The following is a 71359-nucleotide window of genomic DNA, read 5'->3' as shown; positions in this document are numbered from 1 at the left end:
TGAGGTGTTAACTGCGATATTTCTACTGTTTAAATAATCCATCCTCTGAAAACCTGTTTGTTCACTAATCATAATTTAAAATCCATTCCAGGTACTCTTTAGAGTTTAGGTACTCTAAACTGTTCCACTCTCAGATTTTCTGACCAAAAGGAAAAAAAAGTCAACCACTAAAAATAACTTTTAAATGTTTAAGAGGTGAGCCTACTTCAGAGTAGGAAGAATGGGTCCAAAATAAAGTTACTGAACTTTTTTTTTAATTTTTTTTAAACAGCTTCAATTTTGGTAATTCTGTCACTACAGAATAGGAAGAAAAATGTAGTTAGTTCAACTTTACATGGTAAAAAGTAATACTCTAGCTATGTTTCTTTCATTAAGGCAGCAGATCCCTGGATTTTTTTACTAAGAGCACTCAGTACTGCAATCCGGAGATCCTTCAGGAGGAACAGCTGAATGTTTACAGAAAACTTGTCATCTGGCAGCAGCTGACAGTTGGGTGATTCAAGCTATGACAATCCGGTCTCCAAAGGTACTGAGTTCTCTTAAAACAAAGACTAATCATAGTTCTCCTACAGTAATACAACCAAAAATGTTAATTCAGTCAAGTTCACAATGCAAATACACCTTGTTTTACAAAAAGTATCTCTGGTAAACTACACTTAGAGTAGCATTACAACTGAGGCTTCATTACATTAAAGCACTCAAATACTAGGCGCAGTGTCTTCATTACCTCTTAGAGCTCAGTTCAGTTTACAATTGGAATCCCCACCATAAAAGACATGCTGAGTGTTTTCCCAGTGAAAATTATTAAAGGGATTTCTCCACTTTCAGTTTTCATTGCTCTATGGATGATGCACATAACCAACAGTAAAGCAACATCCATTTCTTCTTAAACAGTGACATTACAGTAGTGTTGCCTTCTTCCCTGAAGAAGTACTGACTGTAAGACTTGATGATGCTGTACAAAGATGCTCCTTAAACTAAGGGCAAACAAAATTAAGAGATGATGCAATTGTTACACTAAGAAAAAAAAAACAGAGGGATATTTTTACCAAGTATTTCCCAATTAACTGGGAACTGAAGTCTGCTTGCCTGAAATAGTTGAGTAGCTGTTCAGTTTTAACTTGCTACATGAAACCATTAGTTTTTAACAAAGTTAGCACCTACCTCTCCTAGTGTTAATAGGTCCACCTCGCATAGCCAGAACTAACTTCAGAGTGCAGCCTTCTGAAATGCTGTAAATAACAATAATTTTTGTAACATTCTCTATTGTCTATATTAATAATCATTTAGAAACATTCATTGCAATTTTATTCTATACTTACTTATAATCATTCAAACAATAGTCATCTTTGAGTTCCACATTATTCCAAATTAAGTGCTGCTGAGAGATGGGAATACCTAAGGGGAGAAAAAATAAGATTAAAAATTGATGAGAGGGCTTTGGAAGAGTTTTGCTTTTGAAGAATGTGGGTGTACAAGGATAAGAGATAAGAAAGGAGATCACAAGAGAAGCAAGCAGGACAAGGACAGACACTTGAGCAACTCCCAGTCATGATATCCAACCTTCTGAACAGTTATTATGACTGAAGGTGATCTTTTCAGTAGGCCTGTACTCACACAAGGAGTTCAACCTCTTGGCTCAGAGTTGTGATTAATGGTTCTGTGTCAGGATGGAGGGCGGTCACAAAGCAGTGTCCCTCAGGGGGCAGTCTTGGGACCGGTGCTCTTCAACATCTCCTTCAATGACACAGACAATGGCATCGAGTGTAACCTCAGTAAGTTTGCAGATGACACCAAGCTGAGCAGTGCAGTTGATACACTGGAAGGAAGGCAAGCCATCCAGAGGGACCTGGACAGGCTGGAGAAGTGGACCCATGAAAACCTAATGAGGTTCAATAAGGCCAAATGCAGGGTGCTGCACTTGGGTCGAGGCAATCCCAGGTATTTATAAAAACTGGGGGAAGATCTCCTTGAGAACAGCCCTGCAGAGAAGGATCTGCAGGTCACGGTGGATGAGAAGTTGGGCATGAGCCAGCAGTATGTGCTTGCAGCCCAGAAGGCCAACTGTGTTCTGGGCTGCATTAAAAAAGAGGTGGCCAGCAGGGAGAGGAAGGTGATTGTCCCCCTCTACTCAGCTCTTGTGAGGCACCATCTGCAGTACTGCATCCAGGCCTGGGGCCCCCAGTACAGGAATGATGTGTAGCTGTTGGAGTGGGTCCAAAGGAGAGACACTAAGAGGATCAGAGGGCAGGAGCACCTCTCCTATCAGGAAAGGTTGAGGGAACTGGGATTGTCTGGCTTGGAGAAGGCTCAGGGGGAGACCTCACTGTGGCCCTCCAGTACTTGAAGGGAGCACATAAACAGGAGGGGGAACGGCTATTTATGAGGGTGGACAGTGATAGGACAAGGTGGAATTTTAAATTGAGACAGGGGAGGTTTAGGTTAGATATTAGGAGGAAGTTTTTCCACACAGAGGGTAGTGATGCTCTGGAACAGGTTGCCCAAGGAGATTGTGGATGCCCCATCCCTGGAGGCATTCAAGGCCAGGCTGGATGTGGCTCTGGGCAGCCTGGTCTGGTGGTTGGTGACCCTGCACATAGCAGGGGGTTGAAAGTAGGTGATCATTGTGGTCCTTTTCAACCCAGGCCATTCTACGATTCTATGATTCAATAGGTCTGTGGAGGCATTCAGTTGCTTCAGACATTGTAGAATACATGCTCTTTACTTGTCACCAGTTGAAGGAGGGTTGTTTTTTTCCCCTCTTATCTGCACCCCAGAGCTTTCTGTCCACTGACATGAAAAACAAGATAAAACTAACTACAGAGGTACTGAATTATTTATTACAGATAAATTCTGTGATATTCTGTGTCACTCACAGCTAAGACAAGGTTGCATTAGAGTAACTGGTAACAGCTCTGTTACAGTGCTAACAACTATAAATATGTTTTATTGTCACTTGATATGGAAACCAGAAGCTCATATATACAAAGAAATTCCTCCTACAAATTTTTACCTTCTGTAGATGTTCTTCTAAACCATGCTTCAATACTATTGTCTAGTAACACTCATTTTCAAGTCAAGTTCTGGGACAGATTTGGTACTGCTTTTTTGTTAAAAAAAATAACGAACAACTACTTGACATGCTTACTTAACAGTCAGTCTACATGAAGATCACCTTTGTTTCTTTTTGCCTGTACAACCAATTCATTTAGATATAGGCATGATACACACTGAAGAGAGTTAGCATAAGCTGGTACAACCTGAGGTCTTCACACATTTCTATTAGAATGCTGCCTCTTTCCAACTTTTGGATAGTACAAGCCAGGACAGTTAAGAGAGGAGGACACACATCTGGCCACCAGAAACATTAAGGCTACTGGGGAGGTGAACAGCTTTCTTGAATGCCTTTGAAAATAAATAAGTAAGTAATCTTTCCATAAGCATCAAAAGGAAGTACTTCTGCTGCATGTATCTGGTGAAATCGGTATTTAAGATTCCACTGTGCACTCCTGAAAAAATGTGATTAAAAGGAAGGCCAAGAACTACTTGTTGAAAAAGGTCTAAACACTATTCTTTAGGTTAGGAAGCAACACCTACAAATATATTCTCCAAAAGATTGAAGCAACCTTATCACGTACTTTAATTCTTGGTCACTTTAGTGTCAGATTGTGTCATTTGTAGCTCATTTACATTCTCAGATATTTAAAAGGAGGTGTAAGTGGCTATACCACACAGACTTCTACAAAAAACAAAAAATACATCTGGTGAGAGGGGAATGCAAGGATCAGAGTTTTTCAGTTGTTTTGGCACTAGCACTCAGCTTCTCAAGGCTGGTGACAGTGCTTGGGAAGTTGGGCAGAAAGTAAGTTAAGCAGCCACTTCCTAAGCTGGAGAAAGGGCATGAAGCCACAAACACCCATCAACAGCAAAGAGGAAAAAGGGGTCAAATTCTGACAAAAGCCCAAGCAGATTCAACAAGCTAAGCAGACACTCCCATGTAGAAGACATTGCATTTTGGTGGACCTATCGTCGTCTTTTTTTAATGCTTCAGAGAAGATGACAATTTGCTTCTCCCACTACAGCTAACATTTTATTTTATGAATGACCAACACAACTCTGCACTTGGAAGGTAGTCAGAACAAGTCTTGTATTTTCTGAAGTACACAAGCCGTTTATGAGACCAGATGCCTTCATATAGTAGACCAACATAATAGCTATTATCCTGCCAGCTATTTAATAACTGACTACTGGTTAAGTTTCAAGTCTGCAGCACAAGCAAAATGAGAATGAGCCAGCAAGAGCCAGCAAGTCTGCAGTAAAGTCCTTTTCTTTGTTTTGCAGTCTCCTGATCACAAACAGTCATTACGGTCTGCATTTGTTATGGTTTCAGCAGCCTCCAAGGAGCAATTTCCAATTACTCTGATAAACCAAGAGAGTGTTTGTTAAAAAGGCTGGCTTGCAACTGGCAGTTCTGCTGTGAAACATGTTTTTGTTCATCTAACAATGACAATGTATTTTTGATTAAATGAACAGATGAAAACCCCATACTCCGGTATAATGGGAAACAGACGGGACCGGTATTTATTATTAAGTCCCTTTCATGCTGCTTTCTAAGAATTTCTGTTATGTATACACAATTTAAATGCTAAATGGTTTATAGTTTTACGTGCAAGAAGTTAGGCATCAGCCGACAGTGGATGCCCCATCTCTGGATAAATTCAAGACCAGGCTGGATGTGGCTCTGGGCAGCCTGGTCTAGTGGTTGGTGACCCTGCACACAGCAGGGGGGTTGAAACTAGATGATCTCTATGGTCCTTTTCAATCCTGGGCTTTCTATAATTCTATGATTATAGCAAATCTTAAAAAGACATCTGCATGTGGGTTCAGTACATAGAATTGGCAACAATACAGAGAATGACGAGATACTCATCTACTATCCCCTTCTCAAGTAGCACATGACTGCATCACTGCTCACTGTAAGTTAGTACTCGAAAGAGAGGAAAATAGGGCAATGAGCAAAAGCTCAGTGCTCAAAAGCAAGTGGGCAAGCCAGGTGATGCTGTAGGAAGACAGAAGTTTCTTCAGATTGTATACACATCTGTAACCATTCAGTAGGCAAAACAACCTATTAAAATGGTGACAATGGGGGCACAGAAAAGGGAAGGAGGGATTCAATGCTGCCTCTGAATCAGCCATTCAAGACACACTCTCACAGTTTGCTTCTTTACTCTTTCTGGCACAGAAAGCAGGCTCAAAAAACTGATGTGGTTTGACCCTAAAAAAGCCCTATGGATTTTAAAGCAACCTTTATTTTATGTTGTAGGTAGGAGTTACTACGTTTAGGAAGACAAATATTTGAAATTCAACATTCAAATGCAATGTACTTGTCTTTCATCCCATGTTGAAATTGCTGCAGAGCTCCTCAAAATATTTACTTTTTATTCCTACTTAGAGAGGCTGGGCTGACAGCCTCCATTTTGCCCTCTGAACTGCCTACATTAGGGAAGAGCTGCAAAGGTTCACACCAACTTACAGCACCAGGTGGTATTTCCATAACCAGTAAAGTTACCAGCCTTCATTTATATGATAGTAGCCCACATTACTGTACATAGTTTCATGTATTATCTACAACTCTTTTACAGAGCAAAGAACTAATTACTACAAAGAGCACACCATCTGAATGTTCCTTCTATAAAATTAAAGATGTGGTTCTGAGTGAACAATACTAAACATCGCCCAGCCCAGCAGCCACAAAGACTTGTGCAAGAAGAGATCACCCAATGGAGTGACCAATGTTTATCATTTAAAAATAAATGCTAGTAGCTCTTTTGGTGAAATTCTGCTAATTTTAAGCACCGTTAATATGTTAAACCTCATCCTTCCATGTCATCTTGAAACTCAAGTACTGTGCTACCCCTGACCATCAACACGTGGTCCAGCTTTAAGATCAAAACATCTACTAGTAAACCAAAGGGACAACCCCACACACAGCTGCTGGCTGAGAGTATTCTGGCTTTTATGCCACCAGCAGAGACAAAGGGAGCTAATTCTCCTCCAGCATAACACTTAAGAAGGCTCCTTCAGTGAATTCAATGCTAGAAATAATTTATCTGAAGTGGATCCAAAGCCACTATTAGAACAAATCGAAGTTTTGATAGCAAATGCTTGCTTTACATGGGACATGTTTCAGACACATGTCTGGACCTGATCCAAAAACACAGCTCACTCCAATTTACGAGCTGATGCGCACAGAAATTTTAGATGTGCTAGAATCCATTAATGCAGTTTAACCCACATTCACTGATTAAAGCTAGGTGGAATGAGAGAGCTGAGATCCAGAGCTCTTTTCAGTAGGTTACCAACATCTACTGCAGCTGTCTAAACAAACCCTTTATACATCAGCTCACTAAAGAGGTACCAAGATGACAAACAGTATCAGAAGTATTTCAAAATTCCTTAAGTGTCATCCATACTATCCCTTCTTATTACAGTGGAGAGCTACAGACAGTATAATTTTTGACAGATTTATTGGCTTAGTTTTTCACTATTGGCCTCTTAGAACTAGAGGAGCTGATGACAATTTCCCAAATCTGTTAAATTCTTATATGATTCTGTATTTTGTACATAGTGATGTCAAGTAGCAAAACAAATCATTTTTCCAAATTTTACTTTTGTATGATTATGTACCATCATCCTCAACACATACATCAGCCTACAGAGACAACACACACTCTGAGGGACCCGTGGAGTCTTGTAGCTGCGTAGGACCATTCTCCAGACACATATGCAGCTTAACAAGGAGAGGTTCACATTCCATGGAAGCTGAAACAATACAATAATAAAAAACAAAAAATAGCTGAAAAAAAAAAAAAAAAAAAAAAAAAAGAAAGCAGCTTTCTGCTTCCCATGCTGGACCATAACCACAAAATTACTTCACAATTCTCCCTTCACCTGAGTGATTCATTGCTTGAACTTCTGCTCTACAACAGAAACTTCATTGCTGAAAAGTTGTTTTCTGCTTTTGTTTGTTTTTTGCTTTCCAAAACATACAACAGTAGTCTTGGCTGCAGCACAAAACTGATTTGTCATTGTGTCTGTCCCCTATACACTTATATACATAACCAGTTTCCTCTGCCCCCTCTGTAACTCATATTGATTAGCAAGTTACAGATCTTTTAACTATGTTCTGGGGTACTAAAGTATTTGATTGTAAGAACCAAATTATTAATAATTAAATGAATACAGCAAGCACCTAAATCATTAATTTATTGTCATAGAACGTACAACATAAAAGACATTTCTGGTAAGCACTGCACTCTTCTTATAAGAAATGACGACACTGAAGTTGGGCAGCCTACAACCAGCTGTAGATACAATTCAGTGTGCCAAGCTGCAGTCTCCTGTTTTGGACAAAAAATTCAAATTCTTCTTTCTCAAATTTTCCACTGGTCTCTTCATGCATCCTTTAAAGTTCTTGCTTTCATCTGTACTGTCTCAACAGTCTGCCTTCTTATCTGCTCACACCTTTTGTACCACTATAATCAACCAAAGAAGTTAAAAAAAAAAATAAAATAAAATATCATTTTCATGTTTCACCTCTAGCCTCCAGAAGCAACTCAACATGTTCCCTGACTCATGTTTAATTAAGGCTCCAGTACAGGCAACAAAACGATGTCCACACAGCTACACTAATTCAGCTATGCTGATACAAATCTCTAGTTACATACATGGTAGAGCTTCTTTTATATAACCCTATTAGCTAAAAGTCACTCTTATTGCCATGACCTCCCTAGTCAAAAGTCACCCTTATTGTTGCAATGCTTCTGCTTCAGTTCATTAGCATGGATTTCCATAAAGGGATAAGAATATCCTTCAAATCAAGCATCATATTACATCTCACAAGTGGGTTACATGCAGACAGAAGGATGAAAAACGTAGACAGGTATACAGGAGAAAGAAGATCCCTTGTCTTGAAATTAGAAACTGCTGTACTGTCAGCTTATGCAGCTACACAGTTCTGTAAGGACTATGAAGTGTAAGCATGCAATAGTGCAAAGCAGCACGAGTATTGATACAGAGGTATTCTGAATCACATTCTTCCATGCAGAAATGGGAGACAATTGACCCACCACATTTTCTCCTTCCATTAGGATCACGTCAACCTCATAAATTAAAGGCAACTTTAATTGAGACACGTGCAGAGTTCATCACATTGCAAAGCAGCATCTGAGCCAGACTCAGCCACCACCACAATATCTCTCATCTACTCAGAACTCCCACCAGCAGCCTCACACTGTCCTTGCAGCTGGCCTGCACATCAGTTATCCTTTAGACTATGGTATCAGACAAATGGAACTACCATAACCCAACCAACCTAAGAGACAACAGCTGCAGCACCCAGACTGAAGCGAGCTCAGAGCTGCAACACAGATGTACTGCATGACTCCTGACAGCCCCTGCTTTGAGAGCTCTCGCTGACTAACAAGGGAGTTCTATGTCAGACAATATGCTGAACACCAAACCATGCAATTAAGAGAATTAGTGATTTGCCACAGAAGTCTTACAAATCATCGCTGATACACATTAGAAAAAAGAATAAGAAAAAACCCATTCCAGGGAAAACTACAATGTGAACTGATAGGAAAATTAAAGAAAAAACAACTCTAAAACCCAACCTACAAGTTGAACATCTAGCTTACATGTACAACTGAACAGATAACGTGTAAAACAAGACTTCCTCTGAGGCGATGGAGATGAAGCTGAAACAAAAGAGAACGGTACCTTCCAGCCTCTGAATCTTTGCTTTGACGGAAATCACAGTTTCAAAGGGCGAAACGCGCAGCTCGAAGCACGTCCCTGTGAGCGTTTCAATGAAGAGCTCCATGGTTTCATAAAAGGGGAGTTTGTAGTGAAACGGCTCCATGTTATCCTCATTGAAGAAAGGAGGCTCCTTCTTGTTGGCCATGACAAAGGACTCACAGCTCGGTAGGAAGCTCTGCCAGAAAGCCGCGTCCTGCTCCCAGTCCTGGGGACAGGCGTGGTGTATCGCTGCTCATGTTGGGAACGGCCGCCTATAAAGCAAACAAACACAGCCTAACAACGTCTGGGCACAGCCGTTCCCATTTATTCCAGAAGGAAAATAAAACAGCAGATAAGAGCTGGGAAATTAACATCTAGGTCGTGCAGGGAACCGCACCGGCTCCGGGACTCCGACCTCACGCAACATTTCAAGATCTTTTGCTACCCGCTCATTTACGATTTCTCTCCCGACCGCATGGGCTGGGCTCAGCGCTGGGGGAACCGCGGCACCCGTCCGGGTCCGGAGGCCCCGCGGAGGGCGGGGGAGCGTGGCTCTCGCAGACAAAGGATAGGGAGCAGCTGCCCGCCGCCTCCCTCGCGCCTCAGGGCGGCCTCACCCCGCCCGCCCCCGGAGGACACCTACTCCCTTTCACCGCAACGCTCCGGGGGACCGGAAGAAGGAAGGCGGAAGAGTGGCACCAGCGCAGCGGAGACGGAGAGCAGGGTGCCAACGTACCTGCCGCCGCCTGGCCCGCCCGGGGGCTACGGGGAGACAGGAGGAGGCGAGGCGAGGCGAGGCGCGGCCTCCTCCGCCCGGCGTGTCCCGTACAGCGGGGGGAGGAGCAGCCGGCGGCGGGTGGGGACAGTGAAGACGCACCGCACCGCCGACTCACCGCACCGCCGCTCACACCCCGACAGCCTCCGCGCCTACCTCGCCTTTATGACATCCCCGGCGGGAGTTCTGCCGCGGGCCAATGAGGCGGCCGGGCTCGATGGCTCGGCCAATCGGCTCTCTCAGGGGCGGGGCTCGCAGCACCGTCAGGGCTGGTGCCACTTGTTGTGGTCGTTAAGACGCGAAGCGGCGGAGCGTGCGTGGAAGGACCCGGATGCAGCGCTCCGTCGGCGGCAGCGGTGTGCACGTCACAGGCGGGGGCGCAGGGGCTCATGGGACACGCAGTCCCTCGGCTATGCCCCGGGCGAGGTGCGACGGAGGGTTTTTCCTCTGCTGACTTTTCACATAATAAAAAAAGCTTTTTTTGTTCTGTTTCATTTAGAACCGTTTGAATTGGAAGGAATCCCTTAAAGACCATCTGATCCAACTCCCTACAACAACCAGGGCTACCTGCAGCTCCATCAAGTGCTCACAGCCCTGTCCAGTCTGTCTCTAAGGAGGGGCACCCAGCACTTCTCTGGGCAACCTGTTTCTTACCCCCCTTACTGTAAAAAGCTTCCTTCTTCCTTACATCCAGTGTAAATCTCACCAGCAGCACTGTTCAATGCCAACTAACTGAAGATACCAAGGCGAAAAAAAAAAGAAATGAAATAGAAGCACTCATCCTTTCTCCCCTTCTCCCCAGCCTGTCTGTGAATCCTTCCTCAGCAAGAAAGAAAGGAGCTCATAAGCACTCCAACCCTATGTATGAGGCACAAGCGGCAGATGCACAGCCTATGAGTAACAGGCAGACACTTTCCTTGCAGCTACCATTTGTGTGCATCTTCAACATTCTACTTCTGCTCAATGCCTGTCAGCACCAGGGCTGCCTATGGTGCATGCCTATGTGGGTGTTCCTCCATGAGAAGGGAGCTAAGAGGTGAGCCAAGCCTCTTTGAGGCCCTGCACTAAGGACTGCATGAAGGCCTGCCAGCTTTTGGAAGCAACCAAGCACAGTCAGTGCAGATGGACTTCCTTTAGCAAATCCAGGCAGGTGAAAAACTCATTTGGAGGCTTACAACTTGAACAGAAGATAATGTTCGGGCTCTGCTGATCTTCTGTAACACACTCTGGCAGAGAAGTTTTAACCATTGTTGTTTTTACAGATTGCATTAGCTGCCAACATGAAATAACCAGTCTCCCTCTGCTTTCAATCCCTGCACTCAGATTTAAGTGCAGGATTACATAAGAGGAGCTGTACCTGATAACAGAACCCAGTCTGGCACTAGCATTAGCTCGAGATTGACAACTTATCCAGAGAAAGCATGGCAGTGATTTTGATTATCTTCTAGTCACGATGCAGATACCCTTCACAAGTGGCAAAAATAAAAAAAAAAAAAAAAAAAGACATACAAACATCTCATTTAACAGACTCAGTTTACTATTTAACAATATCAAGGATTCTCTCCATAGATCTGTTCAATAAAACAAACTATACTTTGTATAATAGATAACTTCATTGAAGGTATTGCACAGGCTATATTCATCTGGCCATCATGGAAAAAAATAGCAGGAGGTTACTGTCCTCTTTAAATGTATCATTAAGCACAATTAGATCCAGCACAAGAGCATACTAACCATTTAAAATGAGTAATCTGTCATTTAAATATCCACAGCCATCTCATTTCAGGTCTACTGGATTAGGGAATCCAGAGTGTTAGTACTGGACAGGGCTCAGGAAAAGCCTCCTCTCTGCAACACACTCCTGTTGGCTACTGGCCTCCAAAGGCATTCAGTGGGTCATCAAATGTGTTCAGTGCCTTGCTTTCAGATTTCACTTCCGAGGCTGCCTGGGAAGATCTGCTTTTGGGAGTGGGTATCTTGATCTGGCTGCCAGAGAATATATCATCTAGATATGGGAAAAGAAAAAAAAGAAAGATAGATAGCTTTAATAGGAATTGACTGCTAAACAGAAGTATTATTGTACAGAAAATCCCCAGCACACCACAGCGACTGCCAAGGACATTCTGTTATAAACAAGTGCTTTTCTGCTGCAATTCTACTTGGATTTGTTAAGGACATACGTGGGAGCTGCTAGCTGCAAATCAAATCAAGAATAGGTTTTTTCTCCATAAAGCTGAATAATACTTATATTTTATACCATATTCAAGCTCTCAAAAGCATTTGACAAGCATTAATAAGTTAAATGTCTGCAATAAATTTCATCTTGCAATTTCCAGAAGACAACCTCCTGCTTCTCTAGAACATTAGCATTCAAAGAACTTGAGAGAATCCGTGAATTGCTGAGATTGGTGCCAAAGAAAATCACAAGAGAAAAACCATACAACTTGCTAGTGATTGCTGTGCCATCTGCTAGCCATGCCAGAGAGTCTTTAACCTATAGCACAACAAAAATATAGCATACAGCACTGGAGAACAGGACGCAGCTCAGGTGCAGGAGGCAGACTGCTCTGATCACCTTCTTACTAAGTACTCAAAAAGTCTGTCTGCAGTCCTGAATGAAGACCTCCCACTGCCTTCCTCAGTGTAAATATTTCTGTAACGAGTAAAAGTAAACAGGACTGCAACATGAAAAAAACTTCCATTCTATTAAGACAGAGTTATTTCCCAGAATAACAATAGGTAAGGGGAAATCCTCCAACACACACACCATGTAACAACAGCAGAGCCCACAAACTTTCAGCTCTTGCTGTGGCTCGTGCTTAGACCGTACTGATGGAAGAAGACAGCTCCTACTCTACAAGCACTGGAGTGTTGCCATGAGGTTCTCTGGAGACTGTGAAAATGATTTAATTTTTAATTTATTTTACAAGGCAGAGATACCTGGATTCCTTGTGATTCACAAGGCCCTTTCATAGCTGGTTTTGAATCCCTACTTAGGAAATATACCCCATACAGAGGTTCTTGGTTATTTTCTGGTCTACAGTATGAAAGTTAACATTCCAGCCTTAAATATCTATCCTAACCTTGAGCAGTGGCCAAGCAAGAAGTGGCCTGTCACAAGATGCTTGCCTTTCTCTTCTTGCTTCTTCTTCCCCTTCAGCACGTTTGTTACTGCACTGATGATAAGGATTACACAGGAATAATCCAGGACAGCATCTCAGCACAACAGCAATTTGAAAAAGCAGTGAAATAGAGTAATCCCCTACTGGCATTACTCCCTAGCAGAAAGCTGTCACATGGATTTACTCCATAGTCAGCTGGGAAATAGTGCGAGTGCTATCAGCAGTAGAGGTATCACTCACATTTTATAACAAGGCTTGTTAGAGAAAAGAGTTTTGGCCACAAAGTCCAGCATTTGTCATTGCACAAGAAAGTTCACTTTTTCTAAATTCTAGATGGACAGAGACAACATCAAGATGCTTGTGTCATCTACCATGCAGTCACTGAAGAGGCGAGAAGAAGAAAGACCTACCATAGAATTTTTCATAATACTGCCAGCACAAGCTTACCACAAATGTACTAAATAACGATACAAAACTGGTAGAACAAAGAAAGCAAGCTGCTTGTGGCTTCCACGCAGTTGAACTGCAGCCAGTTAAGTGCTCTATCTGCAGCAGAAAGGATCGCCTTCTGCTACCTTCAGCCTAGATAAAGTGTTACCATATTGCTGAATCCAAATCTTAACCTGCAGAACAGGGAAGAGTCAGTTCTACCATTCTAAGGCCAGCAGAACATCTTCACCATCAGCTATCTCCCCTGCATTCCAGCTGGTGTCCATAACTCTGGGCACTAAGAAGCTGCATACTTGTGGCTGCACTGAAAACAAAGCTCCAGAGCAGGCAAGTCCAACTAATAGACCACACATGGCCCTAGACAGCTGATAAATGCAGCCCCACAAGATCATAAACTGTTAACATTAAGTGATTTTTAGTGATATTTTTCATGAGTCAGGCATGGCTCCAATGTTTTTACTGCCCTTATTTTTTGTTTCAATAAAAATATAAAAGTTTTGTTACTTGTGCACAGTACCTATGTCATATATTCTAATTACTGTTATATATTTTATATGTGGCCCAAGACAATTCCTCTTCACTCAGTGCAGCTCAGGAAAGCCAAAAGGTTGGACAACATCCATATTCTAGAGGAAAACCAAGTCTACCAGATACATGGGGTGGTAGATGCTCATACATATCAACATTAAATGGGACATCAGACAACAAGCTCTGGCATTAGAATGCATGTCAAAAATAGAGTGCAAAGGACAAGATTCGTCATGACTTATTTTTCAAGCTATTTTCAAATTGGTACTCTCCAATTGTTTTTTCAACACAAGGCTCTGGATTTGTATGCAGAAGTATTTAGAAGATGTAGTGGTTTGGGAAGTTCTTTCATTTGCTACAGGCTACATGGAAAACAGTAAACTATTAAAATATTTCTAAAGTAAACTTAGAATGAAATATTTCTCTTGATTCAGTATATATTTCATGAATCTTGCCTGCAAATGTGTAAACATATATTTTTTTTTTTTTAATGTATCAATTGGGAATGCCTTGAAATCTCAACCTTTTCATTCTCTGGCAAGTTCTAATCCCTTTACAGACTTCAGCCAGGTCACTCCATCAGGTCTGAGTGCTTAACAGAAGCACAAGCAAAACAGCAGTTAATTAGATTCATTTTGAATAGGTTGAACAGAATGAAGGCTGACAGGAATCAAATACAGAAGAGAAGGGACACTTCCTTGTTAGAGGAAAAAAATTACATGAATCCCAAAGGAGACCTATAAACACGAAGAGTCTGAGAACAGATGCAGTTGGGAAATCAAATGACTTCTGGTATCTCCACTGACAGAACAAGAAAGGAGCATACTTTACATCATTTCAAGTTACTATATGGTGCTTTGCTTTTTTTTCAAAAAATTATACAGAGTACCCTTTGCTTTCAGGTGCAGCATTTCCAAATTGCTCTGGGTATACACTGATGTAAACAAAATCCTAGGATCTTAAGAGCTCTAAGATAGTCAATGCAGCTGGGATAGGAAAAGATTTATTCACAGTGATTCATCTGAAAACAGGATACAAGCAGCTGTGCAAATTTAAACATGGAACTTATCTCTTAGTGCTGTAAGAGCATGAGATTATTCTCTTACTCCAGACAAGAAATGTTCTAATTCCCACAGATGAAGAGATCCCTACGGGGATTAAACTATTCCTCCTCTCAGGAGGGTTTTATACACTTTCTTACAGCTTTTAAATTCATGCTGTTCCTACAGATCTAGGAAGTTCTCACACAAGGTTAAAATCTTGCATGTTCACAGACATCAGAACAGTTAATAGTTCAAGAAAGTGAAGGGTTCTAAAACATCTAAAATAAACACATTTGGAGACATGACATTAATAGCAAGACATTAGACACTTACCCATATCGTCATCAAATATGGATTTTTGTTCCACCTTTTTCTTGGTCTTCTTCTCTTTTGGTTTTACAGTGAGATCCGCAAAGATATCAATGTTATCATCAAAGAGGTTACTCTCTGTCATTTTCTCTTTTGCTTTGCTCATTGGCTTAATTGCCTCAGTAGCAAATATATCATCCTTGGAGCAAAGTACAGAGAGATTATCAATATACAGCACACTTCAAGAGAATAATCATTACCTGTACACAGCTGCTGGGTATTTAGAAGACTGACAGCCTCAGGCTTCCCAAACCTGAGAAATTTGGGTCCCTTCTCCCCTACTGGATGTGGCCTAGTGAGGGATTGTGCACAGGTCAAATACAGTGTCACTTCTTCAGAATGCCAACCTTTCTCCTTTTTTGAATTATCTATCTGAGCTACTGCGCACTGAACAAGTAGCAGAAAAGAACCAAATACTTCATTAATCTAAAAAAAGGTAATAACCATGGGTATGTCATCACAGCACGTTCACTGCCCAATCTGCTCTGATAAGGCTTCACCTTCTAATCCACACTTGCTAATAAACAGATGAACCCTGAAAGTAAGGGTTTCTGTTGCCCAGTAGCAGAATACAATTGACACTTCATTAACTGTTCTGCACAATCCCATTCCTACTCAGCCTGTGTTTAAGTAGAAGTATTTGCATATAAGGCCCTGGGGGGGTCAAAAAGGCCAAGGTATCAGGCTTTCCTTCCCAACTTCCTCCAGCAAGCCTCAGCCATTACCTCAAAAATATCTTGTGCAGCAGAATCAACAGCTTGCTGAACAGCAGATTTCAACTCCTCCTTCCCAGTTTTCTGACTGGGGAAAAGAGAATCTTCCTCCTCCTCCAAAAAAGACATAGGGCTGTTTTTTGATGAAGACTTTTGCTGTACAGACTGGAAAAGAGCACTGCTGTCCTGATTACCCAGAACAGAGAGTTCAGGCTTTTTCTCCATGCCCTTGATGGGTTCGTTGGCCACACTTCCTGGCATTTCCTCCCTCAATTTTGATTGTGTAGCTGCTCTGGATGTTGAGTGACTTGCAAAAAGATCTTCTGATTCAAACAGATCATCTCCTTGGTCTGTGGATTCTGGAGGAAGTTTGTTAGTCGCAATGCTGCCATGAGCTGGTAGTGATGAGCCAGAGAGAAAACCATTTTCTTTGGATTCCACTTCAGTAACAAGCTCCTTTACGTTTTCTATTGTTGATCTCTGTTTTGGTACTGAGAACGGTGGCTCTTTAGCACTGTACACCTCTTCACTCTCACCAGACTCTTGGGCAGCTAGCCGGCGGGCCATTCTGCTTGGAGGCCTGCGTTTTCCTGTAACCTTGATTCTGGTCTGTAGGAAAAGAATATAAACAGAGAGGGTTATATTGAAGGGAGAAGGAAATAACCCTACACTTTATGGAAGACAGATTAGGACCCATGCTTTGTTCTAACACTTTTCATAACACTGTAAATTAACATTTTACTCATTTCATATCAGTACACTGAAATTAACTTCAAGTTTTGCTGAAGTTACTTAAACCAGAGCTATAAGCAGTGACCAGTACATTTAAGCAAGCATTCAGTTGTGAAACCTGAGCAAAGAAAGATGAGAAGATGCTGATTTAGCTTTAATTCCCTTTTCTCTCATCTTAAATACCAAGGTTACCTTATTGGCGCTGTGCAAAGTATCCGCTTGCATAGGCTGATCAAAGCTTACACCTAATTCTTCATTGTTCCCTGCAGCAGGGAAGGTTTCACTGCTCTGTACGTCATTGGGCTCATGCAGTGGAGTGTCCAAAATGGGGAAGGGGGACTTTACACTGGAGATCTTAGGCACTGCACCAGGAAGTAAGGCTGCAGGGTTAATAGCTAAATTAGCCTACAAAACAAAACAAAAAACACATACACACACACAAAGATAGCATGTTAATACTGCTCCAGAGAAGCAGCAAGAACTAGCGCATTTAAGCATTCAAGTTCTACTCCTAGAAGTGCCTGGCCTCTCTCATCTCAGCTCACTTCTAGATCGCCCACGTTCTCTGTCTCACTAAACCTTTGACTACTCAGTGCTATTACACTGTATAAGAACTTCAAAAACACCTCGGTTATAGTAACTCGCACAAAAAAAACTATGTAGCCCAGTATCCTGTCTGAGGACAAGACTGGTTCTGACTTTGGAGTGAAACAGTTATATAGACAGTTAATAGATTTTTCATATCAAGAGAAGGAAATAACCGAAACTCAAAACCCCTAAGAGTATCTAAGCATACTTAAAATATTGCTGAGAATTGCAGGCCAAAAAGCCCACCCTCTGCCCCCAGAGTTAAATAGCATTGCCCATAGTCAGGTCTGAAAAGTAAAGGGGGAAATAATGTTAAACATGCAATACAGAAAAATTAACAATAGAGGACATGTCATCTGAAAAAAAACAAAATGGCAGAAGTAAGGTAGGGAAGTAAAAAGATTTTGCTTCAGGGAGAGCCATCAGTGAGGCAAGGAAGATATTTTTTATTTTTTTGAAAGCCAGAATGCCAGTAAAATAATTACTTGTAACTTTCCAATCCGAGATGAGGGTTCTTTGGTTTTAATGGGAACGGGACCTGTAGATTTCTGCACAAAATTACACTGAATTAAACAACAGGTGGAGAATATCAACATCTTCAACCAGACTATAGCCTGAATTTCAAAACATCTGTAGAAAGGAACCATCTCACTGCTTATCAGCTTCTTCTTGAGATACCTTGTTTTCAACACACATTCTAAAACCAGAGCTAGTCGTTTGACTTTTAAATCCTGTTCCTCATGTCATAGCCCCATCTTTGTTACAATTCCACCCCTTTCTATCAATGTTATGTTTTACCATCATAATTCTACAACTTCCTCCTTTCTCCAGGTCACACACAACACAAGTCAAATCCAGTCGTGACAGCCACCCTACCTCCTTGCTTATTCACTCCCCTAAGATCCTATGGTCATGCTGTCTTGTCATAATTACATATATGCATAAGTATATAAATTATACATATACAATTACATAAAAAATGTATAATCATGCACACATATGATGTATAAGTGTTATAATTGACTTTTCTCTTTGTCATTTGCTGTATTAGGGCCATAGACCTTAATGAAACCCACACTGGAGTCTAGAGTATTCCAAAACTGCAAAGCTTTCAAGAAGGAAGCTTTCCTCTACAGAAAGCAGGCCACCCATACCAAAAATAAGACCAGCAAGCTCAATGAGCAAGAAAGCTGTGTCACCTGAAGACTTTAGTCAGTTCTGGGACTCAGGGATAAACCAAATCAATAAAAGGTTTCCATCCGAGGCTTGCTTTCCACAAGTCTCTGATCTGCAATGGTTTTATGAGCTGGGCTGTGCTGCCATTGGTGCGGCTGGGCAGTCTTTGAGCGTTTGGACACTGTACTGAGGGCCTTGATAGCATGACAGAAGAATCCTGCTGTCTGCAGTAATCCACCACTTAAATGCACATGGGAATTGGCTGAACCTCACACAGGTGAAGATCATTCCAGTATTTCAGCAGCTACAAAAGGATGAAGTCAAATGAGATCCTCTACATCGAGGAGTACTTTACCAGAAGGGAAGATAAGCTAACTACTAGTCCTACAGACTTATTATGTGCTCCTCAGCCCAGAAGGCAAAAAAACAACCTCCTCTCAACCCATATTCTCAAGCACCCCACAAATGAAAAGCTCATCTCTTACAGCTGAAAATCAAACAAGCAGCTCTGATGAGACAAGCCACAATTCAGATATAGACTCCCCATCTGTGAGGGGAGTCCTTGGTCCTGCAAGATCAGGAGTCTTGTTTGCTCACCATGAAACTTTCATGAAGAGTCTTAGCTGCCACAGATTTGTTCTGTGTGCTACGATCTCTTGATCATGATCTCATGATCATGAGAAAGCCCACCTATACTTTAAAGACTACAGTAACTCCAGCAGATACTGGCATTTCAAAGAACGAGCAAGTGATCAAATCACACCAAACTGCACCTGAAGTTCTTCACTTGCACTTGGCCCTCATAAGCACGCTGGCAGTGAATAAAACATTAGCAATAGCATTTAAACTTTTTGCTATTAACAGCGCACCTGTTGATAAGCAGAGACAAGTATGGCCACATATTACTGCATTTCTGCAGCTTTGCAGCCAATGAATCCAGGCATTAGTTTTGATCTTTATGGGAGACCTGACATCTTTTCCTGTGCATGCAGTCCAAGACACAAGCTTTCAGTACTTGCCTCTGTAGATACTGTCTTCAGAGCTTCATGCTGTTTGGCACTTAAAGCGTTTTCTAGAAGACTACAATTCTCCGAGGAAGGGACAGGACTGGTCTTAATTGTTTTCTTCTCTGCTATTTTCTGAAAACATTAAGAGCACAAATCAACACGAATTGGAAAAAAAACAAGATCTGCAGAGCAAGAAAACAAGCAAAGTTTTTCAAGATCTGAATTCCATTTTCAGAGAAAACTGCCCACATCTTTTAGGCCTGCAATGCATTGCAGGCATTACTTTTTGGTCATCAATGATAAGGGCCTTTCACTCCTTCACACTTATAACCTTTGTTGTCTGTAGTGATGGAAAATAAGGTGAGTTTGGATAAGATTCCAAAAGCATACATATTTCTCATATACAGAATAGCAGGGAAAATAAAAGCATAAACTATCTAAGGAACACTACTGTTTTCAGAGTTTCAAGCAAGCAACCTTCGTGAGTAGCTGAGAGCACTGACTAGAGACAGCCCCTCCCACACTCTTCAGATAAACATTTTTCCAGGAAATATTGCCAGTTTTCTGGCCTAGCTTCCAGCTATTGGCCTGAAAATAGACTAACGTTAGAGCTGGCTTCAATTTAGTTAAGCTCCATAGGTTGCTCCAAAAGTAATGCCTCCTATTTGTTTCCATGGAAACCACAACAGTCAAAAGACCATACGAACACTATTTGATAGAGCAAATTGTCAGCTAAAACACTACTTTGCAACACAGCCACCATTATTTTTTGCAAGCTATGAACAAGAGAGCCTTCATGCTGTGCTCGTAAAAATCCGCACCAGCAGAGGTGACCCACAGTCAGTATTTGCATTGCTGAAGCACACCACCACTGCCTCACTCGGCTCACACCCACTGTTTGGTCTCCATAAACATTCAGCAAGCGTCAGTGAATGTTAATGGGTGCAGTTCCAAAGGAGAAATTCAACTGTACACCTTATTTCAGACACTACAGACTGCCCCTCTGCTGACATTTGTTGACCAGCAACAAAAGGTAACAGAATACTGGGGGGAAGGTTCAACCTCCACTGCCATACCGCCAACACCCCCCCCGATTTGTAGGCCAACATAATCAAATATGATGCATTACTTTTGGATCAGTCCTTGTACATTTAGAGCAGAAGTTCAGAATGCATGTTAGGACTTGGAACTCAAACCACCCATTATGTAGCCCAGTTCATTATGGCAGTTTCTCACCCTCTAATAACAATCCAGTGATTTTATTAACACATTCATTACCTTAAATTAAACCAATCTACAGACTTAAATGACATAAAGGGCTTCAGGGCTACTAGTCCCACAAGCCATACTGAGCCTAAAGAATCTCACTGCAGAGAGGTAGGCTAAAGTTTCAACATCTCCAAGGTATCACTACCTATTAAACCAGCCAGACCCTGAATAATACACAAGCAACTTTACTATTCTGATTTCTGCTCAAGTGTGTTCTCTAACATTTAAGTCCATCCCAGTGGTACCAATGGAGGAAAAAAATATAGTTCTCAAATCTCAGCCCTTGGAGGTCTGCTGCATCTGTTTGTTCCATATGTCTTCAGAGTTACAAGAGCCATTTCTATTCTCACAAAAAGACTTTAAAGTGATTTCATGTCCTGTCAGAACACATGTGGAAAAACTCCCTTTTATGCACTTATTTCCATGGTCTTCTTCAGAAGCCATGTATAATAGAGGATCACATACCGGAGGGTTTGTTTTAGCAGTACTGAAGAGATCATCCTCATCATCATCCCCAAAAAGACTTCCTCCAGATGATGGTTTCAGAATACGATTTGTAGACTGAAGAGAAAAAAGGATAAAAAAGAATGTCACAGATCAAAAGCACATCTTCTACCCACAGTGCCTTGACTTTAGCACTTGGCCATTCCTAGAGATCAGGGATTTTTAAGTTGTGCTCAACTGTGACACACTAGAAGGCTACACACTTCAAAGATTGTTTTTAAACAGCAGGTTCAGAGGAGGGATTTGGACTCACCATTGACGTCTTGGGACTGGCAAAGAGGTCAACATCCGGATCATTGTCCTTCTGAAGTTTGTGACTAAAAAGCAGCTCTTCATCTTGAAACACACCAGTGCTTTTGGGACGAATGCTCTTCTCAGAGGGCTGAAAGGAGAAAGGTTCAGACATTAAAAAAAACAATCTTACTTACAGAGGACACTGCTTCAGTGGTGTATTTGCCAAGCAGATAAGGCAGGTTACAAATGACCTGAGGCTGTGCTACAGCCCTGGCAACAACAAAAACACAGCTTGAACTACCATAGCATGTTCGTAGTTTGCAAAACCTACAATGCAAATGCTTGTATTATCAGTTCATTTTGATTACAAGACATTAAATAAAATGTACTTCCAGGTCTGTCAATTTGAAAGGCAACTTTTATTATTTACTTGTTATGCTTCCCTATGAGGAAGAAAAAAAGATCTTCAGTATGGTATTATGAGTATACAGCAAATGTTTATATTTTAGGAAGAAACTTTCATGCTTAGAATTATACATATAGATGAGGGTGCATGGCAAAAGTGAGAAGAAAATCTGGCTAATTATCTTCCTGAACTACCTTAAAAAAAAAAAAAAGCCAACAAAAAAAGATGAGGCTCTTTAAAGCTGTTATTGTTGACAGAATGCTCATCCTCCTCCCTTTAAAGCAAAAGCACCCCCATAGTGAAGAACAGAACTTTTGCCTTTGGCAAACACATGTATTTCCAACTCAGCTGCTGAGTGGCAGGGAAGGTCAATATCAAACATTCTCTCATCTGCCTTCCACAATCTGACACACCAGATTGCATCTGCTTTCTAATGCTAACTTCCAGGACACCGTTACACCATTTTTTGGTCCACTCTTACTATATATTTTTTTTTAATACTACCTTTATACATCTTCATTCACTTGCTTTATCTTTACGCCAAATGCTGGGTCCAATTTTTGGAGCACTAGAACAGCTGTGTATACACAAATGCACAAACATCTGATGTACACCTAGTTTTTTGCTACACTAAACACTCAAAATAGTAGCACTTTCCCTGTCAAGAAGATCAGGTTCCTAAACTAATTATTGTAATTTTTTCATGATTATGCATTTCAGCACTGTAACCACTCCACTACTGCTATATTCTGCTTGCTTCCTAGGAAAGCTTTAAAAGGGCTTAGATTTTCCCAGTCGCCACCCCATACTTCCCCCACCCCAAAAAGAAAACAAAAACACATGTTCATAACAGGTAAGTGTTCAACTAACTCTGAGGCAGCAATAAACAGGGAATTTTGTCCAAGAGTCATTTGTTTCATTCAACTCCAGGGACTCACAAATAGAGTGCGTATAGTCTTTGGTGCTGAAAATTTATTTTACAATGTTATAAGATGACAAAAACTTGTGGTATGCTCTAGTATACACTCTGTACTTCTAGATATGATTTCAAGTTTACTGAACACATTTTGGTATAGGAGCATCAAGTAGAAATATGAACGTTGCCATAAATTCAAGGATACGGTGGAAGGAAGGGATGCCATTCAGAGGGACCTCGACAGGCTGGAGGGCTGGGCTCGGGTGAACCTAATGAGGTTCAACACGGCAAAGTGCAAAGTTTTGCATTTGGGCCGGAAGAACCCCAGGCACCCGTACAGGCTGGGAGGAGTGGTCCTTGAGAGCAGCTCGGCAGAGAAGGACCTGGGGGTCCTGATGGACGAGAGACTGAACATGAGCCAGCAGTGCGCTCTGGCAGCTCGAAAGGCAAATGGGATCCTGGGCTCCATCAGGAGAGGGGTGGCCAGCAGGGACAGGGAGGTGATCGTCCCTCTCTACTCGGCTCTTGTGAGGCCCCATCTGGAGTACTGTGTCCAGGTGTGGAGCCCTCAGTACAAGAAAGACATTGAGATTTTGGAAAGGGTCCAGAGGAGGGCAACTAAGATGATCAGGGGGCTGGAGCACCTCCTCTATGAGGACAGGCTGAGGGAGTTGGGCTTGTTCAGCCTGGAGAAGAGAAGGCTGCGGGGTGACCTCATTGCAGCCTATCAATACCTGAAGGGAACCTACACCCACGAGGGGAGTAAACTCTTCAAAAGGGCTGACAACAGCAGGACTAGGGGAAATGGATCGAAGTTGAAGGAGGGAAGATTTAGGTTGGATGTTAGGGGGAAGTTCTATACAAGGAGAGTGGTTAGGCCCTGGAACGGGCTGCCCAGGGAGGTTGTGGATGCCCCGTCCTTGGATGTGTTTAAGGCCAGGTTGGACAGGGTCCTGGGCAACCTGATCTGAATGTGTGTGTTTGGTGGCCCTGCTAGGCAGGGGGGTTGGAACTACATGATCCTTGAGGTCCCTTCCAACCCGGGTGATTCTGTGATTCTGTGATTCTGTGATATCACTGCTGAAGATTCAAAGCCCACATCTTAATGCAATATATCAGGAAAGCCAGACAGCAAGAATATGGCAACTAGAGGCTTTTTTTTTTTTAAAAAAAAGTGAACACATGCTTGGAAAACAGAATTAAGCATAGCTTCAGCTAGAGTCATCTTAGAACTAAGTCTGCTGGTTTATGCAGAGCAAGCAGATTGTACCACTATTAAAAGAAGGATAAAGTATGAGGCTTCATACTCCATATCCCTCTACTTTCTAATACCTCCAACCCTGAGTAATAAAAGAATCAGTTCTTTAGAACAGACATCAAGTAACTGTATCAAGAAAAAATATTTTCAGATTTTTTTTAAAGTAGCATATGACAAAATGTTTCCGAGTCAGCGGGATGGAAAAAAATCACAGAGGGATTCAGGATTATGGGTAAGTGTAGGAATTATTTCTCATCCAAGAATTAGGAAATTGAGAAATTGAGAAAAATTACCTAGCAGGAATCGGAGAAAGGAGGTGTGAAAACAAACAAAACCCTTCTAGAAAACTAGCCTAGAATAGGACTAGTTTAGAGGTAGAAGTATTATTTCCCAGTATTCAAGAACTTCCCTAGACTCACCACATCATTGCCTTTGTGTGCATTTTTAATGCCATCATCTTCCAGTTTCTCCTCTTCCTCCTCATCGAACAAGCTTAACACTTTCCTAGCTTGGACACTGGCATCTTTCTCCAGAGCTGGTGGTGATGCTGCAAACAGATCTGGCTCCAAAGATGATGTGGCAAAAGGCTCCACCAAAATAAATGAATAAATAAATAAATAAACACACACACACAGAGCTGTTACTTAGTTTGAGTCTGCCCCAGACCCACTAAGCTTTGCTCAGAGTTGTGCAATCTGGTATCACAGCAGACAATTAAGTACAATTCAATTACACTAAGCAGACAAAATAGCAACATGCAGATTATCAAGATACATTTCAATAGATTAAGAAAACATTTTATAACTCTGAAATGAATGTAGTCACCTTCCTGTACTCTACACTCTACAACCTGATGCTGTTAATCAGATTTCTAAATATTGTTTCCTTCCCGTATATGTGTCAGGTTACATCTTGTTCCACAACTCTGCATTCTGTTATTTTGACATTATCTGCAGGGTATCTAATTCATGCCATTTGGGATTCTTCATATGGGCAGCACCACCTGAACACTGAGAGTGCTCAGGAAGGTTTAAAGCACCGTAACAATATACTGGAAGCCATCAGCTGCCAATTCCCCAATGATCTTTCAGAAGGAGAATGCCCAGGAGTTAAGTTCTGTTGAAGCTTCTTCAATAATGCACTCAAAGCTCTTTCTGTGAACTACTGCACATGAGAAATTCACAATCCTATTCAGCCTCAACTCTATAACTACCAACACTGACTACAATTCATCAGACAACATGCTCAAACAGGGAAATTACTGAGCTTTACAAAGCATACCCATTAGTATAAGCTTACTGTTTTTTCAAAAGGAGAGCACTGCACACATGAAAAAAAATTTCCCCACTCAGTCTAGAGTAGAAAAAGAATTCAAAACACAAAACTTTGGCAAACACTAGCTGGGAAATGAGTTTAAATGCCATTTAATCAGTTTGGTAATGTTTGACCAATAAGTGATTTTGCTAAAAGTTGAGTTATTCTCTCCCAAGTAAAAGCAGAGGCAATGAAAAAACTAATTCTGTCCCCATTACATTTTTATACTGAATCTTTGCCATGCTTCAGGTTAATATAAGAAAATCTCTTACTTTTCCCTTTGTCACCTGTCTTCCGACATCTGTTCCTCCAGGCACAGGAACTGCTTCAGGCTCTACTGAAGACCACAGTGTATCTTGTGCCTGGTTAGACTTTGCAATATGTGGTCGATCATTCTTCTCCTCTTTTTCCTCTTCATTAAACAAGGATTGTGTTTGTGCTGGCTTTATTTTCTCCTGCAAAATTACGAGAATCATTGACACAGAACTGCTTGGTATATGAGAAGAACATGCTGCCGAGAGACAGCAGACCCTCAGTTTGCTATCCAGGAGTCCACATGGACACTGGCAATGTGCTTGAGGTTGCTTCCTTTTCTTGCATTCTGATTTCTAGTATGATAGGCTCTTAAGACTGAACAAAGAGCGCCAGGAAACAGTTGCAAACTTAAAGCAGATGCTGTAGGAATCCTGTTCAATTACTGCAGTGGCTCCTAAGACCACCAACAGCTAGACTAGCTTGCCTGCTTCTTTTTCCACCCCCAAAATCTGCACTTAACCTACCTGGAAAAAGGTAAGGCCATGAAATATGTTTCTGGCAACTCCTTTCTTGGCAACCAGAAAGGCAAGACTGGGGAGTAATGTCATACGTGCAGCAAGTCTGCTGCATTAAACTTATGTTCAGCTCCAAAGCGCAACCAGACAGGAGCACATTGTGGGTTGAGCTCAAAAGACAGGATAGCATGAGAGTGCTCCACTGAAGGCCAGCCAGCTAGAGCTGAGATACCACACAGATGAAATTCCAGTTTCACAGTCAGCAGTAAACTGTCTATTCTTCTTAGTGGTACTTTATGGTTTGAGAGATCCAGAAAGGGCTTTCAGCACAAACCAAACAAGTTTAGTGATGATTATTATGATGATCATTTTGAAATCTTTTAGCCTGATAGTAATATGCCTAGCCTGTAAGAATTCTGTCTGATCCCATTCCAAGTTTGCTAGAACTACTATTGTCTAAAACAAGTTGGGCTTACATTACCTAACAGGAAGGATAACTTATGTGAACACTGTACAAGTATTCTGCATTATTTTTAAAAGAAAGGGAAGATACCACTGAAGAAGCTGAAGGAAGTGTTGATTGGGAACTGAAGAGTGATTCTCCAGTAACATCATCATCTTCAAACAGCAGTGATATCCTCTGTGGTTTTCTTTGGCTGCAGCAAGGAAAAGAATAAAAGTGGAAGATCAATGCAAAAGTTTCAAGGCCCACGTTCTGCATTTCTTTAGGAAGCATAACCTCATCCATAATATGTGATCCTAGATAAAAGAATTGGGTTCCTCACCATCCAAACAATTCTACCATCATCCTCTCTCATCTGCATACCTTTCTACAGAATTGAAGATAAGAGGTCAGAAAAGGTATTAGAAGCAGAGAAATGAAGAACCCAGTTTGGTGGAGGAATACAATCCATCACAGACCAAAAATTGGTGGAGGTATACAATCCATCACAGACCAAAAAAAAAGACAAAAAAGCCTAGCCAAGTCCAACAAATCCCGCTCACACATCTCTACTTCATCCTCAGCAGCATTAAGAAGAGACAACACTTACAGTGAGTCTGCCTCTTCATGTTTTTAGGACAGAACCGGACTGCTCTGAAGATTCCCCCCAAAGTATTTTCACCTTTCTTTAGTGATTGCAAATAAATCCTCCTCATCATCTTCCTCGAATAGGCTCGTCTTCTTCACAGCTTTAGCCTGACTGATGGTACTAGATGATTTTGCAGAGTCCTCTTTTCGGTTATCTTCTGAAGGAAGCTTAAGTGGCTTGGAGACATTCCAGTGCTCCTTAAAAACAAGGAACTCTTCAGTTTATTTTGTCTTGGTGAAAGCCACTTTCACAACTTCTCTGTAAGAATAAACAGTGCAGCACCTTGGCAGTCCTTGCATCTACCTACTGGCTTTTTTTTTTTTTTTTTTCTTCCCCTCCATTCCTGCATTATATTCCTGCAATCTGACATCGATCAGGTTTCACGGAGGGCCTGGCCACCTTTCAGCATACATTTGCCAGCAGAATAATGTACATGCTCTTTCCCATTACAGCTGCTCTTAAGAGCTAAGGTTAGTGTAAACTTTCCAGACAAGCTTTTAGTTACTTAGTGCCTCTGAGTTTCAATTAACATGTAGGATGAGACCTCACCTATCTCTAATAGGTGCCAGTCCCTAGGAAGTTTCATCCTTGCATTTCATTTTATCTATCTCTGGACTTTCAAGAAAACTCAAAAAAACAAAACAAACAAGAAAACCAAGCAAACCAAAGAAACTCTAAACAACATAACTGGAACTTTAAGTTTTTCTCACCAAAAAATAAAGTAGAAGGAAACAAATGTTTTTTTTTTTTTTTTTTTTTTTTTTTTCACTCAATATTTTTAAGTTTGGCTTGTTGGCAGCAGTGTCCTCCATTTCTTATCAACATAAATACTACCCTGAAAAAATATTGATTCACTTCCACATAATTTCTGTTGCCCAGATCTTGAGTTACTCTGAGCCAAGAGTAAGCTTCTTCAACAGTGAACATGTCACAGGAATGAGGCAGACATGGCAAGAAGACACAGCAGTCTGACTGTAGTTCCTGTCTGAACAGTTCTTTGTTTTGGCTAGTAGAAAAACCCCGCAACCCATTTCAATCAAGTCTTGCTCTTCAGTACCTCCTCATCACTGCTGAACAATAAGCTGGAGGCTTTCTTGTGTGGCTCTGACTGTTTCGCTTTCTCTTCCTGGGGCTTTTCCTGTTGCTTCTTGGCAGGCACCACACCAAACAGATCCTAAAAACAAATGCCAAAACAACAGAATGAAAATCCAAATTCACAATGGAAAGCTTGCTGAGAAGTCAACAGCATGCAAGACACCATGGCCCATTGTTTCTCAAATAAGAAAGAAGCAATTTTGTGAACACACTTCGAAGATATTTTCAAGCATGATACAACATTATGGTATGGGGAAATTCAAGCACACAACATCTGACAGATCAGAAACTTGTAAGCATACTGCCAGATTTAGGCATCCAGGTTCTCCTACATCCACCATACAGCAATTCTGCAGCACAACAGCTAAAATAGCGGGGCACAGTTTCTACTTCGTAACACAATCTTCATGGACTATGCTAAAATCCAGAGATCTTACCACATTACAGGATGTTTCACAATCCTAACAGTTCCCTCTGTGCACAGTCCCCATTCAGAAGTCGAGGGAGCTCAAGCAGCCCCCTCCTGAACAACGGACCATTATCTTGACTTTGCAAAAATTCTTGCTCTTCCAGCTCTGAACAGGCCTTCGGTCAGTCTCATGCTAGAACTATAGGCTAACTTAATTCAGGCTACAGACCCAAAGTCGACAGCTCAATGGAGTGTGTGCAGGAGGAAGAAGAGGGCGCAACAGGTAAGAAAAGCAGACACTAATAAGTTTCTAGCACCAACTGTGCTCTGATCTCAACTTCTGCACTAGCAGTTGTCATTTTCACATACAGAAAAGCAAGGGGAAAAAAAAAAAAAAAAGATATTTGCCAGCTGTGACAGTGGAAACAAGAACTCATTCATGGGTAGACAGCAGAGGCCAGGATAGAACAGTGTTTCCAAGCACCTATCAGTTCTGTATCTCAGTGTTCTTTAGCTGTTTGAGAAGGACAATGTTCTTAGCATTTAGGTTCAGAGATGATGTGCACTGGCTAAAGATACTAAAAAGATAAAGAGCTCACAAGAGTACCTCATCAAATCTCCTTCATGATGCTGTCTGCATGCTCAGAACTATTAAAGAGTGTAAGACGACCAATTTGGTGCTCTAAATTTAGTGCTCCATTTATGAGTTCAGATCTTTAAACACGTGAATATTTCCTGCAGCAAGCTGCTCACATGAACAGACAGGATCAGGAAGTGGTACTTACCTCTTCATCATCATCAAACAATGAGAGTGGAGCTTTCGTTGTGGACTTGCTGGTGGGGAGCGATGTAGCTTTTGATGTCACGGTTTTACTTGATGAAAACAAATCCTGCACAAACCAGTGAAATATCACTATACAAAGCAATGCTACACACTTAAGAAATGGGAGATCTATGTTTTTCCTTTAAAAATGTTCAGTGTGTCTGTGAAGTCAGGATAGATTGTCTTTCAGATACACCAAGTACCTAAAAACTTACGGTGATTTCCCTCAGCTTTGCAGATTTGTTACTACAGGAAATCAAGGACAAAAGTCTAAACACAGTCAGTCCTTTGTAATTCTCGTTCTTAATTTGCTGCTCTTTCCTTCCCTTTAGATTTCTAATGCTTATGTGTACCACACAAGTTCAGTCTTCTCACACTGGGGAAGAAATAATCAAAGATCTCACCCTCGGAGAAAGTTTCCAGAAAGGCTGGGAGCAGATACATGGTGTCAGAGTTCACAACTGTGCAGATAAGTGGAATAAAGTCAGAATGACTCAGATCCCAAAGATTTTTGCAGTCGTTTATTTCAGAGATACTCACTTCAGAATCCTCCTCATCTGAGAAGAGGCCCCTCTGTTTCCTTTGAGGTGTCTCAGATGAAGGCTTGAAATCATCACCTGAAGATGGCTGACTCTTAAGGAAAAGAAAACCACTGCATCAGCACCTATTTGGAGTCAGTAAGGGCAGGCACACTATGACCTTTTTAGGGCCCATGCTGCTAACAGCAGTCAAAAGAACAGGACGCAGGCTTGTCATCCATGAGCTTAAGTCTCATTTGCTGTGTGAGCAACACCTATGCAGCCAGAACTTTGCAAAGGTCCCCTCTCCCACCACCTTCCTTCTCAGCAGAAAATACATGCAGTAATGCATGCCAGGCCTCATTTTGAGTCAAAGGAAAATGAATTTTAAGCCATACTTAAAAAAAAAATAGAAAAAATAAAAGACAGTTTGTGCCAGCCATCATTTCCTTTATTAGCACAGCATGGACCAGGCCTGCCACCAGCTATATTGCCATTAGTGTCAGAATGATTCCAGACCCAAACACTACTATCAGAAAGGCTAAGTTTAAAATAGCCTTCACTTCCTGACAGAGCAAGAGTGGTGCTGCTGATTCAGTTCTCATCCTCTCTCCCAGGAAAAGAAAGTATTACAAATCTGAGCAACAGTACTGGAGGTTCTCCCATAACCTCTCCTGCTTTTGCATTGCATCAGAAACAGGAGCTGGCTTTCGGCTTTGTGCTCAAGTGCTTTTTAAAAGTCAGTATGGATAGAGTCCTACAACAATTGGTACTGTACATCCCCAGCACTGTATGCTTCTCAGTGTGGAGGGGAAAAGAGTTGCCGTAGCTCATTACATTCATATACTGCTTAGACAGCATGTATACAATGAACACATACAGTCTGTGTTACAGAAACAAAGAGCATCACCACTTGCCCCAAGACACTGCTCTGAAAAATAAAATTGAGTGTGCATTAGGAAAGTCTCACAGCTTTATGCATGTGTCCTCAGGACAGCATTTAAAACTTTTGGTAACTTAAGAGTTTTCAGCTGAAAAGCTGCTTTTTGAATGCTCAGAATGTTGTATATGCTTAGGTAGAAATGCGACACCCACAATCCTGTCCCAAAACATACACAAGTAATGGGTTACCACTTAAGTTCCTGTCAGAGGTTTGTGTAACTGCAACAGTCTGTGCAGTACAGAACCATGACACCAAAGCTTCTTAATTCAGGCTGGCTTCTTTCCAGCAATGAATTTCCTACACTTCTGTTGTTGTTGTTTGCTTGTTAAAGGTTTTGTTTGTTTAAACTAGCAAAGACTTCTCATTTTGCTCCCAATTCAGTTCTACTTTAAAAAGATTGTCTAATCATTTCCCACAAGCAAAAAGCCTTGAATAAACTCAAAGTTAGAGAAGCAAAAGACATTTAAGGGCTCCTGAAACACTTAAGGAGTTCTGGCCACAAAAGACCCACAAAAGAAAATATGGCACTTCCATACTGTTTCACACAGAAAGATGACCTCAGACACAGTAATTTCTTTCTCCTAATACCTTAGCCATACAACCTATTTATATTCCATTACCTTTTTTGCTATGGCTACCTTCTTTTCACTCTCCGCTTCTTCAGTTGTGCTAGCAGCCACAGTAGAAACGGCAGGTTTCTCTTTGAATAAGTCACCTTCATCATCATCATCAAATAGGTCAGTTGCAGATTTGACTGCATTAAGAGACAAAACAAATAATGTAATGAGTAGAACAGGACAGCACAGACACTACTGAACAAGAGACAGCAGTCAAAGATACTGTGCTCTCTTTTACAAAAAAACAAGTATGTACAATCAATGAATGTGCAGATGACATAGTATATCCGAGAGCTTGGCTTATGCAATTATTATACTAAAGCAGGAAAGAAGATTCTCATCCTACCCAGGGCTCATGTGGTAAACTCCAGTGGCACAGATCTCCAGAAGAGATCCTTCCCCATTGGTAGTCAGCTCTTAAATGGGTCTGGAGAGGTGCAGCCAGGCTCCACCCCTTCTGGCAGCACAGGTGGATTCCCTTCACCTGTGCTCCCTTGGCTGACTCATTGCTTGCCTCAGGTGATCAATCAGAGAGGTTCAGGCCCTGATTCACCAGTCCCCATACAAAGTAGCAGAGACTTTTAAGGGAAAAAACTAGTCAAGCTCTTGAAGTGAAACAGAGCATCAGTGACAGACACTATAACCAACAAGCATCCAGTTGGAGTCTCATTGAATGGCTACTTCTAAATCCCTCAACAAAGCATTTTACATTAGATGGGCACACCTAAAGGTCAAGTGCCTGTCAATAGGTGGTGGTGAGCAGAGGTGCTCAAAGCTGTATGAGCTCAGTCTGTACTACTTTCCTGCTTTAAGTCTGAATACTGCCTTTGAAGCAGAAGTAACATCCTAAGAGAGAAAGGTCATGGGAGGGCATGTACAAATAAACCAGCCCTATCGTTCTGAGGAAAAGAGTTACTAATAGAATAAATATTAAAACAAACACAGACCAAAACAAACAAAAACCAAGTCAAAAATAAGTCCAGCGAAGGACTCAGTGATTCAGTTTGAACTTCAATGATCTTTTATATTTAACTTGTCACTGCACAGATAAGGAGGTACCTGGACCTGGAGGCTTTTTAGTTGTTCCCATGAAGAAGTCATCATCATCATCATCAAAAAGAACAACTTTTTCAGGTTGCTTAGGAGCTTTTTCTGTACTCTGTGCTGCAGGTTTCTTGTCTTTTTCCACAATTACAGAGGAACTGAAGACATCACTCCCTCCTGCAGGTCAGATGGAGGAAAAGGGATCCACACAGTTACCACAGCCAGAGTTACTGAAAAGCTACTGAAAAAAGTTACTCCTGTGAAAGTTGAACCAGACACACAGTTTCCATCACAGCAATACTTAAAGCATTCCTGCAATGTCTCATCAAAAGCACAAGCTTCTGCTAACCCACAAAAATATGATCAAAATTAAAAGATAAAAATGCATTTCCCTCTCAGAGTATGAGTCAGAGCTGTGATTGAGTGCACTGCAGACATAAACAGCATATCAGTATTTAAAGTAATATATACCCTTAGGAGTAAACTAGTGTAAACTCTCCAAGCTACCAGCTGCTACCATTTATCTCCCTCCCATCATTGGCACCTACCTTCAGAACTCCTGCAGAACTCTGATTAAACATAAAGCATGCTGCAAGTTAGGCTTAGCACAGCAGAAGCGCTTGTGTTTGTCATTAAGCATGTGATCATCAAGCAGTGCAGTGCTGCTGAGCTTTCATAGCTTTCTTCTTTAAAAGCTCCCCAGCGCGCTTTAAAGAAAACGACATCTTGTGCATGAAGCAATTTGCTACTGAATGAGTCATACCTGGGAACAGAGACACTGCACCTGCAGGAACTTTCTTTAAGGATTTTGTAGAGATTGCTGAAATCACAGGAAGTACAATACAATTGGATGCACTCACTTTACACTATCAAAGCCTTTAGAACTCTACCATAGAAGTAGGAACCTGAGAGGTGTTCTGAGCTCCACATTTTGCTTAGCAGCCCAGAAGTCTTTAAGATGTTCTCTTTGAACTTCTGCTTCTTTTTTGCAGATGCATGTAAGAACAGTCTAGCTTACTGTAATCCATTAAAACTTGCCAATGAATCTGAGGCTTACAGTTTTGCATCCACACAGTGTTGTTTACAAGGGTTCACATTCACACATTTGAATTACTTTGATACAATACAATCAAAACAAAACTGCTCAGTCTCTAAACCCACATCTGAAAATTCAGAAAGTACAATGTTTCAATAAAAACTGCTGCAGTACAGAACAAGTGCTCATCAGATTCCTCAAGAGTTTGGATATACAACAAAATGAAATGTAGATATTCAAACTGTGAGGAACAATCTTGACCCAACAAAATCCACGACTGGATCCCACACAGTACTCCTCAGCAACAGAAACCCAGCGTATGCAGTGAGCTCTGCCAACATCAGCAAGGATATTTTGTCTGCTCCAGGAAGACAGGTACATGTAAGTGATCACAGTGAACATATACAATTCAAGGAAAACATAACTGCTCTCTATAGAGATTAAAGAAAATAAGAGATTTGAAAACAATTGCTATGCCAGAATTCCTAGTTGGAAAAATTATGTTCCTGCTGCTGGCTGTGATAAATTACAGCACAGACAGAAGTAGAAAGCCAAAAAGCAGGTTCTTACCTGCACTGATAGAAACTTGTTCCTCTTGCTCTTTTGAATCTTCTCTCGGTGCTTCAGCAAAAAGATCACCCTGGTAGTAGACAAAAATGCAAAGGAGTAGTGAATTTGTCTTTTGTAGGAAAATACAGTTGTCAAATATTTCGTGTAGAATATCCAATCAATGTGTTTGCTGTTTCTTTAGTTATAACTAGGAACACTACATCCTGCAAAGGCAATGGCTTGGCTACTGTTCTGGACTTCTTCCAGTATCAACTGCATGATAAAAATCAGAGGTAATCATCTTTTTTTTTTTTTTTTTTTTAACACACAATTTTTCTGTCAAAGCCTTAAACCTCATTAATTTTTAATAGAAATCTTTCTTAAAGTGAACAAACAGCATAATATTTAGTTCATCATCACAGATAAAAGTGAGGTACTGAGTACACAGCTGGAATCAAAACCTCTCTAATGTAGTGCCAGAACCACACTTGCATTTCTAGCAGCACTACCACAGAAAAGTAGGCTCTGTGCCAAAGGCAACACAAGTACCTCACTCACATAGCTTTCTTTGTCCAACAGAAAGATACACTGTCCCATTATATTTGAATGTTAACAAAAAACAAAACGTTGTTTCTTCTCTCTGCCTTCCAGAGTTGTTGGGAATTTGTGGGATTTTTTTGGTGTTTTTCTGTTTTGCTCTAAAAGGACACATACATCTCCATCTGTACTTTAGCATTCTCACCTCATCATCATCAAAGAGACCTGTGCCACCACTGAAGAGACCACCCTTAGAACCAAATGGTGTGAAATCTTCATCAGTCAGCTTAGGAGGCTTGAAGATGTCATCTTCATCATCTAGAAAGCATGAGAGACAAGACTATTGACTGAGTTTCAGGAAAGGGAATAAAGAAACAATCGAAACAAAAATTAGTTTGATTCCACCCCTCTCTCTTATAAACATGATATGTATGGAGAAGCTGCTGTAGATCTCTCAGGTTGTTTGTGGCTACTCCACAACGTTACATTTAAGGTGAAACTCTCACTGGACCTGTTACTGACCATCTTTTGCACACGCACACAACCTCCTGAAGGACGCTCACTGATATCCTGCCCAGTTTCTACAGCAAATACCATGTTTTCTTAAGCAGTATCTTACAATTCAACCAACTGAAGAGCAAGACAGGAGGAAATCTTACCGTCTGATGGAACTTGAACTTCCTTCTTTTCTTTTGGAGTTTTCCTTGATTTGACCTCTGGTGACAGTGCTGTAAGAAGAATTCAAAGTGTAAATGAAATAATCTATCTTTACTTGTAACCTGTGCTTGACCTACGATTAAAAAAAATCTCAAAAAGTAATTTAAACAAAATATATCAGCCCAGTAAAGCAATTCTCTATAGTACAAGCTCTAAAAATGGCACTTAAAATTATAATGGCAACATAGTTATTCATACTGTGACTAATGGTGACTAGTATCACCCGAGATGTCAGAGAGAAATACAGCATTACAGATAGTACAGATCCCACACAGGGCACACAGAACCTTGGATGTCTCTGGCCACATATTATGCCTTGATGGAGTTACTTAAGAATAAATTTCACTCCTCTCTTTCTCATCGCTCAGCAAGGTTATTTCAATTAACAGAAGATTAGCCTGTAACTGAGCAAGTTAAGCTGTTAAATTTTACATTCCAATATCCAAGATCCTAACTTGATAGTTCGAATCAAGCAAGAACAAATAAATGTACTAACTCTGAGAGTAAAAATGACAAATACAAGGCAAAAGCAAGCTCATGAGCACTCTAGAACTTAATTTCAGTTCATTTATGTTCAACTGCTGTTTTGCTGTAAGAATAACTACATGAGAATGGCCTTGCCATTTGAGATTGAAGTAAAAGTAAATGAAGTAATTATTTATTCTAATATATCAGTGAAAACAACAGGACTGACAAGTTCCTCAAAACACAGCATATTTAAGCCAAATACAGCAGCAGAAAAAATAAACAAAACCATGTCCCATGAAAGCAAACTACTTCTTGAGGGCTTTTTTGAGCTCTAAAAAAGACCACAGCAACCAGTGCTTTCACATACTTGCCTTAAATACGGGGAAGGATATGTGGTCAAATGTGCAGCTGTTTTACATACTGATGGAGAATTAGAGTTAAGAGAAAATATTTATAACACGTGCATCTGAGAAGCGATCTGTCTCATCTGAAAGCAATGAGTTTTCTCAGCAAATTCCAATTCATTCCTATAAGTTATGACCAAAATGTTTTTCAGAGCAGAAAACAGTTACAATAGTATTTTTAATTCCTCCTATTAGGCCTTCAACTAATACATGCTAAACAATAGATTTGTGTAATTTCAAATACTGTTACCAAATTCTCTTCTCCAACAGCCTCAGGAGTTCTCCACCATCTCACAGCCATTCATCAAAACTTAAGAGTAAACTTACACGAACGCTCTTCCTCCTGTTTAACTGGTATTTCTCCTTTGATTCGGGCTGCAAGCTCATCTGCAAATGACGTTGGCCTTTTCTTTTTCTGAGGGGCAGGGGCAAATAGCCATATAATTATTCTACTCAATCCCAATGCCAGTTTGAAGTACTTGCAATTATGCAATCATAAATACAGTACAGCACAGCCTCATTTATACAATTTCCTATTTAGTCTTCAATAGAAAGGGTAAGTAAGGATTTTAAGAAGGAAATTAAGAGATTGCGTGCATCAAAGAAAAGCCATTTGTAGTCCTTTATGGTTATAAAATTTTTAACATCACCTGAATTAGGGAATATAACAAACAAGAAGTATTTATCATACCCAAAATACGACAATTTCTTAACGACATTTAAAGCGGTTTTGATTCCAGATTAGGGTGCAGGAGTCCCCTAATTTCAAGGGACAAAGCATGAATAATCACATTGAAAGAAGATTCTCACGGGTCCTCTCTACCAGGTATACCCACTTCAGGTATCCAAGAGCTACCACTATAATCACAACCAAAGACAAATTTTTCATGAAACAACCTCAAAACCTATCCTCGTGGAGAGGCACTAATCACTCACAGGTCTTGTGGTTTCCTCAAAGTCTCCATCCTCATCTTCTTCTTTTTCAGAGTCAAAGAGATCACAACCATCATAATCATCTTCATCACTCATCTGGGCTGTCCTCTGAGAAAAGAAATAATACCCTGTTGTCCTCTCCTCAAGTTGGCATACAAAAGGCACGAGTACAAATTTCTGCCTGCTTAGATAAAACATTCAGAGCAAACTTACTGAAAGGATGGAAACATTCAGCCAGTTTGGGGGTACTGAACAACTTTTCAGATGTAAGGAGAGAGTGCCTGTAGCTGCAAGCAACTAGTTGTGTTCTCTAGTACACTCCTGGGCTGCCTCACCAAACGCGAAGCCTGTGCTCACAAGGAGCATGCACTGAAGGTGAAACTCTCACTGGACCTGTTACTGGCCATCTTTTGCACATACACATAAAAACTGTTTGAAAAACTGTTCTTCCAGTCCTGAATCTTCTCAGACTGAGGGTTGCCAGCATAAGCCTCTTTTCCACTGACACCTTTAAACATGGGTAATATTCCTTCCCCTTGCCAAGGTAGCTACCTATTCCCAACAGCTGAAATTAGATTCAAATTTTTCAACCTAAGCATTTCTTTTCCCCTTTTCATTTGTTATCCAAATAATTATGCTTTTCAAATGTTTCACACTGTTCTCATCTTTGATTTCAGGTCGTACTCAGATTGCATTGTTCCTTACTTCCTGTATCACAAATTCAGAATTGTAATCAGACACAGTAATCCCTCGGAAGCCAACTTCTCATGGGGCTGATTCTTTCAACTCCCAGTGCTCCAAAGTTATTCCTGAGAAAAACACACATCATGCAGTGCCACTGAACATATACTGTGCATCTAATGATGGCTGACAAGCATGCTTTAAAGCCCAACAAAGGTTCATACATAGTACACGCCATCTGATCAGGACGGCCTACTCATAGAAAGTTCTACAAATCAGGCTTAACCAAGGCTTTCAATTGCTAATTATCCCGGGGTCTGATCTCCTCTTTTTTGCATTCTCACTGTGTCTCAAGCAGAAAGTCTTTCAGGTTGTACCAGGGCATATAATTATACCATCTTTTGGTCATCCTCACTCGGGTTTCCAAACTCGTCGTCTGATTCCTGGAACACAAGAGACCCAAAGACAATTATCACACATGCTTTATTCAGTGGTCAAAGGAGTGGGCTCAGAAGCTCCGGACTTGCTTAAATCTGGATACTTTTCATCTCCTCACCCCAATCAGACCACATAATTGTTTGACTGCTACTGAATATCTTTCTGAAGAGGAACTTACTCAAGTTTCATTAACTTTGCCAAGTAAACAAACTTCATCTGACAGTGCATTCGAGTAACTAACTCAAAAGGCATTTAACTCTAATTGAGCAAAGATACCAAGAGTAAACTCCTGAGGATAAAAGCAGTGCTTACACAGCACAGCTACAAACCACAAATATTCCAGGTAGACAAAATGTATCAGAAATTGACAGTCCAATGCACTGGATTCACAGGGCCAAGCCTGGAGGAGAATCACTGAAACCTGTTTGAACTTATTCCTGTTAGTTCACAACCCATTCTTTGCCACAGTAACTTACAACAAATTTGTCAATTCTTGAATTCTCACACAAGAATAGAATTGTTTTGCTTCACAAAGTGAAATTAGACTGAATAAAACATTTCACTTTGAAATATTCTACTATAGCATTAGTTAGAGCCAGTAACACATTACTCTCCTGAAAGGCTGCAGAGAAAATTACTCCATAAGAACAGTAACAGAAAAGCACATTTACCACAACAGATATAAGAAGGAGACACTGCAATATTGTTTTGAGACTCCAAATGAAAAAGTGAGGCAGTTAATGGCCTCACATCTAAATAAGGACTCATGAACACTTATGCAAAGCAGCTACTTTTTCATTGCTTACCTCTTCATCCTTTTCTTCACTGTCAAGTACACTTCCACGATCACTATCAACTGATCCTTCTATTTTAGATGAAAACAAAGGTTAGGATCAGACATGACATCTCTACACAGAGCTTGTTGGTCACCAGATATAATTACTGCTACATTAAAAGCTTTGTGATGAGAAATAAAAATCAGAAGGATAAGAGTGGTCTGAAAGAGCTTTGTAGGCTGCTGAAGTTCTAGCATTCTGTGTTTCAAATACACTGGGCAAGACTTACTGACAACTCATTCACATATTGGAAAGGTGGTTGTGACAGCATGACTCAAGGTTTTCTGTAACTATTTTCAGTATGTACCCAAACAGGCAAAAACAACTATGCAGTATGTCACAAGCTATTTAGTTAAAACCAAAAGACCAAAGTTTCAGATTAGGAATTACTTACTCCAAGAGAAATCAAAATTTATGCAAGCACATACCCTCACTAGTCAGATCTCCAAGGCCAACATCATCTTGTTCCATGAACTGCTGAGAGCCAATCAGGTAAGGTAAAGGTCTGTCAATATAGAGATCCTAGAAAGAGACAACATCAAGTCTTTCTGACAGGTAGGCAAAGCTCTACATTGCTGACGAAGACAGAAGTCCTACAGCCCTTGTTATAACATGAGAAGGATACAAGCTTATTTCAAAAGAGTCTCAGAAACATTCTTCAAGTGGTGTGGGCCAGTTGAAATTCCCTCTTGACACTATCTCTGCTTACATGGTCCCAGTATGTTTTCTAGATGATATCTACCAAAAAAAAAATCTTGCAAATTCTATCTCTAGGATTCTTAATTACTAGGACAGTAAAAACTGACTAAAAAAACATGACATTTAAAGGTCTCATTCCACCCAGAACTCAGGTAGTGAACTTCCCAAGTTCACTCCCATTCAATTAAATCTCTTTAGGGCCACCACTCATCAATGCTAACCCAACTGCAAGACAAGCAGGCTATTAAAGAAATAGCTCAGCACACAGCATTTCAGTTTTACATATAGTCACCAAATCTTCTTTTTAGGTAAATAACATGAATTTGATAACAATATAATATTACTGCTGACAGAAATGAAGAGCAAGTCCAATAAAAGAAACACAAATCCAATCCTCCCAGCAAAAACAGGTCTCTGTACCTTTGGTTCAAGTATCAGTTCTACCCTCTCATTACTTTCTTCCTCTTCTGAGTCAGAGTTGCCTGCTTTGATGTCTAGCTGTTCAAATGCACTGTCCAGAACTTGCAACCCATAATTCACTGCTTCTTGTATTTTGGGGATTAGATCAGCTTCTTTCTGTTCCCGTGTCTTTTCCTTCAACAGGAAGAATATTGTCATTGCATTTTACTCAAGATTCAACCTCACTGCAACACGCATGCAAAAATCTGATTTCAAATTAGTACGATGAAAGTCTTTCACTGTATGCAAGAGAAAGATCTTCATGAGCTTTGAGGGTTGTTTTTTTGTTTTGGTTTGGTTTTTTTTCTTTGACTTAATTCACCTTTTTCAACCCTATAAACTGACACGTTTTAAACACCCACACTAACACAACACTTTCCTTTTTTGTGCTCCTTCACAGGAACCTTTATGTGATAATACACCAAGACTATAAGATATATATAGAAAGCTCTGAGTTTTCATTCCTGGTAATTGCAGTCATATTCTACTAATTCACAACATTTGAATCCAGAATCTTCAATTCTTTTCCTAGAAAAATACACACAGCTGTTGGAAAATAAACGTCTTGTCTATCACATTACAACATCGAAACTGGAGAGGGGAAGACCCTAAAAGATTACCATACGTTGCAGGAGCTTTCAAAGTTATTGTTAATGTTGTGTTTGAATGACATACACCATAAAGAGTAAAGACATTGTGAAGAAAGTTAACAGTTTGATTTGTAAGCACCCATGTAAGATGAAGTTAGCTACCTGCTCTGCTTTCTCCCCAGCATCTGTTTTGGTTATAGATTCTTCCACTTCTTCATCGTATACTCGCTAAAAAAGTCAAGGAAGATTAATGAAATAAGAGCAACAAACTGTTACAAGGGCTAAATCATGGGTATCATGAACAAAATAAAATTACAAATTAATTCATGAGATATTAAAAAAGGCATAGATGATGCTAGGCATCTTCATAGCATTCTTTCACGCACTGCAGCTATTATGAAGGTCCTACCACTAGCCTCTCAATCCAACTAAGGTGATTCAAGACCACACATGACATTGCAACAGCAGAAGGCAAGCTGAGCATTTAACCCCTTTTACAGACTAAGTTAATGCTAAAACAAAAACAAAAAAAACCACGAAATTATTACAGCACACAGACTGTTTTAACTCCCTATTATTAAGCTATTTTAGAAGCCTTCAAAAGTAAGCCTAATTTACTTATGGGCAGTTGGGTTCTGTTTTCTAACAGCTTTTCTCTTTCTTTCCTGTTTGCCATTACAAGGAAAGGTCACATCCCTCCCCAGCCCTCAGCATGTTCTGGAGATTGCTCTATCCAGCACTTTGAGCACTCTCTTGCAGGATCAGCTATAGTTTGAACCTGCAAACCTGAATCCACATCTCTCAAAACATAGGTGGCTGTTATCCCCTCAGAAGAGACAGATCTCTCTTGCTAAAGTGCAACCTAGAAGTGATGACTGTTTTCTGCGCACTTACAATTGAGCAAAAACAATCTAAAGCATCCAAGATTTAGAATGTTTGGTACAAAATCATAGTCATTTGAGTCAGAAGAGACCTTTAAAAGCCATCTAGTCCAACTCTGCTGCAATGAACAGGGACACCTACAGCTCCATCAGGTGCTCAGAGTCTCATCCAGCCTGACCTTGGATGCCTACAGGGGTGGAGCGCCCACCGCTCTTTGGGCAACCTGTGCCAGTGCCTCACCACCTTTATAGTCAAAAATATTTTCCTTTTATTCAATCTGAATCTCTCCTCTTTTAGTTTGAAAACATTTCCCCTCATCCTTTCGCCACAGATCCTGCTAAAGAGTCTGCCCCCTTCTTTCTTACGGCCATTAAGCTGAACAGCGAAGGTAGGCCAGAAGAGAGATCGTAACATTGAAAATAAATACCAGTAACCCAGATTTTCAGCACCTCATCCTCTGCCAGCATCTGTCCCACGACAGCATTATGGCTCCAGAGGAGACACACGGCCTGCGCACAACGCTGATCAAGACAAAGTGCTCGGTAAAAGCTACAGCTGGGGGGGAAGCCTACAAACCCGGCAGGCCGTTACAGCTCTGCGTGCGGTACAGCCGCGCTCCCGGTGCGCGCCTACTCACGTTCTCTATGAACTGCGTGTTGGACAGCATGAGGAAGTCGTTGAAGACATTGTGAAGGCGGCAGTCGGCGGCTTTCGTCTCACTGATCAGCCCGTCCACCTGCTTCTTGATCTCGTGGGTCCTGGAGATGGTTTGCTGGGAGAACTCTTGCAGGAAGCGCAGGAGCTGCGTGGGACGGGAAGCGGCGCTCAGGGCGGCTCTCGGGGCGGCTCCGCGCACCGCGGGCGCTCACGCAGCCGAGACCGCACAGCGCAGCGTCCGCTCACCCCCGCGTCCGAGGCCAAGGACCAGCTCTGGCTGCCCTTACGGATCTCCTCCAGCGACCAGGGCCGCTCCCACACGGGCGCCGGCTCCGCCGCATCCTGCGCGCCGTTCATCTGCGGGAGAAGAGCGGTGAAGCGAGAGAGAGACGGGGCCCGGCCCGACCCCGCCCGCCCGTGCGCTCACCCTGACCGCGGGCCGCCCCGCGCCGCGCTCCCGGCAGTCAGCTGAATGCTGTCACGTGATCCGCCGCAAGGCGCTGCGCGGCACGGCCCACCCCGAAGCCGCCGCCCCGCCCGGCCCAGTTCCGTGCGGTTCTGCGCCACGGCCGGCAGGGGGCGGGCCGGCGCCGCGGGCGGGAGGAAGACTGCGGTCAGGGCCGCCTCGAACCCCCTTGAAGCATCCTGACAGCTCTGCATCTCGTGTGTTCTTCATTACAAGTGAATTAACAAGAAGGAATATAGCAGTAACATCGTGCTCTCCCTGCTGGGAACGAAGTCCTTCATGCAAACAGTCAGTCTAGGGCAGCCCTCGCTAGTACTACGTGGAGTTGCTTTATTTGTTGCACTGAACTGCACTCGGTGAGGAAGCAGAGCACTGGCTGATCTCTTAAAATAAGACAAAGCACCATCTCCAGGTTCCCATCCATTGATTTCGATGACCACATCCAAATACCTGAGGGAGATGGCTGGATTAGGGCCAGAAGAACATCTAAAAGAAAAGCATCACTACATTCTTTTCAGTGACTTTATAAGCATTACTGAGCTGGGTCAATCCTTCAACCTTAGAAGAGATTCAAGAATTTTTATGCGTTGATGATAAAGCAGAAAATCAAAAATATTCCATGTGGAAAAATGTTTGTTCAGGCTGGTTTCACAACAGGGTCTTGAGCAAGCCCCACATATGGGATTAATCTAAAGTTATTCTCCAAGGCTTTTAGTGTTTTGCCATAGTCCCTTCCTCTGCAATATTCCAAAACCCAGCAGACTTGCCTTTCCTTACTTTCCATATCCACTGAAATACAGAACGGAGCCCAGCAAGCTCTTGGTGGATAATGCAGGTTTGTGTACCAGCACATGACAGAATGTGGGGTTTATGTGCTCTATGGGTTGTGATACTGCAGGGTCTTTCCATCAGGCAGATTCAGTCTAGGGACCCTGTGAGAATTAGTGACTAGGGAAAGAAAACCAATATGGAATACTCCTTAGGGGCAGTTGTTTGAGACACACAAACGGTTTTCTGAGCAGACAGGGCTACAAAGAGCACAATACAAACCTACTTTCTAGAAGGTGCAACCCAAATATTGTTGTCAGGCACCTGAAAAGCTTTTCAATCCTAAAACCCCTTCTAGAGAAGAATTTAGCTGTATTGATTGTAAAGGTTAGAGAGAAGACAGAAACAAGAAAGATCAGTTGTGGTTTTCCTCAGAACTTGAAAAATAAATATGCAGTGCAGAGGTGTCAATAATCACATTTATTATCAGGGCCTGACCTGCATGCTGAGAAATAGAACATGCCAGATTACATAGAGCTGAGCTGCCTGGTTACCCACATTTACAGGCATGCCAGGTTCCCTAAAGACTTGTGGGGCAGGACAGAGGGCTTCTGAAATCAGGCAAGAGGACAAGCTCTTTCTTGCATGGCCATAAGGAGTAGTTACAGCAGACTGATCCTCTGTCATTCGGGCAGTCTCACTGCTCTGCTTTGTGCATTTACTGCAGCAAGAGGAGCCAGAAATCTTCTAGTGGGCTCTGAACGACTGCAGTAAAAGTGTTTAAGGCAGTCAGACCATTAGAAAGTTACTGGAAGTCTTTGTGGATTGCAGAGGTGGGCCAGAATACAAGACATGAAGGTTTTCAAGAAAACAATCTGGCAGCAGTAGCAATGAAAGATTATTTCTCAAGGGTGAAGGCTTGCTTACATATAGACTTAGCATCAGTAATAAGCCTGAAATGACAATTGGATCTGTGATTTCTCAGCTGAGCTGGGGACATGTGTTTGAGGTCTGCCTCTTCAATATACTGATGAAATTAGCTGAGGTTATATTGAGCAACTGGGGGCTCATCTTAGGTGGCTTTCTCTTGACTGAAGTCCCTAGCTTCTGTCATGTGGAAACCAAGGCCTTGGGTGGAGTAAAAAAGGGTGGGATAAGTACAACAAACAGTTGAAGGTATCCAGACCAAAGAGCACAGTAGGACTCATTTATCCACCAGTTTAAGTGTAGATTATCTTGACCACAAGCACATTCCTTATGTTCACAAAGAAACAGCTGCAAAAATTAATATAAAAGCAATTGCAAAGCAAAGGAGGAAATTGTGCATTTACATTCTTGCACAAGCTTACAGATGGTCTTCAGTGGCATCCACAATAATTTCCACAGGTTCATGGAACTTGCACAGGACTTCTAGTAACTGTGGAAGGCTAAAGACAAGATGATACAAAGTTGTAAATCATTTAGAGGCTGATGTTGTGTATATAATCACAGCTTGTTATTTCTGTACAACTTCTGCAGAGCTGAGAGTAAACATTTTTGTTTGGAATGGATTGTGGCTACTCTTAAAGCAAGCAGTAGGTTACTTTGTCCAAAAAATACCCTCAAAGCAACACGGACAGCTTTAAGGGAGATAATGAGTATGCTATATTCACTCAATTCTAACCCATATGCAACTGTCTTTAATACAGAACAATTACAGAACACATCAACAGATTATGAAGAAATATTCTGAACTATACATGATTATTAGGATCTGATTTTTCAAGCATTCATATGAAGCATTTATTCACAGTAGTGTTTGTTCATGAGTAGTTTACAGCTTATACTGGACATACACTTAGTCATGATGTGAAATTCAATATACATTTAAATTTAGTTCTCTCTTCTTGATAATTCATGGTAGTGATATACCAAAGCACTAACCTGGGTAAAAATTATGTGATATTTTTTTCTGTGGGTAAAACGTTTTCAGAAGTACTGCTTTCTTGTTACCTTAAATGTGAAATGTTAACAAAAGCTTGAAAGACACAGCACATGATTAATCTCACAAATGTTTACAAAGTGAAAAATAAAGGAGAATACCACAGCCAACTTTCCCAATAGCTAACACAAAGTAAATATGTTTTCAATAATTTTAGAACAGGATGCAAACAAAAGAAACAGATGAATTACAGTAAAAAGATAAACTCCTTTATCATGCTAGGAAAAAGAACAACAAAACCCCAACAGTCAAAACCACAGATCACTCATTGTTCTTCATTTTCTCTGGCACTCCTCATTTTTATGCACATGTTGCTTTGTATGGTTTAGTATGGGCATACAGTGAGACATGATGGTCCAAACCCTGCAATTACCAGAACCTGGGAGTGGCTACTGAAGTCAGGGCTGGAGGATATCTCAGTGTCCTGTGCAGAGTGTAGAAAGGATTATCTATAGCTGGAAATAAATACAAAATGCATAGTCAACGGACCAACACAGGGGTCTGAAGCTCCCAGGGGTACTTACTTCTTCCTCTGCTTTTGATTCATTACTGGTTAATGTGTGATGGAACGCACCATTCACATACCAGACAATTCGTCTTAGGGAATAAAAAATTAGCTGACCTTTCATTTAAAATAATTAATTACAATCTGTGTTTCAGAAACAAGCAGATTATGATTACCCACCATCACCTGTAAGACCTCAGCTCCAGGCACTGAGTGAAAATGGAATGGATTTTTCTTAGTGCAGTAAGTTGTCATGCAAGTGGGAAAACACAGAAACAGAGCGTATAACCTCATTCCAGATGACTGATGTCCTAAGGAAGGAAAAAGAAATCCGGAGTGGAAGTACTAACCCCCTAAAAGAACATTGGTTTGGATCCACATTACTTTGCTGGCTCACCACAGGAGAACCATGTGGCTTTTGATCCCCAAAGTTCACCTCTGCTGGTAAAATCATGACCATTACTCTGGAGTTCCTTTGCTGTGGGGTAGGATTGGGTAATGTGTTAGGAGGGGGGCAATGTGAGCATTAGGATCTACAGTCCTTTGTAGTCAGAATGTACATTCTCAAACTTGTCACCACTGGCGTGCTTAGGTGAGCTACTAAAGTCAAGCATCACGTCGATACTAGAATCAGCAAATAAAAAGCTGGTTGCCCCCTTCACTCTTTACCGAAACTTTGAAATACTAAACTAAAAGGAGCAGTGAAATTACAAAATCACACATCCAATATCAGTTGATATATCAACTGGATAAAGCAACAAGGAGGCAAGAAGGCTGTTGGTTTATGTTTCAGCAAAGCCTTTTAACAAGCTTATGCCTGAGAACAAGGAGCGGCTCCTCTGGAAACAATGAAACGACCTGTGTGTCTAAAGTCAAGCTGCAAGCGCTTTGTTTCAAATGCTAAGATCTAATCTGAAGAATGCAGAAGTTTTTGTTACTTAAGCTAAAATCTCCATTCCCACTGTGTACACAATTTATTTTTCTGAATCACTTCTGTACAAATATTTATTTGCATGGTCTATGTATCTTAGATGTAATCAGCAGTGAATGTTGCAAAATCCTTGCTCTCCCATTGATTATCAGCCCACCACAAGGACATCTGTCCTCTAGCTGTGCAGGAGCTCAGGAGATTGTTGATGATGGACAGTAAGAACACAGATTACATTTAAAAAGTAGGGAAAAGCATATTTAGTTTTATGTGAATTCAGAAGCAGCAAAATTATATGACTTCATTAGATGATTAGCTGAAAGGAGCCAGAAGGGAAATACAGCTGCAGGGTACTTCTAGGGGCATACTGAAGAATTCTAAGTGTTGTGCATGCACATTCATACTAGAAATGTTGCTTCTAAAGATATTCAAGGATTGTTAACAGACTTTTTAATTGATGGTGATGGTGTGCAGTTGCAGTGCATATATCAGTCCTGACAAACAGGAATGGTACAATAAAACTAGTCTAGCAGATCGTAATATGACATTTCCTTCCAAGAACATAACTGAACTCTTGCTTATACTTAGGGTTACTATGGCTTAACAATAATGAATTTGAACTAGCTCATTTAAACCAGTGCAAAAACATTGTTACACATAAAATGAATCTCTCCAGCAGTTGAACTGAGTTTACTTGAACAACTATTGCCAAAGTACTCCTTGAACCTGGTGCTAGATTTAAGTGAGCATGAAGTTTACTAGACTTAAAATGGAAGAAAGGGTCTTATATCAGTTTAACTAGAAGGTTTTTAAATGGACTGGAAGTGAAACCAGGGGAGTAAGGCTTTTCTTTCTCTTTCCAGCTCTGAGTGCACTCGGCAAAAGTCCCAATAACAGTGGGTCACCTTGAGCTGCAAAGCATCGGTGGGCGGTGAAGCAGGACTGGGGGGACAGGACAAAGCTAAATGGCATCACCTTTCATTCTGCCACCCTAAATCAGCCCAGTGGGATTTCACGCACACTTCAATTCAGCTCCTGTTAACTGAATCCCTTCCACCTTGCTTCCCACAGCTGCTAACTGCCTCGTGTCCCCTGCTGAAGATCTGCTCACCCAGCCAGATCACAGTTTGCCCAGGCAAAGACACCTGATATTATGAATGACTGCCACTGGTTCACCACAGACTGAATAAATAGTTGCTTCTCAAAATTACAGTGTCATACTGGGCTGCCTACTGGAAATCCCAGAAAAGTATTTCTAACTACTAGAGAAGCAATACCACTACAGCTGGTCAGGATGAGCTTGTCAGGTATTCCTTTGGGTGTCAGTGCTTCTGTGAAAGTGCTTTCTGAGAAATGGAAGGAGACTGGAGATTTAGCAGCATTCAGCTTGGAAACTAATGAAGCTCCAAGTATGAAATCCTTAGCAGTTTTTTATACCAGCAAAGCCTTAAAATATTTCCTGATTTCTAGTGGTCTTAGTCAGACCTTCAAGGTAGTTTTGTCTCTCTTCTTCCTATGTGAGAACTAGCATGGTATTACAGAAGAAATAATTCTTCCAAAATAAGTGTATTAAATTCAGCTCAGTGGAGATGTACCCAGATCTAGTCTTCAGGAAGAGGCTATGGAAAGAATTTTCTGAAAGCAACATCTGCATATCCTGAGACAAGAGGTACAAAGACAACCAGAGGAACACCACCAGCCTACCTACACTAAGCAGCATGTCTGGCAGGGCTCCAGTGTGTTGATCAAAAACCCACTAGCAGAAGAATAAGGTGTTCTGAATAACAAGTGCCTTGAAAGCAAAACCAGTCTTGCTTTGAGCTGTCTATGAAAAACCACAAAAGGACTGGCATAAAAATCCTTGTCAAGCCCATGGTGACCTGGGGTCAACAAATCCTGAATGTGGTAGGTGAAGGGAAGAGAATAATGCAGAACTGATGCAAGCCACAGGTTAGTGCACATGGTCTGAAGTTTCCCTATGCTTTTGTGAGTTATTTGTATCTAGTGATCACAGAACCCTTAGAGTTGGAATGGACCTTTGAAGGCCACCAAGTCCAACTTCCCTGCAGCTGTGATCTGTGAGAAAATATGAAATCCTTGTTGGTAAATTTTGCCAGATAGTTTTTAATGCGACAAAGAATGACTAAGTGAGGTTGTCTTGATCATGAAATAAACTGTGCTTGGTTAATCCTCCATGCTTTAGTGATTTTATACATTTTATAGAAATAGGAATTTTACAGGAGTTTCAGTGGGCCTGAAAAGAATTCGGGGATGGAAAGACAATATTATGTACCTAAAACATACTAGAAAAATATGTGCTTAAGACAGCAATTATGACCCTTGGGTGTGTATACAGGAAATACATTATTATCTCTTTTCATAATATCTGTGGTCATTTTGAAGCACTGGCAAACTTCCATGCCTCTTTCTCTAATCAGTTATGAAATGAGATGCTGTCAAATTGGAAAATGTTTGGAAATGGGACACAGGAATGAAAGAATCAGTGCTACCCACCCATAGACTAAAAAAACAGTGTAAGCATCTGAAAGAAGTTATATTTGATTTCATAGTCTGTAAGTACAGAAAAAGGGAAGATTCAATGATAACAGACTATTACTTGGAATGCAGGAAGCAAAGGATGAAAAAGGAAAGTTACTGAATTTTGTCATTGATGTAGAAAGTTTTTAAACACACTAGAATGACAACAAAAAGAGACAGGTGCGTAGTCTGCAAAACGGAACGCTTATGAGCTTTTCATAAATTAGGTATTTTTTTACTAAGAGATTATCAAAACTGCAGAGACTTCAGTTTCAGCATTTTCTTTAAGAAGGTCATGGAATTCTGATGTGATGTACTTCTTTGTTGTTGTTGTTATTCCTGCTGAGTTCTTTAGAATAACTACATCCAAAACTCAATTAATTATTAGTGGTGCTCAGAAATAGGCAATATGAGGAAGTGAGTGAATGATATTTTCTCTTTCCGCCACTCCAATCTATTTACAACTCCATGAATTATTTAACCAACTATTAGAATAAATAAGCCCAAACTGAGCGTATGATACAGACAGATATTATTGGTTTTACTTGTTCAAACTTTCTGAATGTAATCATATACCCTATTCTGATCTGGTGTTGAATTTCCAGTAGGAAATTTAATGCATAATTCAATGCATAATTTTCTATTTCTCGCTAATATTTATAATGAAATATTTCTTTTTTGAAACATAGGCAGGGCCACAGTTTGTTTCCTTCTGAAGAGAGGTTGCAGGAGTATGAGAAAGAGTATTTGATTGGCACTCTGATGTTTCCCACTGCTTGGAAAAGCATTCTGCACTTATAAAAATGGCCACATAACTTATCACAAGCATGCATGATACAGTCTGCAAAGTCCCACAAGAAAAGCAAGTATTTGGTTTGTGAAATAATACTTCTTTTGGATGAAGTTAAAGAGAAATTTTGTGGTGTGGTCCCGCTTTGACCAACATCTGATTGTTAAAAAGTTTAATACCAGAAATCAACAATTTTGGTTATCTTACAGTGCATGCACTAGTATTAAATACGAGTATCCAAAGATCTGGCAAGAGATCTCTAAGTTACTCCTGATTTTCTTCTCCAATCATGTTCCAGCCCACTAAAAGAAGAAATTGTCAGCAAGAATTTTGCCACATCTGCAAATCATTTGGACTAGCCAGTACAGCACTGTCTACAGCTTACATATCAATACTTATATTTTATCAAAAAGGTTTTTTTTTTTTAAAATTTATTTATTCATAAAGCTTCCAAGAGAATCTTTGTTCGAGGTTCAGCTCTTTACCTAGGTCAGTGCTCCACAGAACCAAACATTTTCTCATTGCCAGCTGGCAAAATTTCAGCAGTTTGTTCAGAAATTTCAACATAAGTGGATTTGAGCTGAACAAGCTATTTTTCTAGACTTAAATTGCTCAGTGTAAAGGCATCTTAAAATATCTGCTTTCAGATTCCACAGAAAGCACTTGCAGAGACCTTCTGGAGATTTGGACCTCTCTGGAAGCTGCACATTACACAATGGTGAGTAAAAGGCTTAGACTATTTTTAAAGCAGGGTACAGATCACTATTTGCTTTGAAACTGAAACAGAGGGATATTTAAAAGAATCACCTAATTATGCATTTTTAGGTGTGGGTATATTCCCCTAAAAACTGCCTGAAGATGTCAAGAAATACACTGTTAAGAATATTACTATGATTTTTAGGTTTTTTTGCTTTGTAATTATTTGAGGAAAAAACAACAACTGTATGTATATCACTGGGTCTTTGATCTGTTGTTACCTTTTTCTCCAAATTGTCTGTGAAAATATTCACAATTCCATGGACAGTTAGAACGATGCTTTCTAAATCTATAGGTGTGAAACACAAGATTCACTTTACAAGGAAAAGTATAGTACTGTGTATTCTGTCTGCTTTTCTCTTTTATCAAGACCTGTCCTGTTTCAGCTTTCCAAGGCTTCAAATGTGTTTGCAGAATCTGAATCATCAGTTAGACATTGCTAAATAGATAGACAAGTCCTAGTTTTCTCTAACTTATGCTTACCTAGTTTCACAAACTACTGACATTAATTACTATCTCTGATGACAATCTGTGGTATGAAGTAAATTTTACAGAAGAGGTAGCAGTTTCTGTGACATATGTAGATTTGGAAATGAAGGGAGAAATTATCATCTACTTATTTCTCTGCTTAATTTTCCTTAGAGCTCGATGGTACTCATTGGAATAAACTTAGCTGGTCAAGGTGATTTGTCATTTCATTCCACATCAGTTCATCCATCCACTTGCAGAAGACTGTTCTGCAAGATGGTTGGTAGCATTCCCTTTGTAAGAGAGAAAATAAGTAAAAAAGATTCCTTGAAGTGCCATGCTTTTGAAAGCCCAGAAAAACAGAAGCCAGATATAGAACTAAAAGTCCTTGTCATTAATGTAACTAAAATAACATCTCTCAATTAAATAAATAATGTCATTTCTACCAGTGCTCTCTTACCCTTTTGATCCTCACTGCTCAGTCTGCTTCCTGCTAGCTGTCTGTTACTTAGCTCATGTATCCTTTGGTCATTCCAGGAAAAGACCAGTTCAGAAGAGATCAAACACCATGCGCTTCCCTTTCTTTGTGTTTGGATTCACTGCTGGGTCCAGAACTTTGTTCTTTAGAAAGAGAAACATGCCTGATTTCATTTGACTTGCATTTCTTTGGATAGCAAGATAAGGACAACTGCTGGAGCAAACAAAGGATAAAACATTCACAGGACCATTCCATAGTCCCTTCACCTTCCTTTCACTACACTGTAAACAATCCCTCTGTCCTGTAAGAAAGCAGCACTTCAAGAATTAACATAGCAAGTGTCTTCCAACACAGAGGAGGTTTCCCTTGTCTCATCATGGTTCAGAACTTTCCATTATTTTTTCACTTTTATGATTTAAGTAACTCAAGGTGGGCAGCAGAGCTACCTAAAAGCAAAGACTCACACTGATATTTTTAATCATGCTTCCAAGTAGAAGCAACTTCTGCAGTTCTGAACAGTGACTTGGAAAGACCTTTTCATATTACAAAACTACTGTGTGAGTCTGCAAGTGCTATCAAGAAAATTGAAGTACATTCCCCACTGCTTCTCAGCTTCCAGCCTTTTCTAAACTCTTGCCTAAATTTATCCATCTCAATTAATTCATCAAATAAATCCTGTGCTCCAGTCTCTGTACTCCCATAAGTGCCTCTACAAAGTTATGCAAGTCTTTCCAAAGAAGTCCCGGATGTCCAGAAGGTCCCAGCTGACATCTCCAAAAAGCTCTTGCAGCTGTTTAGCTGTTGCCACCAATTAGCATGAAGGATGCACGATTCTCTACCCAGATCTGCGTGTGTGGTTTGACATTGTTCAAATGCTGCTAAGTAGAATATAGACTGATATTCTGCCCTAAGGCACTAATCTATGTCTCTCTTCTCTATCCAGCCACTTATTAGTAGAATTTAATTAGCTATAAGGTTCTCTTCTACTGCCACATTCAGAGAAATTGCTGTGCTCAAAAGCAAAACAATGGGTCTGCTACACAGTCCGATTTACAGGAGAAATAGCTACATCTGAATCAAAGGCAATTAAAAATAGAGATAAGAATCTGACAGGGTTTTGAAGTGTAAACCTCTATGGAAGCTTTTGGTGATTTCTGGAGATTGGACTTTGACAGGGAGCGATGCTGCAGCCAAAATTGTCATGTGATTTTGTCTGTTGTCACAAGGAAAATCAGTGCTGTGAAAGATGTACAGTTCCCTTTTAAAACATATTCATGTTCATATATGGTTATTCCTAATTCCCGTTTCAGGTTCAGTGACTTAGATTTTTGGAATAATTACAATCAAAGTGGAATTAAATTTATGATCTGTATCTCTTTTACAGAAAATCCTTCTGGCCTTCCTTCTTGCAATGGGCATCATAGTGACACAGGGTGATGCTTTCTGCTTTCATCAGTTCTTCAAGCCAGGGGAGGCTGAAAAAGGTAGGACAGAGGTAGTCATCTCACTCAATAGTATTTTGTCGGCTCAGTCCTATGAAGAACTGCTGAGAAGTGCTCAAAATATCAAGGAGGTGGGAGATGTAAGAAAGACCTGGACAGGCAGTTCCAGCACCAAGCTTCCGAAGTTAGGGAAAAACAAAATTTTCCCCTAGACTGAATACAGTTGCAGCAGTATTATTGTTATTGGTGGTAGGTTGCTAATGCTGTTCCTGCACATGGAGCTTTTGCTGGAGGTGAGAGGATTTCTGAATTCAGTCTGGTTGCAGATGGTGGCCTAAGCTGTTTGGTTGCTCACTTTCACCCCGGCTCTGTTACAATGAAATTGTCTCTAAGAATTAAAGAGGAAACAAGTTCATGCTCTCAAAATAATCCAGGCAATAGCTAGGGGAGCAAGATGAATTGCTTTACAATTATCAGGAACAAACATTTTCAGAAAAAATGCAGTCATTTTTAGACTTTTCAGTCTCTAATGTGGAAGCTTAAAGAACATCTTCTATTGCTGTTACACAGGCTGTATGGTGGATGGAGTATTGTACCCCTTTGGAGAGATCTCAAGGACAGAAAATTGCCTCACATGCAGTTGCAGTCAACACGAAATGCATTGCTGCTCCCTGTAAGTCTGCCATCATTGCCCATAAATAGACAACAGGTTTCCATCTTCCAGGAATAAATGGGTTTCTAAAGACACAAGAGAGCATTTCTTCACCGCCCACAGAGCTGGGGCAAGCCATACATAGCTTCTCACTCCGTTCTGTGTTAACCTTGGTTCAATTTCTGCTGACTGGGAGTGGAGACAGACACATCCAGTTGGTGCTTGCCTTTAACGCTGAGCAACTTATGAGCTCCTTTTTCACTGAGGTTAAGTCCTCCCTTCTCAGGGAAAGTAGGAGGTAGAAAGGATTTCATACCTCATAGCATTTAAGATGCTCTGAAGGGTTTGTGATGACCTGAACCCCTTTTCAGTGATGCTTTTCTGCTCCGAACACGCAGACTCTAGAGTGACATGGCTCTGCTCTGCTGTCTCTCTGTCTCCAACATCCTCCTTTCCTCATATCCCACTTTCTCCAAGAGCTAAAATGGAGTGATTATGTTCCTCATCTTTGCTCAGGTGACTCCTACTGCCAGGAGACAGAAGCCACACTCCAAGCATACAGAAGGTTGTGAAAAGTTACTGGAAGAGAGATAAAACATGATGAAACTGATGAAACTGTGCTTACACCACACTTCAGAGTGCCATGCTAGATAATTTCTAGGCCAGTGTTGACCATACTGATACCTCTATACAGCAGAGTGCAGCAAGATATTTGTTGAGGTACTGGAAGGTGTAGCTGTAGTCATTCTAGCTAGGTTGGTCTAAGCCACAGTTCAAGAGATTTCTCACTCAACACTACTTTATAATTCTCAAACCATTGAATTATTGAATTGCTTATTGTTCCATGACTAACATTTGCTTTCTCTTTGTTGATGACAGCTATACTACTCCTGTGAATTATGACAAAGAAACATGTAAAGTCATTTTCAACACGAAAAACTGTGACTATGATGTGGTACAGAAGCACCCCTCAAAGCTGTGCACTCGATTCACTCGTATAGGCTAACAATGTGCCCTGCTTCAAACCACTCTGTGCTGTGGGATTCACCTGTTCCTGGAGAAGCTTTGTCCTCATAGAGATGCTCAAAGACATGAGAGATCTTATAACAAAGAGTACTCCAGTGGATCCTTCTTAATCTCCCAATTATTCTAATTCAGTAAACAAGACGCATAATCAGAGACAAAGTCTTATTTCTTTCATTACTTGCATTGATATCACTGAGCTTTGTTGAACAATAAATCCAGGTGAAATATTTAGAATTGCTTCATAATGATGGCTATTTGTACATAATAACATTGAAGAACAACACCTTCCCTGAGAGAGGAATGTATTTCCCTCACTACTCCAACATGCCAAAGATCTGTGCCCTGACAGAAGCCACTTGCATACTTCGCAGGTTCTGTTCTTGCCAAGAATCAGAGCATCCATTTTAGCTCCCCATATGTCAAAACATGAGAATGATGCACTATTTCGTATGTATTCTGCCACTGCTCCTACTTCAGGCACACAGCAGTCCTGGGAGGAGAGGAGGACACTGACCAAATTACCTTCAGCAAGCTCTCTTCTCCTCCGTGTCAGATTCTCTGAGACAACCTTCCAGTACCTTCCTGAGAGTGATTGGCACAGCTGGATCCCACCTGTCAGAAATTCAGAATTTCTGGAGTTTGAAAAGAACCCAGTCTCAACATAATTTTAGCTGTACATTCTTGGGGTGCCCTCTCATCCCAAGATCAATGTCTTCTCCTGGTCTGTATCACAGCCATTGAAACAACAGGCGTCTCCTCCTATCAAACTCAGTCACCTGCAGAATGCCACATCAACTAGCCTGGGATTTGAGGAGGAGAGTTTCTCACAGAGTGAATGGACTAAGTAACACAGCCAGTGACTGGCTGGGCTTTCACAAGAGAAATGGAAAGAAAAACACGCTGCAGAGTGGGTTGATCCTCCATGTACTTCAGTTTCCATGAGGACAATCTTTTCATTTCAGGTTCTGCCCCATCTCCACCTGCCATCTGATGAAATATTAACTCCAGTTCTCTTTCTCCTTTTTCATTTCCTCTCAATATGAGACCTTGTGACCACCTTACCTTCCAGAGTCAGCAAACATTCTCCTGCCTCTTTTTTACTTGAACAGCCAAGCTGTGCCTTGACATCAGCTTCTGTTCTCCTGCTCTGCCAAGTCCAGCCTCCTGCTGCATGCAGAACTACCTGAGGCCTTGCAAATCCCTTTTTTCCCCCTGCAGACCTAAATTTTGGATTTGGTCCGTCACCAGGCAGAGAAGTGCAGCCATTGATGGGCTTCTAAACAGAATCTTCCACTCGGTCCTATCCTAAATCAGAACTATTTATTGTGGTACGTTTTTTTTTGAGCTTTGTTTTGGGTAAAGTGCCTATGAACACTCTCAAACTTTCTTACGGTTTTGAGATACCTCTTTTTTATTTTTCTTTTGGAGGGTGAAAGAGGGAGGGAGAACATCCAAGCATTTCACAAGTGCTAGTACTGCATTCTTAGTCTTTTAAAGTCATCTGCACTGTGGGCTGGATATTGATCAACAATTCCACGTTTCCAAAAAACTGATTCCTATGAAGCTATAGAAAATGTGAGGGTACAGAGAGAGTTGGTTCAGCATTTTTTTCCAGTGCAAATATTTGCATATGCATTTTTAAAATTTTAGATTCATTCACAAATTTAAGCATGTAATTTCTCAAACTTATGCTTCCCCTCCCAAAAACAGCATGTGGAAATGAATGTTATCCTGTTGCTGAGAATAAGTTCTCTCCAAAGAGATTTTGATTCTTGCAGAAGAGTTTTTTTTGTCCTGAATGACTTACTCCATTTTCTGCCAGCTCATGTTGCAATTACAAAGAACACAGCCTAAATTGGTACCTGCATGGACCTCCTCACTTAAAAAACAGACAGCTTCTGCCTCTTAGCAGAAGTCATCTTTTGAATGTGCAGATTCCTACTTACAGTAACTCATGGAACTGCTTCATGAGAAAAATGACTTTTTTTTTTAATGCTCATTTCAAATAGAAATATTTTCATTGCTAACAAAAGGGACTTTGATGGTTCTCATGGATTATTTTTTTAATTCAAATCCTCAAGAACTGCATACAACAGCACTGACAACCAGCTTGTTGTGGTTGGGAGCTGTGGCATGCCATAGAATATTTCAGCATTTCACATTTTGCCTTACCATAGTATTTCTTCTGAAATACGCAACAATTATTATCTCATATGGTCATATTTACCATTCTTAATACGAGGAATTCCTTGGCACAAATCTCAGCTTATAAGTGATTTCCAGATGAAACTGACAGAAGCAAGAGCCACAACATCTCACTTTAGGTTTCTCTGGTCTAGCTGCTATCTGTAGCAACAAGAAAATATCTAGAGCAAGAAATGGAAGAAACAGAACTTCATACATTACAGCGAAAAACAGCTGAAAAAAGAAAAGACAGCAGATACTACCAGCCAAGATATCCCATGGATGTGGCTGCCCACCCCAACCCAAACTGAATCCATACAGCAATAACGTCTACTCAACAAGTTTTTATCTTCAATCAGTGACTAGCAGGTTTAGAAACAAGCTGAGACTTTCAGAATAGAGCCAAAATGTAGTGTAGGTGAAAGATAAACAGAATTAACTTGGTTTTGTTTTTTTTTGTTTTTTTTTTCTTTAAAAAAAAAAAAAAAAAAAAAAAAGCAAAAAGCCCAGGGTCTCTGAATTAAGAAACTGAGAGTATAAAACTGAAGATAAGCAGGAAGATTTAATTTCATTTTGTGCATACATTGCAGATCTTGCTAAAGGTGCAAGCCTGCCCAAATTTAGATATCACCTGGAGGACCAAAGGAGTACTTTCAAAGCTAGGGCAGCTGGACCAAATCTGCTGTTGACACTTGCACTTCCCACTAAACTAGAGGCAGAGGTTTGGATCTGTCCTTGGAATCACTGTATTGTGTCATTTCTGGAATAAGCTTTTCTCTGATTCTCTGGTTCACTGAAGATTTCTGAGATCTTTTTGCTACCACTTGACTTCAGTTGAAAATAAGGAGAGTAGGAAATGTTGCATTTCCCATAAAACAGAGCTTTCTTTTTGGCTGGCTCTGTCACTCCTCACCATTCTGTTTTTCTGCCCCTTCTTGGGGCTCTAGTACCTGTGGCTATCTTCCCAGAGCTGCTGCATTGCAGACAGAGCCATCCTCCTTCCAACACAGCTTGGCCTTCACAGTTGGTCCTTTAGATCATCTTGTTTTTATATCCCTCGCCTAACACTGACTTTCCTTTTGGTATCATGACACAATAGGATTTTCTGGGCCAGTAGAGGAATTCCCATACATTTTAAGAATCGTGCCTTAGCAAGAGAGATTTTTTCTTTCCCGCAGTACTAAACAGGAAAAAAAAAATACATGAAGGGTTTCACTCCCCCTGCAACTGCATTGAATTCAATCTGAAATTTTACTCAGGGACTCTGTTACACACAGAAGGAGGGAGAAATGTCTGGATTAGGAAAGAAATTATGTTGACTCCAGCTGGGGCCTCCCAGACTGAACTGAGACCTCAGCTCAGACTTCTGCTCTTCCAGATATCACCTCGACAAACTAACCACCATCAGTGCTTTGTCTTCAAAACTTACAGTTCCTGGATAATTCCTAGAGCAGAACAGATCTGGGGGACACAGGTTTTGAGGTTTGTGGGTGCATGAGCCTCATAGTTAACAAAAATGTTCCCATAAATGTAAAACTTTTTTCTACCACATTCAAAACATGTTTGTGTGTCAAAAGCATGCCGTACCCTTTATTACTGTTATTTAAGCTTCTCCTTAAACAATTGCCCTGTCTCAAGTGCAAATGTGGCAGACATCATTCAACAATTGTAAAACCAATATATATTACACCTAGCATTGTCAGTTTAAGGTCACTGGGAATATATTTGCAAGAGGGTGTTTACCCATGATCTGTGTGCTGATATGCTCACACTTCCTCTTGCTTTCTCACCTATTTAGTGTTGTTCATAGAGTAATCCTTTTCATAGGTAGTAGCTAGTTTTTTTGTTTCTTCTCTTTAAGAATTTTACTCCAAAATCACTCTGTATTTCTCTGTTGACTGTCTGGCACTGAAAAATACCAATGTTTTTGCATTCCCCCTGTCATCTCTGCTCAGTGATACGTATCCAGAAACTTCCAGGTAAAGAATGACTAAATAAAATGTTGAGGTAAAACTTCAAAGAAGTTTTGAAGAACTTTTTACCTCCTTCGGAGGAAACAGGATACACTGGAGGCGTTCAGTGATTATGAAAAGAGCTTCTTCACTGCCCCCAGACATTGCAGCTAGTCTCTACTGCATTCCCAAGAAAGCAGCTGACAAGAAGCTCTCTCCATACCAGGCATGGCATGCACCTAGAAAAAACAGGGAAGGCCTCGCAATGGGGGCAGCTGAGAGGTCAGTGTTTGTCTGACAGGTTGAAAGAAAATGCTCATGTGTTAGCTGAATCTTTGCCTTTTGAAGTTAAAGCAACAAGCACTTTCTCCGTGACTCAACACAAAACTAGCAATTTGTACTGAGTTTTGACAGGAGCAGATTCTACAAGTCACATTCTAGCGCACCTGCATCACAGATCATGGTGCACCTAGTGGTGAGTTCACATACAAAATCTGTTGCAGGGTATCTGTTAGGCAAAATATTGCATGGAAGATCCGTGTAAGAAGAAAAAAAAAACGTATAGCTTAGTAATAGCAACAGAATCGAGACAACATAATTTGATTGCCTCCCTCCACCCCACACCTCCCAGACTCTGATGGAATATTTGTCTCGTTTCTTTGAGGACACACAAGGGCCAATACCTTGAACAAGACTCAGTGGCACTTCCCACAGTGTCCTCAGCCAATGTGAAATAGCTACTTCCTCACAATATAAAGGTTACAAAATACAGACAAGCAAAAATTTTACTTGTCTTCAGCCTCTCCACAGACTTAAGTCAGTTAGGTCAGGCAGCATAAAAACAGGATAATAGAAGGGAAAGTGTGAGCTCTATTTTTACTGCAATCGACACAAAGCAAGTCCTTGGCTGAGGTCGAGGGTATACAAGTTTGGTAACCTACTGAACCTTTTCTTTCCTTTAATAGATAAATGCACATGCTTCACAATACTTCCTCTGAAAAGCTGATGGTATCCTAAACCATCACGAGACTTGAACTGGATTCATATGTGTTTGCAAGACATCCTATAAGGATACTTGCTTTTTGCTGATGTCATTAAAGGCATTTTCAGTGCCTGCTCTCATGTACTAAAATATTTGATTCAGTTATTAGTGTTTAGGGCTGAAGGGTGTGAGCCACATGGCAGTGGTGTTAGTCATCTCCTGTTTCAGGGCAGTGCATATATTGACACTGCCAAATCCAACTTTTCAGTGATAAGCTGGTTCTGGGCAGTTTTCTCAAATTTATGAGTACTTGCAAACTCTTAAAGCTCATTTCACCCATCCTGAAGAAAGGTTTGGAAACTGAAGAAAAAAAAAAAAAGACATAGGGAAGTTACAAAGAAAAAAAAAAAGCTATCTATTCATTATGTGGTAGTTATTTACCCAGCCTACCAAGCTGGAAGCCAGCTCTGCTTACAAGTCCCAGTCACACCACAACACACATTTCAATAATGCTGGCTTTCTGAAATGGAGATCCTGAGCCAGCTCTCAACTCTGGAGTGTGGGAGTAGTCACCCCAGCTTGGAGTTCAGCCTCAACTCTCAAGTCTGTGCAATGAGGCAAAATAATTAAGCAATCAGACTGGTGAAATTACTGCAAATTGTGTGGTCCTGGTAACAAGAAGTCTTGCCCCTTACTAACAAGGATAGCTAGTTCTCAATATCTGAACCAACTAGATCACAGCTAAGCAAAAGGAATTCGTACTTGTCTCCTTTACTATTAAATTACTACCCTAAGCATTTGGAAAGAGTGCCTGTTCTGACAAGACATTGGTACTTGGGTCTTGTACAGGATGAAAATCTGTCTAGAGAAGAAAATAGCTATTTACTACCCTTTTCTAAGGGCCTTCAACTCTCCAAAGGCCAGCAACTCCCCAGAGAAACCTGGCTTTCTACTTAACCCTTCCAACCACCATTCCTTTTTCACAAGAGTCTTACTTTTTCTTTAGCTAATGAACAAGGAAGTTGAAAGATTGCTCAAAGGTTGTCTCTTAAAAATCCAGATGGTTCAAACTAAGCGTACAAATTTTAGTGTGGGCAACAACCACAACCACATGCTCGCTAATGGTCTTCTCATCATGCCAAATATCTCTTCTGGTCTTGAAATTCTTTCTGAAGTACCTCCCATAATTCTCTTCTGGATAATGAGTTAAACAAAGCCACACCTACTCAGAATCAAAAAACTTTCCTCGTTCTAATAATGTCTACTGCATGAGGTCATTTTGCAGAAATCTCATTGGAGTTATTCAAGTGTGTTCAGTTTACTCAAGGATTGATATCGGAAGCTTCCTTTCTATATAAGACCTTGGACAAGATGAGCTTTCTACAGACTATCTCCATCTCCTTACTGGAAGCCTCATAGTTCTGCAAGAATGGTGAGTCCTTACATCTTATAATGTAAAGGATAATTATAAGTTGCTACAGATTTTCAGAGAGATGTTGTTGGGTTTACTTGAGCACTCAAAGATCTAAGTAACTCAAAACTGAGTTTTGGAAACAAAAGTCAGACATACAAGGACAGGCAGGTAGGAACCTTGTGTAAAAGATTTCAGCATTTACAATGCAGGAGATGTCCAATAGGACTCCAGATGAAGGCATGAGATGTTCGAATGTAATCAATTTTCTGGCAGAAAGTAGCTCTGGCCATCACTTTTATGAAGAGTCAGGATCATATTTGAATGCTTACTTAAACTCCAAAATGTTATCTTGATTTTTAGTCATTTTTCAGATCAAGTATAGCCACATTCTCCCCACACAAAAGAATGCATCTCAGTAAGAATTAAAGTTCTGTTTTCTTCTTTCAAGAAATCAGAATATTTCAGTGAGATATGCTTAAATTCTAGATCTAGCACTTACAGGTTACGTATGACTGTTCCCAGCTCTGTAGTATCCCTAAAGGCCTCGCAGGCAGAGTCATCCAGCTAGCTCCATTCTAGCATGGTTCTGTAAATTTCTACCAAAATCCTGCTTTCTGGGTCCAGATCAAGTAGCTGCTTTAAGTGACATCTACAACATCACTTTTCGACTGAATTTACTTTATCATTGTTTCCTGTATTAAGACTATCTGCTCCATTCCATGGCACAGTTCAGTCTATGGAGAAAGCTGAGAAATGAGAACAGGTTCTGAACATTAGTGATGTATTAGTATTGTGTACCAGACTTGTCTAGGATGATCAGATGCTCATGATGGTTATGTTTGTGAGACTGTCAATGCCATGGGATGAATTATCACAAAATACAAATTACTTTATGGATTTCCTGCCTTCCAATAAAATCCCTTTTTTGCAGCGCTCAGGTTTATCTTATCCTTGTCCCTTCAGGAATGTCTGTCAATTCGTGTTTAACTTTTCCTCTGCAAAATTAAATGCTTGTTTATCCTTCCCTCCATATCTAATAGTATAGCTTATTTTTAAAGAAGTCACCAGTTCTACTTTATCCAAAACACATAAATGCACATATACACACACAAAACACAGGAAGAAAGAGTGACCGTTAAGAACCACATCATGGTTAAGAACCATGACAGAGAATAACGAGAGAAAGGAGTAAGGAGAGGGAAGGAGTAGAACACATTCTCTGTACAGTTTACTTCCATAGACAGTAACTGAGTCTACCAATCCTGGATCAGGCAACACTTGATTTCAACTGTTGGGAAAGACAGACTTTTTTTTTAAAAACCCAGTCTCAAATGATGCTCTCCCTCTGTCTTCTAAATGGTTTGATATTCCTGGTGATGTGTTAAAGTGTCTAAAACACAAAAGACAACTGGATTTTCTTTCAAAACCACAATGTATTTTCCTGCTCCTTATAGAAATATTTACCATCAGTAATTTTCAGTATATGCTTCAGTATTTGCAATAATTCTGCTTTCCTCTTCAGAAAACCTTCTTGGCCTGCCTTCTTGTTCTTTCTGTTAGCGTGACAGCATCCAATGCTTACTGCTACTTTCTGCCATTGAATCCAGTGAAGCGTGGAGATGAGATTATAGGTAAGAAGCCAGCTGTCCACATCTTGTCATACTGCCCCACAAGCACTGCCTGATTGGATTTATCTAGTTGGTGCAATCTATCATAATTTAAAAATAAGTGGAAACAGTGGAGAAACTCCTGGGAGGAGAGTGCTGTACGGAAAGAAATGAATTTACAATATGTTATAAAAGAAATTTTCAAAGAAATGTGGTGCAGGCCAAATTACAAACAGATTTTGTCCAGAGAAGTAGCAAAGGTTTATTTTATACACCTGCATATGATGTATTTTTTCTTGTTTTTAGTTTGAAAAATAGGAAAATAAACGATCAAAAGTGGCATGCAACAAGAGCTGATTTGTATCAGCATGCTAAATAAACCAAGAGACCCTAGATAAACCTTTTTTTTACCTCCTTTTGGAAAAGCTATTGGTACTAGAAGAAAAAAAGAGCTCACAATGACAAAGAAAGAGAATACATTTGAAGACACTGGCATAGCCTAGAGCTCCCAAATCCTCTCCTCACTCAAGTGCAGTCCTTAAAGTTTTGCTTTCCAAATCACCTCAAAATTTATTTTGTGAATGTTAGACAGGAACTTCATATCCACTACATGCTTTCTTCCTGCAGCTGAGGATCAGGAAGAATTTTCCAGGGAGACTTAAACATGCTCTAAACGATGAGTTAAGAATAGTTAGTGATAATGGTGGGGTGTAGCCAAAGCCCTTGCATACTTCTGATCAGGTCTGTGCCTGGTTTTCTTCCTGCTTGGGGCACGTAGTTCCAAGATGAGCTATTCTAGGAAACTTGATGCTGCTGAGTACAATGGAAAACAGCAGAGTTGAGGATACTCTTTTTCCTTGATTTAATACAATAGTAGTCCAGCTCCGTTATTGGAGAATTCAACAGAGCTCCTATAGAAAGTGTGCAGGCGATAGCATTGTTAGTGCAGTAAGTCTGACTGCTGCCTGCATGCTACATTTTCAGGTAGCTATGACAAGAAGGGAGAGCCACATGAATTCAATTCTCATTGGAAGACTGAAGACTGCTTAGAGTGCTCCTGTTCAAAGTTTGGGATCAGCTGCTGCACCACGTAAGTTCAGAGCAGTGGGGTTCTCTCCACTGGCACAATGTGGCACAAAGCATTTACCTCACACACGTGTCCCTGAGAAACCAAGAGGACCCTCCTCTCATTCACTCCCTTCATATCACAAAAATGAGCATTAACCCAACATCAACACTGAACACACAAGAAGTTCCTCCAAAAAATAGAGCTCAGGTTTTAAAAAAAATTTTTCAAAAAAAATTTTGAAAGGCAAAAAGGCAAAAAAGGGAATGGTTGTGAACGGGCTAAAATTTCAGATAAGATACTAATTCAAGAGAGAACATTTGGTTACTTAGAGTCTTTTACCAGTGCTAATTAAGACCCTTCCAAGCACAAATTGCCTCTTTTGTCTCTGATGGGCAGTCAGCCACACACTGGCCTGCCTATAGTATTCACGTGACTGCATGCTGTGGCAAAACAGAAAAGCAACGATATTGGAGTAGCAAGTAAACATGACAAGCATCCTGTGGATATAAATCAAATCAGTAAACTATAACTCCACCCTCTTCTTATTTAAGCAGCAGGGCGAGCAGCCTTTTGCTGTCAGCTTCATATAAGCTCCCTTTTCTATCATTAAATAACATCTCAACATCACCTCTCCAAACTACAAGTGTAGATGCCAGATGGAAGCCACTTCCTTCTTGCCCTAATCATCTGCTCTTCTTTTCCCAATGACAGCTATGCAAGACCAGTTAATTTTGACGAAGAGAAATGCATAAGCATATTCAACAATACTGCCTGTGTTTATGAAGTAGTGGAGAAAGCCGATCACTCAAAAACATGCGAAGTACACGAATGGGTGGGCTAACCAAGGAGAGGCATGGATTTGGGGGAGATACCCTCTTTTCATTTCAAGGGTTCTCTCTCACAAATTAAAAAAAAAAAAAAAAAAAAAGCTGAAGAATGCAACCATAGAGTAAAGTCTACTCAGAAGATTCGTAAGTGATAAAGCAGAACCGAAGCACATAAGATTCCCTGTTTCTCTGCCGTCTGCCTCTTTGTGCAGCAAGAGCTAACTTATTACTTCCTAGATATCCAGAATTAAAGCTGACCTTAAGGATCAGTAGTAGCTGATTATTTTGATTTTTCTTCCATTACACTTCAGTGGCAAGGAGGACATTCTTTTACCCACACGCAGCTATATTTTAAAGCTAAAAATAAAGCTAGATGAAGCATCAAAAATTTGTGTGAGTTTTTTTTTTTTTGGGGGGGGGGGGGGGGGGTGGGAAGATGATCTAAAGAATGAACAATCCAAAAAACAAGGGAAAGCAATGAAAAGCAGTTAAAAAAAAACAAACAAAAACCAAACCTGTCTGAACATTGCCTTTCCTAAGACTATTTCTTTCATGATAACCATTTATACTGCTTGGCTCCCTAGAGCCTGCCCAACCTATGGACTGCAAGAAGCACCAGCTACCACACTTACCCACAGCACAACAGTCCCAGTTCTCAACCACGGGCCTGATTAACCCTAAAAGAATTCAAGTTTCTAAATTGGCCAGTGCTGTGAGTTATGTTCAGGAAAAATGCAAGCCAGAAAATGAGAAGAGTTCACGTGTAACAGTAACCAAAGAACAATGCACTCTTACATTTCTGAAGGCTATGCTATATTTTCTCAGTAATTGCAAAGACTTCCTGGGTCACTATGCCTGTTTCTGAAGCCTTGAATCATCAAATTCTTTAACAGCCAGCACCTTTTTGATCAGTGCTGCAGCCTGAATTCAATCAACTTAGAATTGTGGCCTACTTTTAACGGAAGCTAAACTTTGTGTTTATGGCTTCTGTGGAGAAGAGATCAAGTTCTGTGCAATCTTCCCAAGAAGGAGACCACTTTCTCCCTTCCTGCTGGTTTTCTCTCAAGCTCAGTTAGTTACTTTCCTTCATTACTAGAAACTTTTTTCCACTTCCAGTTTTTCTGAAGGCACTTACATTCTGCTACAGACCATGATCTGATCCCTGAAACAGAATGAAACCCACCTAAATCCATTCAGCCCTGAGCTCCCCACCATGCTCTGAATCTTGGTGGCTGTGGCTCTGTCAGACAGAGCTGGAGCAGATGAGGCATCCCCTTATGTAACCTTGTACAGTTGCCCAGAGGCTGAGTGCGTTGCAGCTCCTGAGTCATTTCAAGCTCAAAAGACGTGAGAGGGAGTTTAAAAAACAAACCATTACCCTCTCCTGAACTTGCAGGCACCAACAGCTTATAGAGAGGGCGTATTCACAGAGCACAGCAAGTCTTAAGAAAGCTATGCACCCAAACTGTAGAAAAATTAGCCTTACTGTCATACTTATGCAGTCCCAACCAATTTAACCACATCCCAAATGCACCCAGATGCCTTCCTCCATCATTTGCCGATTGTTGATATAGTATGAGGATCTCCACTCCTTGTCATGGGGCGGAGGGGGGTGAGGGGGGAGGAGGGGGTAGGAAAAAGATATTTGTTTTAAGCCTAAACCAAAAAGTCTCCAGAGAGCTGCTCTCTTCTTGTCTGCTCCAAGTCCCAGCATGGAAGCAGATGACGTGATGACGTTACCTATCGCATCTCATTTCAGACACCAGAAGCACAGCAGGGACTTGGCTGTCTTCTCTAGGAGGAGCCAAGCTGTAGGAGAATGACAAAACCCTCCAAACTGAGAAAGCAGAGGCACAGAGAAGAGCTCTGCTCTTAGTCATTTATCCAAGTGTTTTGTCATGACATTTCTCCTCTTAAACATACACAGCTACTGTCCCCTACAAAGAACACATTCCCAGCTCAGGCCCTTGTGCTTCAGGTGATAGTTCCACTAGCTCCACATAGCAGAGAGGAAACATTCATGTAAGAGTTTCCTGTAATCCTTACATTAACAAGAGGCTGCAGAACACTGGGAGCCTGGCACAGCCCCAGGAATAGACTGTGTGCTCTCTTCCACCCCTTTCCCTCCACACACCTAATGAAGCACTCCCACTAGCTCTGTTAGAAATGAGGTAGAATTTTAGGGTGGCCCTGATCCCTCGAATTGTAGTAATTCTTTTCAAGACAAGACTTTTAAATATCAGTAAGATGTTCTTGCCCTAAAATGAAATGTAATGTTTATCTTACCAAATAGCACATTTTAAACCCAGCACCAGAACACATATGCCATAATCTAAAAGTTTACCTATTAAAGAGCATATGTGAAAAATCTAGAACAAGGAATGCACATATTTTATTTAGGTTATACTTAGTGGAGAAGCTAGGTAGTTATAGATCACTTTCTGCTTTGTTCTATTTTTTAAATGCAGACACATTCAATTTATTATAGTTCAGCTTTTTCACTTTGCTCTTCATTAATGCATCTATTAGTATGCAGGAATATTTGTCTTGGCACCTGCTGAATGCTTCCAAACTTCTGTTCAAATCTATTGCGTACTTATTTCTCAGAACCATGCTGTGGTTTATTAAGGGCAAAATGATTGGCTTTATAATAGCAATTTGTATGAAACTTAAGAACACACAAGTTATATGATCAATCTAAAACACTCAGTAAGATGTATCCCCACCCCGAAATTCTACTTTGACACTGATTTTCTTTCAGCATATAACCCTCTGTAAGACTGAGTCCTAACAGAAACTTTTACAAGAGTAACACTTAGAATTTCAGTATCTGTTTTGACTGTGCGTTCAGTATTAAGGAACTCTTCCACAATCTTGAGGAGGAAAAGGTTTGAAAGCTAGGATAATCAAAATCATATCAGAAAGAGAGCAGAAAACTAATGCTACTCCGCCTGGTGCTCACCAGCAGCCAGAAATTGCAGGGAAGTTCTAACTGACTTCCCAGCAAGTGTTACAAGAAGTATCAAGAACTTAATACAGCAGATTGCTCTATCCCTCTTTCTCTGCTATGAAATCACTAGGTGGCATCCTAGTTCTACAACAGTGCTCCTGTGAGTGAAGGAAAGGCTGGTCAAGCAAAATCTACAGAGAGTATGGAAACCTAAAGCCTGGTTCTTCTGTCTGGCAGATCTGAGCTTAATTTTCATTTGTTCTAGAGGGGTTTAAGAATGCAAGCAGCTTTTTAGAAGTATCTTTAATCTATTAGTACAGAGAGAAGCTTCTGAAGAGGTCATGAACAGGACTGAGTTGGACTTGAACCCATCTTTGGACTTGGCCTGCCTATTGTTATCCCTTATACACAAGAAAGAAAGCTCAATGATAATTCTACTCCAAAGAGTAGAATACTCTTTATTCAGAAATTACATGTGTTAGATCTCTAATTTTTAACAGAGAAGAAACACACACACACACACACAAAAAAACCAAACATACAAAGACAAGAGTTTGTGATAAGACTGATCTCATTCTTTAAAGTCTGTGGTGGCAAACCTCCTTATATAGTAAAAATACAGGTTTTGATGAGAAGCATACCTATTTCTGACTACATTGCCCCTTTTTTTCCCCCAATGTAATTTTCTTGCCTTCTAGAGTAGAAGAAAGAAGATTCCAGAAAGTAATTTTTGCCCTGTTGACAGATTTTTTGACAGTTCATGCTATGAACCACAGTCTGTGCCAGATTTAGAAGTTTCTTGTGCATTGTGTTAGTGCAGCATTCCTTAATTTGGAAGGTAACAGGCTCTGTTTGCTAAGTCCTCTGCTCAGGTCCTAAGGTTGTAGTAGATCACAACACTTAGCTACAATGAGGACAAAGTTCAGCTTGTAGCCCTGCACCCTGAGATTTCCAGCTAAACTCCTCAGAAGCATTAATTTCAGGAGACAGAGATACAACTGCTTGTCTACCAAGTAATCCTGGGCAATTCTTTCTCCAGAACTAGCAGCTCAGAGCTGATAAGACCATGGGCATTGGCTGGAAGGAGCAAGTGGCAGAACATCCATTGCATTTACAGTTCAGAATGCATTCATGCCATCAGCTGCTGCCACCATTCTCCCCAGCACTAGTTTTTGAGAGTTGCCAGTCAGGAAAGAATTCTGGAAACTACAGCATACTGACATACTGCAATTTGACTGCATTATTTTATTAATCAGACATATTTGCAAAGCCATGGATAGAAGTAGGATCCATAGACATGACCAGCATACCACCAGCAAGAGGAATAAAAAGAGTTTTAAATCAGGGGTAGATTACTAGAGCTGCTACCAGAGTCCTGAGACTTTGTGACATCAGGTAGCTCTGGGAAGCTTGAGAAGGGCTAAATGTACAATGGCTCAAAGGAGCCACTACGGAAGCAGAGATGCACTGGGTACAGTACAGCCAACAGCATAAGATGAAACTGCTCTGGACTCAGATTCAAGGTTTGTGAAGGGTCAGTTCCTGAGGGCTACTGGAACTTTGGAAAAGGGAAGAGTTTAAGTCTCCGTCCGCAAAGGTATGTAGGTCTCAAGCCTACTAGTGGTGGAGGAAACAAAGTAAATTTTTCCTCTCTTCAGGGAAGTGGTTACGCTGCAGAAGAGTTTAAAGAGTCAGGCTTTCTGCAGGAGCAGCAGTAAGAAGACTCAATTTTTGCTTCAAAGAACATTTCTGCTTAAAGAAAAAAAAAAAAAAAAAAAAGAACAGACATCCAGCAGACCGTGTCTAACCACAGGCTCCTGAAGTCAGGTTAGGTTTTCAACACAGGCAAGTTTCACTTGAGTTACAGAAATGGAGACCTGGCCTGCAGTCAGAGCTCCGGTGACCCAGGGGTGACATCAAAGCACCCTTCTGCTCTGAGGTGTGGAGAGCGGTCCAGCCTGGCTCCAGGCATCTCTAAGTTACTCAGAATCCTCCTAATTGGCAAAAGCATCTTCAGGCAGAACTGCCTCCCTGGTTTGGCAGTCACTGCGCTTGTCAAACCACTGCATTATTTAACCAGTTTAGGTTGGCAGCTTCACTGACAAACAGTAAGATAAACAGGGAAAGGCAGGGCTGGATGTTCTCATTGCTTCACAGACCTCAAGCTAAGGACACCCATATGTTAACTGCTGCCATATCCCACAGCTAGTGAAAGACTTACAGGCTGTCTGGAGCCATGCTGTGAGCTCCACTGGCACCACAGGTCAAGGAATAAGGTACACTGGCAAGCAGCGATTTGAGACAGAAAGGCAGTACTCCATGTTTCAGGAGGCACTCAGCCTCCTCACCTCTTACAGCCATCACTGGGCAAGATTGACTTATCCTTCTCTGAAGAGAAGGGACCAAATGACACATCCTACAGGGAAGTGTTCATTCACACCCACACCACAGAGAACTCCCTTCTCCTTCACTATCTATTTGACCTGGAAAGCCTTACTGACTCCAGAGAAGACTCCCCAGCAGATCAACAAGCATGGACAAAGAGACTGTCTTAGTCTCTGCTCTCTTATAGATCCCAAAAGTAACTCAAAATCACAAACTTTCAAAAACACTTCGTTCCCTCATTCTCAAGTTTGCAATCTAAGTGACCTTACAGTGCCTTTTTTTTGTCATTAAAAAAAAAAAAAAAAAAAAAAATCACACAGAGCACACTTTAGCACACACCTGAGGTTAAGGACCAGCACCACCAGGCAGCAATGGCTTCAACCATAGTGAGCTTGGCTACCTGAGAAACAGCAGTGGTTTGGAAAAACTCATTAATATAGTTTTTTTAATTTTATTTTTATGAAAGAAAAATTACAATAAACTTATTGTTTTAGGAGAATTTAGAATGCACCTTGCCCTTCAAGGATGTTAACATTTCTTTGAAGCTATACTTTTATTACAGGTACTGCATACTTCAACTGTCACTCATCAAGGAATATGCCAAGATTAGGAGTGACAGCAAGGTCAGGCCAGAAATGTGAAGGCTATCACACATTCAAAGATTTAATAGCATAAGAGAAATAGAATTTTCACCTTATTTCCTCTTAATGCTAATGCAGTCAACTTGAAGAAATCATTCCCTTCAGACAGGACTTCATTCAGTCAAGGATTACCACAAAGTATTTCCTTACG

General features: G+C 40.8%; 4 protein-coding genes across 13 annotated transcripts in view; 2 read left to right on the top strand and 2 right to left on the bottom strand.

The window, feature by feature from the left end:
• The window catches only part of ZFAND4 (zinc finger AN1-type containing 4), a 21427-nt gene extending 11826 nt beyond the window's left edge, over window positions 1-9601 (bottom strand). For 2 of the 4 annotated variants that reach the window (XM_042818242.1, XM_042818244.1), the window contains exons 1-4: window positions 9536-9601; window positions 8782-9071; window positions 1323-1398; window positions 1165-1232 (exon numbers count right to left, since the gene is read on the bottom strand). In XM_042818242.1, the coding sequence (XP_042674176.1) occupies window positions 1165-1232; window positions 1323-1398; window positions 8782-8965 (328 nt within the window). In that variant the 5' untranslated portion in view covers window positions 8966-9071; window positions 9536-9601. Of the gene's footprint in view, window positions 1-1164; window positions 1233-1322; window positions 1399-6706; window positions 6823-8781; window positions 9072-9442; window positions 9468-9535 lie in introns of those variants that run through there. The other 2 variants (XM_042818243.1, XM_042818245.1) reach the window with 2 other exon arrangements.
• Window positions 9602-11090: 1489 nt separating this feature from the next.
• On the bottom strand, window positions 11091-52208 carry LOC122160195 (WASH complex subunit 2-like). Of its 7 annotated transcripts, none has more exons than XM_042818504.1 (32): window positions 52060-52208; window positions 44965-45060; window positions 42646-42756; window positions 42380-42544; window positions 41023-41088; window positions 40232-40405; window positions 39541-39634; window positions 39083-39141; window positions 38234-38281; window positions 37161-37265; window positions 36552-36639; window positions 35295-35363; window positions 34841-34953; window positions 34120-34189; window positions 33277-33333; window positions 32529-32690; window positions 31473-31606; window positions 29932-30024; window positions 29354-29458; window positions 28122-28238; window positions 27098-27261; window positions 26527-26629; window positions 25476-25658; window positions 24309-24482; window positions 21329-21457; window positions 21037-21132; window positions 19315-19434; window positions 17605-17667; window positions 16724-16936; window positions 15812-16408; window positions 15051-15225; window positions 11091-11579 (listed from the first exon to the last, which is right to left on the bottom strand). In XM_042818504.1, exons 3-32 carry the CDS (start codon window positions 42754-42756, stop codon window positions 11443-11445), a joined length of 3984 nt encoding a protein of 1327 aa, XP_042674438.1. In that variant the 5' UTR covers window positions 44965-45060; window positions 52060-52208; the 3' UTR covers window positions 11091-11442. The 7 variants fall into 7 exon arrangements, with proteins under 7 accessions (XP_042674438.1, XP_042674441.1, XP_042674439.1 ...); XM_042818507.1 differs by having other exon boundaries at window positions 24309-24476; XM_042818505.1 differs by having other exon boundaries at window positions 44983-45060.
• Window positions 50976-55428, top strand: LOC122160196 (beta-microseminoprotein-like). Its single transcript, XM_042818512.1, has 4 exons — window positions 50976-51093; window positions 53462-53561; window positions 54090-54192; window positions 55051-55428. The coding sequence occupies exons 1-4, from the start codon at window positions 51091-51093 to the stop codon at window positions 55175-55177; spliced, it is 333 nt and encodes a 110-aa protein (XP_042674446.1). The 5' UTR covers window positions 50976-51090; the 3' UTR covers window positions 55178-55428.
• Window positions 55429-63242: 7814 nt separating this feature from the next.
• On the top strand, window positions 63243-65620 carry LOC122160197 (beta-microseminoprotein-like; the record flags this gene model as incomplete). The annotated part of the gene is made up of 3 exons (XM_042818513.1): window positions 63243-63360; window positions 64321-64426; window positions 65117-65620. Coding segments are annotated over 3 exons (354 nt in total), but the record flags the coding sequence as incomplete, so codon positions are not given.
• Between the last annotated feature and the right edge of the window lie 5739 nt (window positions 65621-71359).

This window comes from Centrocercus urophasianus, unplaced genomic scaffold, assembly GCF_019232065.1.
Source record: "Centrocercus urophasianus isolate 14NV4802_14NV808 unplaced genomic scaffold, USGS_Curo_1.0 seq_17, whole genome shotgun sequence".
NCBI classification, from domain to species: Eukaryota; Metazoa; Chordata; class Aves; order Galliformes; family Phasianidae; genus Centrocercus; species Centrocercus urophasianus.
This window is presented reverse-complemented; position numbering and strand designations above follow the sequence as displayed.

What these genes read in the sequence shown, in the direction of transcription:
- LOC122160195 (XM_042818504.1), bottom strand. Translation starts at nt 42,756, where the DNA reads ATGAACGGCGCGCAGGATGCGGCGGAGCCGGCGCCCGTGTGGGAGCGG. An exon ending in GTGAGGATGACCAAAAGATG is followed by an intron (nt 37,266 to 38,233) that starts GTATAATTATAT and finishes TTCTTTTCTCAG; the next exon opens with AGGACAGCCCAGATGAGTGA. An exon ending in AGGTAGCCATAGCAAAAAAG is followed by an intron (nt 30,025 to 31,472) that starts GTAATGGAATAT and finishes CTTTTCCTTAAG; the next exon opens with AGTCAGCCATCTTCAGGTGA.
- LOC122160196 (XM_042818512.1), top strand. An exon ending in GCCAGGGGAGGCTGAAAAAG is followed by an intron (nt 53,562 to 54,089) that starts GTAGGACAGAGG and finishes GCTGTTACACAG; the next exon opens with GCTGTATGGTGGATGGAGTA. An exon ending in GAAATGCATTGCTGCTCCCT is followed by an intron (nt 54,193 to 55,050) that starts GTAAGTCTGCCA and finishes TGTTGATGACAG; the next exon opens with CTATACTACTCCTGTGAATT.